This window comes from Silene latifolia, chromosome Y (genome assembly GCF_048544455.1).
Source record: "Silene latifolia isolate original U9 population chromosome Y, ASM4854445v1, whole genome shotgun sequence".
NCBI classification, from domain to species: Eukaryota; Viridiplantae; Streptophyta; class Magnoliopsida; order Caryophyllales; family Caryophyllaceae; genus Silene; species Silene latifolia.
The window spans coordinates 203,241,551-203,313,639 of NC_133538.1; the positions used below are offsets into that span (position 1 = coordinate 203,241,551).

Here is a 72,089-nt window from a genome sequence, read left to right on the forward strand (position 1 = left end):
ATCACGAAGCAAGGACTCAACTCTTCTCCAAAGCGCAAATGGAGGTTCTCTCGCACTAAGCAAATATGAGATGTCCAAGCACTAACCAAGGAACTTAGGGTTTTCAAAAACCTCATATTTTCATTCTCTCAAAACTGAAATGTTACATAGGATATTTTTTTCTTTATATAGAGACTCTCAATACATCTTGGCCCTCCACCTAAAAGCATATCTAAGGGCTGCAATTAAAAGAACTAAAAAAAATACAAAGCTGAAAATTACACCTAAAAGCTAGTCACAAGAGTCCAAAAGGACTATTCGGGCAGCATGTGAGGCGTGTAAGGCAGCCTTGTGATAGTTGTCCTTGTTCCTTAATTGTCTTGGCTTTTTTAGGAGACAAAAGAGGGTCCTCTTGTTGTCATTTGTCCTTAAAATCTTACATTTGTGCTTCACCATTTAGTTTTGCAAAATACACGGCCAGAACATCGTATAATGGACAGCCACTCGACCGAATTTTGTCCAAACTCCCTTTGTTGAGAAAGTTTGTCCTCAAACTTTAGCGGATAAAAACGGGGTATAACAAAAGATGATTTCAAAAAACAAAAACAATTTTAGAAAAATGTAGTGTAGATATTAAAGAGGGAAACAACAAGAGCCCATTCTAAACAAAGACATACCAAATACTTAGAACCCCTTTGTTAGCCAACTCGATTCGAGCATCACACAGGTGCTCGAACCACAGCCAACACCCACAAACCAAGTCGCGCACAGGTTTGCGATGTCACACCCTAGAACACCAAGGACCGCCTTTTCCCAAGATCGTCTTAGTTTACGAAAACACAAAAGCCGAAGCTCTGATACCACTTTGGACTAAAATGGTTAGGCCCCTTCTAGGTGGTCCGAAATGCAGCTCAAAACAGCAACCAATGGACAACAAAAGCAAGAAGCAACCTTACTTGAGACCATTACAAATGACACAATAACAAGATAAAAAGAAGCCTAAAACCGGGATAAGGATAGAACAGTCACGGATACTCTTTGGCTCGACTCCAATCTTCCTAGCTCTCGCGAAAGCATGAGCAAACGAGAAACGGAGGCGGAACCACGACCAAGAACAAACCCAACTAACATCGATGCAACAATACTACAAAAATAGACTTGAAACTCGCTGTTTTGTGTTTGTGTTGATTTGGTTTAGGGGGCTGTTTTTGGGGTTTATTCCTAGGTTTTTATGTAACATAAGAATGAAAGATAGAAGGATATGACTTAAACAATAACACGAAGCAAGTTTAAGTCTAGAAGTTGTTTCGTTCAAGATCACGAAGCAAGAACTCAACTCCGCTCCAAAGCACTAAGCAAATGGAGGTTCTCTCGCACTAAGCAAAGATGAGATGTCCAACCACTAAGCAAGGAACTTAAACCACCCCCAAGCAAGGTCAATTGGGGGGTTAATTTGTGAAAGGTCATCTTAATCCAATATTAAGCTAAAGATTAGGGTGACCCAAGGGTTGAAAAGGTGAGAAGAGGTCAATTGATGACCTTCACTTGCTCAAATTGACCTTCCATGTGGCAAATTGTAATTGGTTACAACATTAAAAACATAATTAAAAAAAAAAAAAAAAAAAAAAAAAAAAAAAACTAAATACACAATATGCAAATAGTATTTCATGTTTTTTCAAATCATGTTTTCTTTTTTTATCTTTTTAATTATGTATAATTTTTTTTAATTATGTATGCGGTTTTTTAATTATGTTTGCGGTTTTTTTTGTCAATGAAATCGTCTTTTCAATTTTTAAATTTGAACATTGTTATTTAATAATTTTTTCCAGTAGTGTACCCCCATTAAATTAGTATTTAACATATTGAACTACTTTTATTTTATGAAAAATACAAAAATAACTTGTGTATATTTAGTTAATAAATAATAATTGAAAAAGTAAGAGAGATGTTTTAGTGGGGTAGAGAATGAGGAAATGATTGGAAATGATGAAAGTGAAAAATAATTGGATTAATTGACCCATGTCGTGACCTTCTGCTTGGGAGGGTGAAAATGGATCAAGTTAATAAGAGGTGATTAAGAGTAAAAATTATGATTGACCCGATTAAGTCGATCTTTTGCTTGGGGATGGTCTTAGGGTTTTCAAAAACCTCATATTTTCACTCTCAAAACTGAAATGTTACATAGGATATGACCTCTATATAGAGACTCTCAGTAAATTTTGGCCCTCCACCTAAAAGCAAATCTAAGGGCTACAATTAAAAGAACTATAAAACAAAAATACAAAGCTGAAAATTACACTTAAAAGCTAGTCACAAGAGTCCAAAAGGACTGTTTGAGCAGTATGTGAGGCGTTTAAGGCAACCTTAGACCATCCCCAAGCAAGGTCAATTGGGGGGGGGGGGGGTCAATTGGTGAAAGGTCACCTAAATCTACATTTAAGCAAAATATTAGGATGACCAGGGTTGAAAAGGTGAGAAGAAGTCAATTGGTGACCTTCACTTGCTCAAATTGACCCAAGAATTGACCTTACATGTGTCAAATTGTAATTGGTTACAATATTTAAAATCCAATAAAAAAAAACTAATATATTAACATTAAAAGTACAAAGAGTATGCGGTTTTTTTTATGTATGCGGCTTTTTTAATTATGTATGCGGTTTTTTTAATTATGTATACGGTTTTTTTAATGTAGGCGGCTTTTTTTAATTGCTCAAATTATGTATGCGGCTTTTTTAATTATGTATGCGGTTTTTTTATTGTCAATGAAATCGGCTTTTCGATTATTAAATTTTAACTTTGTTATTTAATAATTTTTTTCCGAAGTGTACGTCATTAAATTAATGTTTAATGTATTGGAGTACTTTTATTTTTTTAAAATTACAATAAAAACTTGTGTATAATTAGTTAGTAAATAATAATTGAAAAAAGTAAGAGAGGTTTTAGTGGGGTAGAGTGTAGAAAATGATTGGAAATGTTAGAAAGTGAAAAATGATTGGATTAATTGACCCAAATCGTGAACTTTTGCTTGGGAGGGTGAACATGGGTCAAGTTAATAAGGAGTGATTAAGAGTAAAATTCTAATTGGCTCGATTAAGTCGACCTTTTGTTTGGGAATGGTCTTATGATAGTTGTCCTTGTTCCTTAATTGTCTTGGCTTCTTTAGGAGACAAAAGAGGGTCCACTTGTTGTCATTTGTCCTTGGAATCTTGCATTTGTGCTTCACCATTTTATTTTGTAAAATACGCAGCCAGAATATCGTATAATGGACAGCCACTCGACCGTATTTTGTCCATAGCATGCCTAGTTATAAGTGAGGTTATAGGTTTTGAAGCAAAATAAGGACTGCTAAGCACAAAATAGCACTACCAGAATTAAGATAGAATTTGTTTTAACAAAGGCGCCTTAACAAATCATATACTATATTGAAGAAAAAAAAAAGCAAATGTAGTTTTTTCTTTCTTTTTCTTTCATAACCAGGAAACAATTGTATAATTCTTAGGGAATGTTTGGTTGAAGTATTTGGGGATTTAGAATCCATTCTTTAGAGATATGACATTCCATTCCTTCCATTTGAACCAAACGCCCCCTTATTCTTTTCATCCCAGGTACCTAGGTCAAGTCAACTTCTTCAATCCTAATTTCTACATTAGAGTACTTTGCCTCCCTTCAAGAGAGTTTTCTATGCACCTCCTTTCTCACATCTCTTATCTGAACTTGATCAATGTGTAATAATACAGAAATAATGAACCCTTGCGGATAGCCAATATCTCACGATATGACTCGTTAGACCAGTTATTTCTACTCGATTTCAATGTTAATGAAAGACATTTTGGAAATCAACACTAACCACCTAACCGCTACACACGAAATCAGATTTAATTCTGCGTACCTTGTTTCTGTCAACACTGAACTCGAGTTTGATCGATTCAAACTTAGACTTTCATACACGATAGTTTATCTCTACAAATTTATACTAATACACGATAATTAATATGTGCAAATTCAGTTCCATTCTGTGAGCTTATGGTGAAAGCTTGAGGAACTCAAAAGGCTATGCTAGTGGAGTGCAGGATATCATCAGTGCCAACAGCCATAAACAAAGGAAAATAGTCGAATCCTTTACTGTAAGACCAACTTATCGCAACTTTTCAAATGAATAAAGAAGTGAAAATCACCAGTTTCTACACCTCAGAGTAATGGGTTATTCCACTTGTATGGGCCTAACCAACTTCGTTGTTCTACCTTAGTTTTGTTAATGATTACTACTACCAAATTGCCCGTGCTTTTGTGAAAGTAATGGGTTTTTCCCTTGTATGGGCCTCACCGAAGGCATAAATAAATGGTCGAGGGATGAAATAAACCCAAGTCGAACAGCAGGAAGAGTAGCGCAGTGGGGGGGCGGGGGGGAATAACTACAAAAAAAGGTCAATAGGGAGGGACCGTTCCGTCCTTACAACAACAACAACAACATCAGAGCCTTAATCCCAAAATGATTTGGGGTCGGCTGACATGAATCATCCTTTCGAACTGTCCATGGGTGAACGCACGCTCAAAATGCGAATAAAAAGGGAAGATGAAAAACAAAAAGGGAGAACGAAAATGTAATGGAAAGTCAAGGTGAACTTAGAGGTTTTAAAATCGAATTCCGTCTTTCTTTTATAAAAACTTAAAATTTAAATCGAGAGAAAAGATTAAAGCGATTTTTAAAAACCGAAATAGAGTTAAGGATCCGGAATGAACCAGGTCAAAACTATAAGAAAGTGGTTGTTGAAAAAGTGTGTAATAAAGGAGAGAAAAATAAATAAATTAATTTCTTTAAATTAAATGAATAAAAAAACACTAAATCTGTCAAAAACATCAAATACTAAAAATCCACATGTATCCTTTCCCTCCATTGTGCCCTCTCCGTCACCATACTCTCCTCAAGCCCCATAACTCTCATATCGTCTTTCTATCACTCTCAACCATGTCCTGTCTCGGTCTTCCTCTCGCCTCTAAGGACCTTTTTCTGTTCTCCAAGTCTCCGGCCTCCTAATCGGGTGCGTCCATAGGTCTCCTTCTCACATGACCAAACCATCTTAATCGGTTTTCCATCATCTTGTCCTCTATTGGCGCCACTTTTACCTTTTCCCTAATCACCTCATTCCTTAACCGATCTTTCCTTGTATGTCCGCACATCCACCTCAACATGCGCATCTCCGCCACACTCATCTTTTGAATGTGACAATGTTTCACGGCCCAACACTCGGAGCCGTAAAGTAGGGCAGGCCTAATTACCGTGCGATAAAATTTTCCCTTTAATCTTTGGGACCGTTCCGTCCTTAAATAATAAAAACAACCGTCGCTAAATATCATCGCTATGAGCCCAGTTTTTAGTAATGAATGAGGGGATCGTCATGTAATCACAATTCACAATGGCTAAATATAACAAGAGAAGTACTATTAAAAATTAAGAATTTTGCCTGTCAGAGTGTCACCCCATCTTTAATAACTCCACCGCTGCTGAGAATGACATCAACTTAAACTTAAAAGATTCACATGCATAACATGAAATGTGTGTTATACAGACATAAATGTGCATATAGATGAGTACCTTTAGAGTGTGTTAATCTTTGGCCCATCTTCTTTTGACAAAGATATACTCGGAAAACCACATGGACCACCTATAACCTGCAGAATTCCACTTAGTGATTCATCAATAGGTAAAACTACAACAAGCAAACCATAGTTATTCTTGTGAGATTCATTTTTCTTTTGTCAGGCTTCATGGTTAATCTATTGACGACATTTTACATATTACTATATTGCCTTTAACTTCCATGTTTAGTTAATAATACAGTGAGAGAGAATGAAGCAAATACCTGGACAAAGGTTAGCTAATGTACTTCAAGGTTTTGATCCCAGTTGCAGGTCCAATAGAATGAACCAGTTTATGGACCAGATTATTTTTTGTCATATAGTAAGGTAGAGAGGTAGCCGTAACTTGATTGCCAGGACCCTCTGAAACATGGAAATAATCTGGTCATCGATCCAAATATGTTATTAGAACAACATGTTGAACTGCTCCAATATCAGAGAAAGAAAGAGGACAAGGACAAAGAAACACACGAAAAACGCACAACGGTTAAACTGTGTTGACATGCTGTGAAAAAGTTCTTACAGTTTCATTGAGATCATCCAGACTAACATTAGCAAAGGGAGAAGATCATTCTAGCAAAAAATACGTATCATTGTCATAACTCTCACTACTACAAATATAAGCAATAACAACGCCCCTTGTACAACGCATATTAACGCAAAAACGTAATAACGTTGTTAATGAAATTATTTTATTTTCGTTGTCAGGCTTTGGGAGCAACCAACAATCAGGAGGTTGGAGTAACCAAGGGAGTTTTAATAACTACTTTAATCAAAATTGTAACAACCACGGTGATCAAAGCCATGGTGGGAAGTCAGCAGCTACTACCATGCAGGAGAGTGGAGGAAAGAAGACCTAGATATTAGGTGGTTTAGAAAGTTATATTTCATTTTATTTTATTTTGTTTGAGTGGAGGAATTAATTTATGGTACCTTAATAACAATTGTTTGCAAACTTCGGGACGAAGTTTATTCTTAGGAGGGTAGAATGTGACACCTCATATTTTGAGTACTTCGAGATAAGATTTTCATTTTCGTGTTAAGTTTAATTCATGGTGATATATTTTGAGATTTTGTTGGTAATACATTTTGAGTAATTGATAATTGTTAGCAATTAATGATGGTTGAAGTGATAACCTTGTATTACGAGTTTTATATGATTGGCATGTTAGCATTTCTGGGTGAACTTCGGGACGAAGTTTATTTTAAGGGGGGAAGACTGTAATACCCCGTAATTATAAAGGTTGATAAGTGAATAATTTATGTAACTCAAATAATTAGTTAATTAGTAATAATCGTATTTATAATAATAGTTGTTATGAGACGGTAATTAAGTGAATAAAATAAGAAAGCAAAAACGTAGTTGGGCTTGAGTATTGGACCTATGTCTTTCCGGGTGGTGTGCTCGGGAACTACTCTACTACTACTACTACTACTACTACTACTACTACTACTACTACTACTACTACTACTACTACTACTACTACTACTACTACTACTAATAATAATAATAATAATAATAATAATAATAATAATAATAATAATAATAATAATAATAATAATAATAATAATAATAATAATAATAATAATAATAATAATAATAATAATAATAATAATAATAATAATAATAATAATAATAATAATAATAATAATAATAATAATAATAATAATAATAATAATAATAATAATAATAATAATAATAATAATAATAATAATAATAATAATAATAATAATAATAATAATAATAATAATAATAATAATAATAATAATAATAATAATAATAATAATAATAATAATAATAATAATAATAATAATAATAATAATAATAATAATAATAATAATAATAATAATAATAATAATAATAATAATAATAATAATAATAATAATAATAATAATAATAATAATAATAATAATAATAATAATAATAATAATAATAATAATAATAATAATAATAATAATAATAATAATAATAATAATAATAATAATAATAATAATAATAATAATAATAATAATAATAATAATAATAATAATAATAATAATAATAATAATAATAATAATAATAATAATAATAATAATAATAATAATAATAATAATAATAATAATAATAATAATAATAATAATAATAATAATAATAATAATAATAATAATAATAATAATAATAATAATAATAATAATAATAATAATAATAATAATAATAATAATAATAATAATAATAATAATAATAATAATAATAATAATAATAATAATAATAATAATAATAATAATAATAATAATAATAATAATAATAATAATAATAATAATAATAATAATAATAATAATAATAATAATAATAATAATAATAATAATAATAATAATAATAATAATAATAATAATAATAATAATAATAATAATAATAATAATAATAATAATAATAATAATAATAATAATAATAATAATAATAATAATAATAATAATAATAATAATAATAATAATAATAATAATAATAATAATAATAATAATAATAATAATAATAATAATAATAATAATAATAATAATAATAATAATAATAATAATAATAATAATAATAATAATAATAATAATAATAATAATAATAATAATAATAATAATAATAATAATAATAATAATAATAATAATAATAATAATAATAATAATAATAATAATAATAATAATAATAATAATAATAATAATAATAATAATAATAATAATAATAATAATAATAATAATAATAATAATAATAATAATAATAATAATAATAATAATAATAATAATAATAATAATAATAATAATAATAATAATAATAATAATAATAATAATAATAATAATAATAATAATAATAATAATAATAATAATAATAATAATAATAATAATAATAATAATAATAATAATAATAATAATAATAATAATAATAATAATAATAATAATAATAATAATAATAATAATAATAATAATAATAATAATAATAATAATAATAATAATAATAATAATAATAATAATAATAATAATAATAATAATAATAATAATAATAATAATAATAATAATAATAATAATAATAATAATAATAATAATAATAATAATAATAATAATAATAATAATAATAATAATAATAATAATAATAATAATAATAATAATAATAATAATAATAATAATAATAATAATAATAATAATAATAATAATAATAATAATAATAATAATAATAATAATAATAATAATAATAATAATAATAATAATAATAATAATAATAATAATAATAATAATAATAATAATAATAATAATAATAATAATAATAATAATAATAATAATAATAATAATAATAATAATAATAATAATAATAATAATAATAATAATAATAATAATAATAATAATAATAATAATAATAATAATAATAATAATAATAATAATAATAATAATAATAATAATAATAATAATATGGTAACTACGTATTTTTCCTAATTGATTTCCATATAACCTTAACCTACCTATATAAATAGATAACAAACCTACAACAATAGACCTTATTTATCATAAAAACACAAGTAATTGACATAAGAGAAAGAGGTGAAAAGAGAAGAAGAACTAGCAGCTGTGAGATCGTCACAAGGTAAATTTCTAATCGTCTCATAACATACCCACCTTAAGACTAATATAACTCGTTAATTAGAGAACCGTTGAGAGACCCGAGACCGTCACCGTGACCGTGGACCACCAGGGATCGACCAGGACCCATCGTTGACCACCAGGGACCTCGGTGTAATAACAACGGTTACAAGACAAATAACCGTTGTAATTCCTTATAACAACGGTTAGGTAAATAAGAACCGTTGTCGTTAATGAAGTAATAACAACGGTTTAACGCATAATACGTAATAACGTTGTTATTTTATTTTGGCGCAAATCAGTGAAAAATAATAAAAACGGTTAATTTATGCAACCGTTGTCAATACTAATAACAACAGATATATAACTAAAACCGTTGTCAATAATGAAAGTAATAACAACGGTTTCTTTGTTAGAACCGTTGCCAATAGTAATAATTTACAAAACCGTTGTCAATACATCCAGTATATAGACACACACACACACGCACGCTGCACATGCCATACTGTGCACAACACACACACACACACACAAACGCACTCTCCCTCACCGTCGACACTCTCCCTCGCCGTCGCTCTGTCATCTCCGTCACTGTTGTCGTCGTTTTCGTCGTCTCTTTCTCTTTATCATCAGGTATATCTCTAAATATTTTATATTTTTGTTTTGGTTTGTTTGATGTTGCTGATTATTTGTTTGATGGGTATAATTCAATAGTTGTTTTTATTTGTTTTTCCTCAATAGTTGTTTGTTTTTCCTCTGTCATCTCCGTCACTGTTGTCGTCATCTCTTTCTCATTGGCAATGCATGTCTTTCTTTAGCCTTCGTTTTGTTTGTCTTTCTCTTTATTTAGATATGGTTATAGGATTATTCTAATTATCTTATGAATGTAGATATATGGCTCAAACTTGGATGACTGATGCAAATAAGAGTGACCCCAACTATAAGGATGGTTTAGTTGAATTTTATGAATTCGTTTTGAAAATTTTGAAAGGTTCTTCTAGTATTCCATGCCCTTGTAAAAGATGTGATAATATTAGGTATATGTCCTTTCCGGACGTTAAAATTCACTTAGAAAAGTATAGTTTTAGTCGATCTTATACCCGTTGGAGTTTTCATGGGGAATCATTAGAGGAAGAGGATAGTTTTGAAGAAGATGATGATAAGGGGATAGGTGCGGAATACGAAAGGCTGAGTGATGCCGAGTTTGTTGAGTTGGAAGTAGACAAGTTGAATGAAGAGAAAGATGATGAGTCGAATGCTTTTGAAGATGTAGGTGATGACACTAATTTGGATGACCTAAACAACCTGTATGAGAAGTTGCAAGGGTGTGAAGCGCCTATGTACCCCGGTTCTACGTACACTAAAATGTTGGCTGTGGTGAAATTGTATAATATCAAAGGGGAAAATGAGGTGAGCGACAAGTGTTTCACCAGTTTATTAGCCTTGATAAACGACTTGCTTCCGGCTGATAATGTTCTTCCTGTTAGAACATATGAGGCTAAGAAACTAATTAGAGGAGTGAGTATGAAATATAAGAAAATACATGCATGTCCAAATGACTGCCTATTGTACCGAAAAATATATCAAAACTTAACTAACTGTCCGATTTGTTTTAAGTGGCGTTATAAGGATAAGGAAGGGATCCCGACTAAGGTGTTGTGGTATTTTCCAATAATACCAAGATTCATAAGGATTTATTCGAATGTAGAAGATGCAAGTATGATGACTTGGCATAAAACTGGAAGAATAAATGATGGAAAGCTAATACACCCGGCAGATGGTATACAATGGAAAGCGATTGACGCTAAGTATCCCGGGTTCGGCAATGAACCTAGAAACTTACGTCTAGCGCTGTCCACTCATGGAATGAACCCACACGAAAACATGAGTAGTCAACATAGTACTTGGCCAGTAGTGTTGCTATTTATAACTTACCTCCACATGTGTGCATGAAAAGAAAGCATTTGATGTTGTCGTTGTTAATTTCCGGACCTAAACAACCTCGAAACAATATAGATGTCTATTTGGAACCTCTTCTAAATGATTTGTGAATTTTGTGGGATTGTAGGATAGAAGTATTCGATAGATATAAGAATGAAACTTTCAATTTGAGAGTGATGCTATTGTGTACAATATCTGACTATCTCGCTTATGGCGACCTTTGTGGACATATTGTGCATGTGAAAGAGGCTTGCCCATTGTGTGGAGAGGATATTGTATCAGAATACTTGAAGCATTCTCGCAAGCATGTGTACATGGGAAATCGTAGAGGATTACGCCGTGATCATCCCGGTTCACTCTTGTTAGATTGTAGTCAGTGTAAAAAACTGACATTCAGCTAATATACACACAATTTCGTAAAAAAACAACTATATAATGTTATATGTCAGGTGAAAACAAAATATTAGTGGTAGTGGGAGAGCAAGGTGTAAATTTGATTAATGTCGTAAGACCTATGTATTATGAAAACAGTGAGCCTGTGTTACCCTGACTCTCCGACACGGGTGTCGTGTCGGACACGTATCGGGTGTCGGATACGGCAATTTTGTGCGAATTTTTCAATTTTTTGGTCTAAAATTAAGTGTCGAAGTGTCGTGTCGGTATCGGACAAGTAGGTGTCGGACACGGGACACGGCAGCTAAGTGAAGTGTCGGAGTAACATAGCAGTGAGCCGATCTCAGACATGAGAACAAGCAAAACATTACATCTACAACATCTGGTTTTCCTAACATTTGCGTTAGAAAATGAACAGAATTGAGGGAGCTACCTTAATTGCTTCATTACTCTGTCAATAAATTGGAATGAGCAAAATATTTATAAGCCTTCCCACCAAATCCACCTCCAACCCTTCTGGTAATGACGCAGACATTGTGTTCAGGGATTCCAAGGCATCCGACAATGGTAGTATGTAAATATTGTGGAGTCTGAACAGAACTATAAACCACCAGACAGTTATGTTTCCATATAGAAGAAGTATTGTGATGGAAGTCGGATCTAAAAAATAATACAAACAGGAATCAATTAACAAATAGATGTAGCACCTTCATTCCGCCACTCACAGAAAAGAAATGAAAGAAATGCTATTAAAAAGTTAGACTAAACGTACTGATGTTTAATTAGAGGGAATTTCATTTGTACCTCAGTAGAGAGAATTTCATGCTCGGCTTTTGCCAAACCCTCATCAAAGTTACCAACTGCTTTCGGGCGAATGTAAGGCGGGATGTCAAAAAAGCAAGATCTATCGACAGCATCTTCAACAGTTAAAATGGGAGGATCCAGATTTTCCATGTCATACTCGACTACTGCAGTTTCTGCTGCAATATCTGCATGTTTCTGTCAATCTGTAGCCTGATATCAAGATAAAAAAAACTTAAGACTTTAAATAGACCATTAGTCTCGTATGAGACTGTCCCACATAAGTATATTTGCTGGTGAGTTCACATGTGAGACTGTCTCTTATACGTTTTGTGTTAAAAGGAAACAAAGCAGACCTAGAGAGCTCATCGGAGTATAACAGGAAGAATGACATAAGACTAATGCGATAAGTTCACCAGCACATCTAGTTAGCTCATCAGCAAATAAAGACTCGTTCCCAAAAACTGATTTGGCTCGTAGATTCTGTCCTCCATCAGGGATATCTTTATAGGTAATAAGCGCGAGAACTCCATTTGGAAGTGATTTAGATTGGAATTGCACACTCTTAACCTTTGCCAATGGCTTCGTGCTGTACACGAATGCTCTATAGAGACAGTTGTTTGGAGAAGGAATATCATCGACAAATATGGCCTCACCTGCAGAAAAGATTAAACATTTTGACACGGTTCATTTTTTGGACCGGGTGGTCTCCAGGTCAAGAAATAAGGTATCTGTTTATGTTGTTCGGGTCTATTTTAGGTCTAAGATCATGTTATTGGATAGTTACAGAAACAATTAACGGGTAAGCCGTAAAGCATGTCAAATGCTTGTAGTGCAGCTCCTGTTTTTGTTTATGTTTTTGAAACAGGTTCCCCCACAGGACGATAATCGGTGCCAGGTACAATCACTTGCTTTGCAAGTGACAACAAAGGCAGGGAGTAACGTATAACAAGTGACATACCAGAACATCGTCATCAGAAGGTGCGTTGTTTATTGGGGCAGAATCCTTGAGGTTGTCCGCGTTTAATGTTGCTATCAAAAACAGACAGAAGCGTGAGTATGATAGAGGAGGGGAAAGGGGATAAATAAAATACCTAAGAGATGCAGCAAGATCTCTCAAAGACACACAATCCAAAGAAAATAAACAAAATACTTAACACAGTTAATATTGTGTCTCGGTGACCTCCCCACAGTCACATCACCACCACCACTGGCACGGTGGCACCCAACCTTTAAAAAGTGAATAAAAAAACAATCATACCGAACAGTTTCAAATATAGACAACTGAAGCTAAATCGGCGAGATGCTAGCATATTCGTCATCATACTCATCCTCCCAGACCACCAAAGGGCCACACCAGTCCAGACCAAAGCATATGAGAAGAAATCGGCAACTAATTAGCTCATACTGTAACTCAAAAGCTATCACACCTCTGTTCAGTGTTCTAGGAATTGAATTTTGCTCGACAAAACAATTATGGTATTCATGCTATATATCTTTCATATACTATTAAATAAAATGAAGAAAAATAAAAAATTGAACTATAAGATGAAAAACTATCACCAAAAAGGGAAATCTTCTTTTGTTCCACATCAATTTTTTTTTCCGGCACAATTATTTATTTTCATGAACCTCAATGAAACTTCATACCTTATCATTAGGCTCATTGTTGGAGTGTAACAACTTGTCTTGATCTTCAGACATGGGAGGTGTCCACCGCTCTTTTGCACCGGGCTTGGATGAAGCATTGCCATACCATATCATTCCGAAGATGGCAATGGTCATGCCCAAAACGACATGCCAATTGAGGCCCTCTTTTCCAAAGAATGTAAAGCCTCAAATCAATACAATAAGGATTGTCTTCATGTGACCGAGTACTTGGAAGGTCACGGCTGAGAATCGGCCAATACAGATGAACTGGCTGACGTTTATGCCTATCGCGATTGTGCAGGGCTGGATTAAAAAGAACTGCATATCAAGAGAATAGCTTGATCAGAGGTCAAGAAAAAAAAGCCAGTTATGTAGGAACATCGAGTCATCCCTGAACCACAGTAATCTTCAAATTGACAGAATCAAATCATATCTAGGTCAGTGGACCAGCTAATGGGTCATTATAGCATACTAGCATGGGCATGGCCCAAAAACTTCAACGCACATTATAACTTTAATACTTTATGGTGTTGGTAGTTTGGCACATGGTTACATGATTCGGAGTTCGCACCCCCGATTCCCGAACCAGGTTCGTCGTACCCGAACCGGGGTCGTTCGCGAACCAGGTCGCCGGAGTTCGCGACCCAGGCCGGTCAGAGCCACGAACTGTGTTGACAGAGAGAGTTAAGACCATATAGCTTCACCGGAGAAGGACTTACCACGGTGGGTTTGGTGGCTGGAGGTGAAGGGAGGGAACGCGCTTAATATTTTATTGAGTGATTGTAAAAAGTAGATGGGGAATAATTGGTAGGTAAACATCTTTACTCCCTTAAAAGAGTGGGGGCGGCTGACTACTAGGTTACTTTTTAGAAGGGTGGTTTGGTCTTTTGCAACACTTACTTTTAAGACTCTTCCACTCTTCCAAAGTGTAATACGGAGTATTTATGACAGTGTTACTTTATTTTACACAACTTCCAAAGACAGAAATATAAGACTTCCTATTTTCAATACGGTAATTCTTTGAATGTATTTAATTTAAAAAAAAAAAAAAAAAAAGCTTAACTTGTATAAAAAAAAGTTTAGTTTTACGAATTAAATTATAGACTATTTATTTACACCTCGAACCCAGTTCAGTAGACATAGCGAATCACGAATTACGAACTCGAACCGAATCAAACCCCGAACCATGTAACCTTGGTTTGGCACCCATGTCTGACTGTCCAATATACGACATGGTTCCGTTAGAAGAAATGAAGTGTCCGAGCAACATAGCTCTCGAAGACTCAAAAGTTAAACAAGCTATAAGGGTGCAATTTCTAAACCACGTGCTAGGTTCTAAGATTCATATTCTCATGCTTACAAACTTGGTCACTCACAAAAGAGCATCTTAAACGGTGGCAGTTTCGGTGCACTCCATCATAACCAAAAGCTGAAATTTACCGAAGATGTCTTAGTCTAATGGTTAAAACGGAGGTATTATGGACAATAAGTCCTAGTTTGAATCCCCCTATATTGTAATGCGATTAAGTGCGCGTCTCGTTAGACCAAAAAAGCAAAAAAAAACAAAAAAAAAAGCTGAAATTTACAATTTAGGATTTGGTCCGTCTTAAAATTAATTGGCAATTAAATTAGTTACTCCGCTATACCATGTTCACTACCTAGGTAGCACCAACACGGACACGGACACGACATGGACACGTGACACGGCATTCCATGAAATTTAGGACACGTGACACGTTATTTAAATTTAATAAAAATATATATTTTTTAGTTATAAACGTTTGATTTTATTTTTGTAAAAGTATTTGATATTAAATTTAAATAAGTGAAGGTAAAATTTGACCTTTATTATAACTCATTTTCATTTCCCAACCAAACTCATATTCTAATCAATCACTTTGGACAGCTCATTTTTCGTCTAAAGACCATCATTCACCCCAAATGATATCCAAATACAAAGGACACGCGTCGGACACGTGCCCAAATACCATGGGACACGCCGGACACGTGCCCAAAGAAAAGTAGAAAGTTAGACACGGCTTTATAGGTGTCCGACACGTTTAGACGAGTGTCTAATGAACGGTATCGGACACGGGACGGCTGATTAAGAAAAGTGTCCGTGCTACCTAGTTCACTACTACATCAGAGATATTAATTATCAACAACTAATCATATCATTGATGAAAAAAAAAAGAGATAAACTGAAAATGAAATTATTTTAAAACGTTAGGGTTTGAGTAATAATGAATTTCAGCAACAGAAACCAAAAAATCAGTCTATCAAAACTTAAACTATGGAAATCGACTAACAATTTAATGGTAATAAGGCAAATAGAGATTATATAACTCACCGATTTGATTTCACTAAATATCAAACAAGATAAAGAAAAGCCAACATCAAACAATAAAGCAAAAACAAATTACGAACATGGCTAGAAAAAACTAACCTCTCGATTCGGTGGCTTGAACTCTAAAACAATCATTCATAAATAAAGCGGGTAAAAGAATGACGAAAAGCATTACACACCTCTGGCTTTTTTCAGCTTGTAGTGATCCAATAAGTGATCGAAAACCCCCAATTCTGCTGATGTCCATGCCTGATAACAAAATTTAGGGTTAGAAATTAAGTAAATTAAACAAATCGACACTCAAACCCTACTAACGAAGCAAATGGGGATAACAAACAAAGCACCGGACCTTCACTGGGCCGTAAAAGGTGTCCAGAAAAGGTGGTGATGTTGAGCCAGAAGAGGTGGCCGGCACAGTATATGTGGGTGAGTCACCACCAAAAGGCTATCCAACCTCCGAAAAGAAATTACTCCCTCCATTCAACTCCACAAGGCCATTATGCTTTATCACGTTTGCCGAAGCGGCTTTTACTCGGCAAATATCTTTAGTTACGTATTTGCAAAAATTATAAAAGTTAGATATTTTTAATGTACTCTTAAAGACGAATCAAATAAGATCTCACATGAATATATTTTCACTTATGTATCGAGAGAAAATTGAAGTTGAATGTCCGCATGTGAATAGTGTGCAAAAGAGATAATGGCCTTATGGAATTGAATGGAGGGAGTATTTGTTTCAATATAGTGGGCAAACAAAATGAGGCCACCGAAAGGCAAGGCCTAAAGAACCAGCCCAATACACTATAAGCACTAAAGGACAAAATGAGTTGGACTGTTCATTGGGGAGTTTGATTGTTCATAGCCTCCTATTTTAGATAAACCTCCCTATTTATGGGGCACTAGAATTAATTAAGGAGATGTAATAAAATAAAGTAAAGTATTGTAGTATGGTTAGGGAATTAGAGAGAGGAAAGATATTCTGGGGTATTATTGTGGGTGAGGTGATTAAAGTAAGTATTGTTGTGGGGTAAGTTGATTAAAATAAGTATTGTTGTGAGATGAGGTGGGTATTGTTGTGGGGTAAGCTGATTAAAATAAGTATAAAACTTTACTAAATAAGGAAATAGGGAAGGTATTGTGAATAGAAGAAAAAGGAAAGAGAGAAGGTTATGTAGAATAGGAGGTAGTATATATATATATATATAGAGAGAGAGAGAGAGGCGGGATCTCGTGAGTTTGGTTCTTACGGTGAGTTGTGAGTTTGGGTGCTCACAAATCTCAGCCCTTGCATAAAGGAAAATCAACGGCTAAGATGACTCAAAATAAAAATAAGAATATAGTCCTTTGAGGACACTCTCGCTGTATCAACCATCACACACTATTCAAATTTCTCTCTCCTCTTTTAGTACACACTATTCAAATTGCTCCATTATCGACGCGCCTATCTGCTTCTCTGCCGAAACGACACCATTAGCCATTGCCATAACCGTTGTTGAATTAGAAGTAATAGACCTCAAAACGAACGATGCCGTCATCAAAAGTTCTCAAAATCAACCTCAACAACAATTCAAATCAAATCAAATCAAATCAAATTATCCCCAAATTCATCTGCCAACAACAACAAATTAGGGTTTCAGCCGTCTACTGACAATGGTGAGACGCCTACCTCACCGATCCAATCCATTCTCAACCGTCACCGTTGCCGCCGCTGTCGCAACTCCATCCCCACCACCCCCAAACGCCATGGTATAGGACAACGCCGCCGAAATCGTCAAATCAAAGCTAAAACGTCTCTCAAATCCATCCCCACCACTCGTCGATTCACATCTGCTACAATAAAGGGGACCCCTTCGTCGTTGCAAATGATTGTTGATTCGTCTTTCAATCGACCTGCAAGAGGGTAGTAATGGACAAGTGTTTTAGAAAGGGCTAGTTTTAAAAGAGTAATATCAAGAGGAGTATTTGTTTCAGTAGTGGGATTATAGAATAAAAGAGATGAGACATGAATGGTAGCAGATATTATAATACCCGTCCTTTTAGGGACCCTTTGACCAGCGTTGACTGACCTTGGGAGTGGGAATAGTCTTAGAAGTAAGTGCTGAAGTCATCTGGGTTGCGCTTTAAGAGTGGTACTCGATAGAGTAGAGGCTACTCGATCGAGTAGTTAGGGTACTCGATCGAGTAGGGGGCTACTCGATCGAGTATGTTGGGTACTCGATCGAGTACCCAGTTTTCAGCGAGGGTTTTATATCGCGTTTTGTTAAATTCGCATATCACTTCCGCCACTTTCCTCATATCCTTCAGTCGCCTCTTTCCCTTCCCTTCACCTCAAAACCTCCATGGAAACCTTTGTGAAGATCCTTGTGCCTTAGGAGAGCGTCTCTTGAGTCGGGTAGCGGTCTTTTCTTTGAGTTTCTCCCTATAGGTATGTCATAATCATCATCCGTGTTCTTGTTCTTCATAGTTAGGGTTTGCTTGTTAGTAATCTAGAATTGTATTCTGGTTATAGGCGTTGCTTGATCGCTGGACATGTTATCGTCGGCTCAACAGGATTGGTTGCGATGGCTTAAAGGTAGGTTCGCCTACTCGGTTTCGTAGATGGTCTAGTGTGTCGGATGTTGTGTTTGTGTTGTGTTTGGTTGTTTGCTATAATAATTGTATCGTGATGGTTGTGATCGTTGTTGATGGTTCGCGAGGCGTGGCCTCTACCGAGTGGGGTCACTTGCGGGAGTGGCTTCACGCCCTAGTTTCGCCCTCCGTGGAACCCGCCACGGGAGGGATGTGCACATTAATGGACGGGGTTATCGCTCGAGTTGATGAGCGGGGATTTGGTGGGTACGGCTGCGGTCCCCCCCAGCTGGCGGATCGGTCCGGTGGACGGTCGATGTGAAATTGGCTGGACTATTGTGTTTGTGTGTATAAGTCTGCTAGCATCATATTGTGTTGATAGTAGTAGTCGCCTTTGTTGCGTCATATCTCAGGACTGACCTTGTTTGGTTGTTTGTTTGTTATGTGTCTGCCGTGATACCTTATGGTGAGCAATCGGTCTTAGCAGTGTTGATGTTGGTGATAGTCAAGTCCGGCGGGGATGAGTCTTCACGAGATTCGATAGTCGTAGCAAGTAGTCTCAGAGTTGTATCTTTTATATAGCTTGTTGGTTTAAATCACTTGTAACACAATATTATAGTTCTTTTATTGACGTTTGATTATTACTTTCCTCGGGTAACCGAGATGGTAACGCCCTTATATGCTAAGGAAGGCCTAGTTAAGGCTCCTTTGAATATGGGGGTGTTACAAAGTGGTATCAGAGCGACGATTTTGGAACCTGTAACAAATGAACATAATGAACGTAGGGAGTCTAATAAAATGAACCTGGTGTATGTGTAATGGAAGCCCCAGCTGATGCTAGATTTTGGGTGAGTAGGCGCCCTCATTTCAAAATCTTGGCCCCATGATACTTAAGCCAGTCACGTGGTGTGGGAATGTGGAGTCCGTGTGTATATGTGTGATGTGCATGTTAAGTGTACCGGGGTTACCTCCGGTTAAGTCTTTGCTATAATTAATAGAGATGTGATAGATATTTGGGCCGTGTCTGGTAATTATTGATGAGATTATTGAAGCTCTTTGGATGATTAGTGAGCTTATATGATGGTTATGAGATGTGTGACGAAAGTTTACGTAATTGCTATGATGATAGTTATAGTATAGTGAGTTATCATTCTTCCGCTGCGTAATAATTGATTTGTGCGAGGTGCATTACTTATGATAGAATGTGAAGCATGGTAGATTAAATTGTTCTGAAAGTATGCAATTATGTGATACGTGGAAGAAATAATTAGTGTCAATTGTACGCTTCAAATTGAAGGAAACATGAGTTTAGTAGTAACATGTAAAGTAAGTTTAAGTGTATTAGGATGGTGGGATTATGTTTAGAAATGATCCGAGTTGGGCAATTTGTATGGCGTAATGTAATGTATACCTTAAATAGTTGAGGCGGTGCGTAGTGATGATAATGCATGAACAAGTACGATAATTAGTGTCGAATTCCGAACTTAGTTTGGACTCGACACGTGGTGTTGTTTTGCAGGTATTCTCGGCTTACTTCGTACTTCTGACCGAGTACTTAATCGTACTTGACCGAGTGCGAGTGCTTACTTGACCGAGTAGACCTTACTCGATCTAGTAGGGGGCTATGGCGTCGGGATGTGGGGAAATTTCCTGCAGATACTCGACGAAATAGCTTCTACTCGATCAAGTAGGGTGGTACTCGATCGAGTATCTAAGGCACTCGATCGAGTAGGGTGGTACTCGATCGAGTACCTCAGGTACTCGATCAAGTAGGTTACGGTACAGTGATTTCTACGGGTTTCTTAAAACCCCTAAACTTTCTATTTCTTCTTCTTCTTTCCCTATATTTCGAAACACCCAAACTCCTTCAACCCTTATTTCCTCTCAAATCCTCTCATATTCTTGAGTTAAGTGGTGATTCTTGGGTTAATTTCTTTGCTTAATTTCGTTTCTTTACTATGCCTACTCAATCAAGGTATGCTATTCTTCCTAATGTACATGGTTTATTGATTGGAATGTGCTAGTAAAAAGAAACAATCTGAAAATTTTCGATTATTATGACCAACTTGGTGCTTTTAATTGTTGAAATATGATTCACATGCCTCCTTTTCATGCTTGTTGGTGATTAATTGCTGTAAATTAGATTAGAAATTGCTAAATTTGAAATCGAAATTTCTAGGGTTTCCAAAATTGAGATTGATTTTTGGTTGTTTTACAATGGTTAGATGGTAGAATTGAACCTTAAGTATTGTTTATATCATGTTGTAAGTTAGATTTTGATGGTTTTACCCTTAGAAAGTTGCCTTAAAACTCCGTCTTAAAAGTGCCTCAAATGGAAATTCGTGATTTATAATTGAAAAATTGATGTTGTAATTGACAGTATAAGCATGAGTTGAACTTCAATATGATAATAGAAACGATGATTGATGAATATATGCCAAAATTGTCTCAATTTGTAAAGACCGTCCAAAACTTTAGTTGAGTTGTTGTTCATGATAGTGAAGGATGATAGTGATATGTTCTAAGCTAGTCTTGACCATGAACTAGTAAGGATGACTCACATGTGATTGGAAGTGTGTTTGGAACAACATTTAGAAGCATGCTAGGATATTCGAATTTGTTGAACATATGTAATCACCATGATAATTTCTTTCACAACTATGGATTATGAGTAGTAATAACCTGCGCTTACATGTCAAATTTTGAAACTTTGGTGAATGTGTGTACTTAGTTTCATGTTCAAAGCTAACAGTCGTAAATTATGTGCTTCACATGTTGAAAGTTGTCGATAAATTGGTATGCCTAGCTGAGTATATAGAATTCGAATTACATGAAATAAATGCTTGAATGTTTATGCAAGTTGTTAAACCTATGCCTAAAGCAGATGCCGAGACTGAACCTTGGAACCCGCCAAAGTAAGCGGGGGAGAGGTAACCCACCCGAGACGGGAGAGGGAGTGGACTGTGGTACCCATGATCCCGAATACCCTACGATTGTTTTTGTTGACTTCAAGCAAAGGGAGCGTTTTGTAGCCTTACAAAAACGCAAAATGAGACCTACAAAGTGTATAGACACCACTGTGTTAGAGGAGTTGGAGATAGAGACGGATGTCCGTCACATATTCGAGACCTTGGGTTTTACGGGTTTGTATAGGCTGAGGAAGCATACTTACCCTTTTCTTACCTTGGAGTTCATGAGCTCTTTTAACTATGACCCGGTCGATCGTTGAGTTTAGATTGATGAATACCAGTTTTCTCGTTGACCATGGATTTGTTTGCCTCTCACCTTGGGTTGGTCAAGCCTCCCAAGAATTCCATAATCGATATTCCGGTGAGTGAGCGCGGCACGCCGCCTAATGCCTGCTTGACCGGGAAGCAAGCTCCCACCTCGAGCAACATGCTGATTAATGACGTTCAAAGATATTACCTGAGAGTCTTTCTCCGTTCTCTTCGAACCTCCTCTATGACAGAAAGGATATCGGTAAATTGACTAATCATGAGGTCTTACTTCTGATGTCGTACCTCAACCCGGAGCGGGCCAGGAAAGTGGTCTTTAATGCTCCTTCCATAGTTTGTGTTGCCCTTGCCTTGATGGTTTCTTCCCCTTCCCGGCACTGAGTTGTGGTGCTATTGCCACTCGGTTAGGCGAAAAGCTAACCTCCTTTGAAACTTCTTCGGCGTACGTGCCTCTAGCTACCCAGTGCCTACCATGGATCGTGAATACTATCTCGACCTGAAATGGTTGAGGACCTTGGTCGACGGTAGCCTAGCGTGGAGGGTGTGGGGGATGAGTTGGATGAAGATTCCAGCTCCTGAGCACCTCCCACCCACGGAGCCCTTGGAGCCGACAATAGTGACGGTGGACTCCGATGACGAGGGAGGAGGAGGATGATGACACCGCCCGCTACGGACCTATCTCATCGACTGCACCATCCTTGAGGAGATGCCGGAGCACGGAAAAAAGAGCGAGAATGCGGGAGTTCAGGTGGTAGAGAGACCCAGAGTGGTGAGGGGGCCCCGTCGAGTGAGGGAGAGGGCCTCGGAGACTAGGCACGGCCCAAGAGCACCGCAGCAGCCAGGATCTTTTCCATGCTACCCTTACCTCGACACCCCGGAGACGCGATCCGATTACAGCGGAGAGAGTGTCATCTACCTTGACACTCCGGAACATGCACGAGATGGCCTACGCTCAGGGATAGGGACCGAGGGACCGCATCCGATTTGGTGGAGAAGAGTTGGGGACTACTCGGGGTTTTCCATTCCTACGGGGTGGATCGGTCGACGTGGGGGCACCTCGGTCCTTCCCTTACGGTGGCTTGACCCCATGGTACGTGCGGGTCCGGGAGCAGGCTTGGAGTGGATGCGGGGATCGGGCCACAGAGAGCGGGTACTTCGGGTGGTGGTGATGATGAGGTGATGTTTGCAAAGAAGAAGCAGCAGCAGGAGTGATACTCCTTATTTCTATCTTTGTTCATGATCGTTAGTAGTAGTTGTTGGTAGCGTGGTTAGATTTTCGGTTGTTTTTAGTTGAAACTTTATTTATGAACTTGTATCGTTAGGCCATAAGGCCGGATTTTCTACTTTAACCTTTTGCAGGATAACTGAGAATTGGGGAATCATCCCGACTCAATTTATGTGACAGTCATGTTTATATATGTTGGTCTATAACGGGTTGTGTAAGGTACTTGGCCTGCAGGTACTCGACAGAGTACCCCACACTCTATCGAGTAGCTGCAGGAAAGGAAGAAAGAAAGCATTCTGAACTCGGGCTACTCGATCGAGTAGCCAAGACACTCGATCGAGTAGCATGACACTCGATCGAGTACCGCTACATACTCGATCGAGTAGCACTGTTACAGGGGGTTTTCGAAAATTGAAAATGTTCAATTGTTTTATAATTGCGAGTTTAATGTTTAAAGTAGTTGTGAGTGCGTAGTAACACCTTTGAACCGTTAATTTCATATGTTACAAGTCGTGATTGAAGTGTTATAAGCGTATTTGTCACAATTAGTGAAGCGGTAATAATTTCTGGTTACTTTAATATTGCATACGCCTCCTTACGATCTATTTATCGGAGTTGTAATTTCGCCTATGTTTGTGCATACCATTTTAACGGGTGTTGTCGGCGGTGACCGATTATTCCGGTGGCTTGTGTATGATTTCTAACTTAACGAGTATATAATTAGCGAGTAATGTCCACAACAAATAATATGGTTTTCTTTAATGATTAAGATGCAAATAATAAATAATATGCGTTGAAATTTGGGTGGTGAACCGGGGGAAGTTCCTTTTTAGAGGGGAAGAGTAATGTCGCGAAATAAAAAGGTTGTTTTTGAATAATGTTTTGCTTGTTTATAATGTTGTTGGTAGTTGTTTATAATGTTGTTGGTATCATGTGTTGCTTTAGTTAAAAAAAAAAAAAAAAAATTTCCTGAAGTATAACGACTTACTTTAGTTCTTTAAAGTGAGTGTGATCGTATTTGAATCACGTTGCCAAGTAACATGGTGGCATTAGTTGTACCACATGATAGTTTGATAGTTGTTACTGTACGTCGGGTGATCGTGGGTGGTGATTCGCATTGCGAGTTTGATGTTTTATATGTATATAGAGTAACGGTTGACGGTGATAACGCTTGCATGACAGTAATAAGAATCGATAGGTATAAGTGTGGACGGTGATGATGATGACATGGGGGGGATGGTATTTTCAAGAAGTAATGGTTTGACCGGGAAGATTGGTGAGATTGTGTTGATTCCGTGTCGTGGGCGGGGGAGGTGAGTGAACTTCGGGGACGAAGTTCTTTTTAAGGGGGGAAGACTGTAATACCCGTCCTTTTAGGGACCCTTTGACCAGCGTTGACTGACCTTGGGAGTGGGAATAGTCTTAGAAGTAAGTGCTGAAGTCATCTGGGTTGCGCTTTAAGAGTGGTACTCGATAGAGTAGAGGCTACTCGATCGAGTAGTTAGGGTACTCGATCGAGTAGGGGGCTACTCGATCGAGTATGTTGGGTACTCGATCGAGTACCCAGTTTTCAGCGAGGGTTTTATATCGCGTTTTGTTAAATCCGCATATCACTTCCGCCACTTTCCTCCTATCCTTCCGTCGCCTCTTTCCCTTCCCTTCACCTCAAAACCTCCATGGAAACCTTTGTGAAGATCCTTGTGCCTTAGGAGAGCGTCTCTTGAGTCGGGTAGCGGTCTTTTGCTGAGTTTCTCCCTATAGGTATGTCATAATCATCATCCGTGTTCTTGTTCTTCATAGTTAGGGTTTGCTTGTTAGTAATCTAGAATTGTATTCTAGTTATAGGCGTTGCTTGATCGCTGGACATGTTATCCGCGGCGGGGATTGGTTGCGATGGCTTAAAGGTAGGTTCGCCTACTCGGTTTACGTAGATGGTCTAGTGTGTCGGATGTTGTGGTTTGTTGTTGTGTTTGGTTGTTTGCTATAATAATTGTATCGTGATGGTTGTGATCGTTGTTGATGGTTCGCGAGGCGTGGCCTCGGCTGAGTGGGGTCACTTGCGGGAGTGGCTTCACGCCCTAGTTTCGCCCTCCGTGGAACCCGCCACGGGAAGGGATGTGCACATTAATGGACAGAGTTATCGCTCGAGTTAATGAGCGGGGATTTGGTGGGTACGGCTGCGGTCCCCCACTGGCAGGACTGGTCCAGTGGACGGTCAGTGACAGAGATTGGCTGGACTATTGTGTTTGTGTGTATAAGTCTGCTAGCATCATATTGTGTTGATAGTAGTAGTCGCCTTTGTTGCGTCATATCTCAGTACTGACCTTGTTTAGTTGTTTGTTTGTTATGTGTCTGCCGTGATCCCTTATGGTGAGCAGTCGGTCTTAGCAGGTGTTGATGTTGGTGATAGCTGAAGTCCGGGCAGGGATGAGTCTTCACGAGATTCGATAGTCGTAGCAAGTAGTCTCAGAGTTGTATCTTTTATATAGCTTGTTGGTTTAAATCACTTGTAACACAATATTATAGTTCTTTTATTGACGTTTGATTATTACTTTCCTCGGGTAACCGAGATGAAAACGCCCTTATATGCTAAGGAAGGCCTAGTTAAGGCTCCTTTGAATATGGGGGTGTTACAGATATTTGATCAACCATAGAAAGATTCAAGGTTACGAGATGAGGCGGTGTCCGTTTGTATGGTTTTACACTTCTCTGCATACCATTTTCACTTGTGATTCTTTTTTTTTTTTTTTGTGAGGGAATTTCACTTGTGATTCTAATATGCTTGTCTCCATTTTTATTTTTATTTTTATTTTTCTAGGAATGCTTATTTGCTGATCAACACAAGAAGAAGATATAAGCTTGCTTATAACATGAGTTTTTGAGGACGAGAAACACGTGAACGATACAAAATCTTCAACCATTAAATTCTCAGTATAAGCCTTCCCATACTTATTCATTAGTGTAGTGTGGATGCAAAAACAACTAGTACTCGTTATCCGAATATCTCGTGAGTTTGATTCTTACGGTGAGTTGTGAGTTTGGAAAATCTCAGCCATTAGATAAAAAAAACCAAGGGCAGAGATTAGATCTCATTAGTTATACTTTTTTTTTTATTATTACTAAGGTCGCTTCACTCTCTACTCTCTATGGCTCTATCTAATCAAATCCCATAAACCCTAAAATTTCCCCCAAAAATTCCCCAATTTTTTCAATGGATTTCCCCAATTTTTTGACGATACTAATTTATGGGGAAATCGATTGAAAAAATGAAATAATCGTAATCCGGTCATCATGCTGGACTCAAATTCACACAATTGATTATGATTTTGACTCTCAATTTCGATTGCATCAATTGGAAGCAATTGAATTGATGTACCAGAAACTTGGAAAATGAACAACCAAGTTACTCGAGCAGGGATACGTTCTTCTGAAATTTATCTCTAGGAAATATATACAGAACACAAATATGCTTGACTGCATTATATTTGTTTGTGATGAAATTCGTTTTGATGTTATATAGGACCTAGAGAACACGCAATTCTCAATGCGACAAGTTATCTGTAAACAACCTCTATGGGCTGGACTAGATTGATGTAGTTTAAGGGGTAACAAAAGGGGAAAAAGGAGAGTAGTGATGATGGTGGTGTGAGGAGAGTAGTGATGATGGTGGGAGAGTTATACCTTTTAATATTTGTTATCCAAGAGAATCTTTGATCAGTCAGTAGTACTTCAGTGTTTGTGAAGTCATTATGGAGTTTCTTGTGTTTTGGTTCATGATATTTTTAGGTTCCACAATGTCGAGTTTCTTGTGTTGGGTTAGAGTTTAGTAGCTCTAAGATTGAGGTAACGGGGTTTTTAGATTTCAGGTTCAAAATAAGAATGTTATTTAAGCTCATAGTAATGTTTTAAACAATTGCAGGTGTGTCAATGGCTTCACTAACTGAACTGTCATTCAACTGGCTGGGCTTCATAAGCGCCATGATTTCAAACAATTGCAGTACTTACTCCAAAAAAGCCATGGTTAATCAAGCTTCTCTTTAAACCGAATTAGTACTTTGATTTTGTCCGACACTGTCATTATATGCTGAATTGTACCAACATTGTGCTTTCTCTTTCAGACTGACATGGACAGTACCAATCTCTATGCCTATATTTCCATCATTGCTCTCTTTGTCCGCCTCCCACCTGCTATAATTGTAAGTCTAATTGTGCACAAAAATTACACTGATCGATCGCGTTAATCTGAAGACTTGATATGCTTTGTTCCCTTCATAATGCGATCTTTATTTACAGGTTGAGGGTCCTCAACTATTGAAGCACGGATTCAGCGATGCAATTGCTAAAGTTGGTTTAATGTTAGGCCCAAAAATATGCCAAATCCGAGACGCTCATCCAGAATCCGCAAGTCAACAAAGGAGGATGAATTTGAGTATGACTAGCAAAAATCAAGGAAACAAGTTTATCAATAATAAGAGAATATTGGATTAGCAGGAATTAAGGGAGCAATGAATCAGTAACAAAGAGCATATCAAGCCAAGAATTATTTGACGAGCCAAATTTCAGCCATGAAGATTGGAATAAAATAAATTAATTATGGTTAGTTTTATAGTATAAAAGAACCGTAAAATGTGAGAACAACACATCACAAAAATCATATTGTATTCTTCTTCTTGTTTAACCTTATTTCTCAATAATAATTCGGAGTTTGCGAGCACTCGAAGTCTCGCCTTCGTAACATTTAACCAATTTCATCTCTGATCTCTTCTAGGTTGGAATGTTTTATCATCTCTACAACCAAGTTCATCCACATCTTCTACTCTCATACTATTCTGTTTCGATTACTAAACTCGTTGTTCTATTACTAAGCCCAAAGTTCTCAGCATAATCACCTTAGGAAAGTAGATTTTTACACTCCCTTAAAAAGTGTACAACTCCTAATGTTTCTCTTTAAGGCAGAATAACAATACCACAAGAATAACAGCACAATAACATGCGGTAAAAAAAAAGTAAAAAAAATCAAAGTAGTAAAAAAAATTCAAAGTAGTAAAAAAACAAACTGACACCGGAATAACATCACAATAACACTAGAATAACAATACCACCAGAATAATAACACAATAACACGGGGTAAAAAAAGAGTAAAAAAATCAAAAGTAGTAAAAAAAATCAACGTAACACCGGAATAACATCACAATAACACCAGAATAACAATACCAACAGAATAACAGCACAATAACACGTGGTAAAAAAAAGAATAAAAAAATCAAAAGTAGTAAAAAAAATCAAAGTGACAACGGAATAACATCACAATAACACCAGAATAACAATACCAACAGAATAACAGTACAATAACATGCGGTAAAAAAAAGAGTAAAAAAATCAAAGTAGTAAAAAAAATCAAAGTAATAAAAAATCAAAGTGACACCGGAATAACATCACAATAATAAATGGAATAACGGTAGAATAACAAAGACAATAACACGTGGTAAAAAAAAGGAAAAAAATCATCGTAAAAAAATCAAAGTAATGTATGAGAATAACATCACAATAATAAATGGAATAACAATAACAGCACAATAACATGTGGTAAAAAAAAGAGAAAAAAAATCAGTCAAAGTCGTTAAAAAATCAAGTTAAAAAAAAAACACAATAACAGCATAATAACACGAGGTAAAAAAAATACGAGTGAAAAAAATTCAAGCAAAAAAAAAATTTGGTACAAAAAGAAAAAGGAAAAAAGGTAACATAATGAGAAAATTAGAGAAAAACATAAGAGAAAAAAAAATCAAAATTGTAAAAAAAAGCATAATAACACGAGGTAAAAAAAAAAGAGAAAAAAATTAAAGTAAAAAAAAAGTAGCACTAGAAAAAAGAGAAAATAAATTAAATAACAATGCTTTTATATGACAACTAAGATTAATCTTGGCCACTCATCTCTAATTTAATCTAATGGTTGAGATTCCCCCAACTCACAACTCACCATAAGAACCAAAATCACCAAATCCAACTCTCTCTCTCTCTCTCTCTCTCTCTCTCTCTCTATATATATATATATATATATATATATATATATATATATATATATATATATATATATATATATATATATATATATATATAGTAATAAGATCAAATGAGTCCTCTCTTATATGTGAGTCCATAAGTCCCATTATGGGCCATTGGATCTTGGAAATGGAGGGCTAAGATGAGAACAAAAAAATTAAGGTTAATGCTCTAATTTTGCCATCTTCCTCTAATTTTCTCATTAACTACATTAATCATCCTCATCTTTCATTCATCAACTCATTATCACATATTCTTATTCTCTCTCTATATCTCACTTTTCCATATTCTCTCCAAAAAAATCCAAAAAACCAAACAAATAAAAAACCCAAAAAATCCAAATAAATCATTTACTCATCTTTTCCTCATTCACCATCCACCTACCAGGCTACCACCACCCACCGGAAACCACCATAGTCTCCCACCGCCACCGCCACTGCCACCGCCACCACCGCCGCCGCCCCTACGTCGTTTTTTTAAATTTTTTTTTTTTTTAAAAAACTTGATGTTTGGATGTTCTTTTATTTTTGTTGTTGTTTTTTTCTCCTTATATCGTCTTGTTATATAATATTGTTTCAAATTTGTGAGTTTTTTTTTTATTTTAATCTTAGATCTACTAAAATAGATCAATTTTCATTGACCCGTTTTTTTTTCATTTCCGTTTTGTTTTTTTTTTTTTTCAATTTTGATGTTTTGGTCTTTTTTTTTTCCCGGTTATTGACATTCTTACAAATTATAGTTTGATTTTAGTACTAAATCAATTATTTATGAAATCTCATTTTTTACTTTTTTTCTTGTTGATATCACTTTGTTAATATCCGTCTTCTTATATATATTTGCCAAATTTCGTATTTAAAATTTTCTTTTGGTATTGTGTGATTTAGGATCTATTAAAATTACTTTATCGGTTAAAATTACTTTTTTCCGTTAAAATCACACTTTTTCGGTTAAAATTACACTTTTTCGATTAAAATTACACTTTTTACCGTTAAAATTACACTTTTTTCCGTTAAAATTATACTTTTTTTTTGTTAAAATCACAGTTTTTTTGCTGTTAAAAGTACACTTTTTTCTGTTAAAATTACACTTTTTTCCGGTTAAAATTACACTTTTTCGTTAAAATTACACTTTTTTCTGTTTAAATTATAATTTTTTCCTTTAAAATTACACTTTTTTTCTTTAAAATTACACTTGTCTTCATTAAAGTTATATTTATCTCTATTATTAAAGTTACACTTATCTCTACTAAGGTTAACTTTTCAATGACTAAAGTTACGCTTTTGGACTAAAGTTAGAACAATTTGGACTGAAGTTACACAAATTTGGACTAAAATTACACAATTTGAACTAAAATTACACAATTTGGACTAAAGATACACAAATTTGGACTATAGTTATACAATTTGGATTAAAATTACACTTTTATGGACTAAAATTACATTTCCGTGGACTAAAATTACACTTTTGTAGACTAAAGTTATACATTTGTGGATTAAAGTTACACATTTGTAGACTAAAATTACACTTTTTGGGACTAAAATTACACTTTTGTGGACTAAAATTACACTCATAAAATGATAAAAGATACACACTATCAATTTACTAAGTTACACTTTAGTGGACAATGATTGAAATTGCACAATCTCAATGAGTCAAAATAAATAAATTGTGTAACTTTAGTTCAAATTGTGTAATTTTACTCTAAATTTAGTCGTAAATAGTGTATTATTAGTTCAAAATTATTCGTAAATAGTGTATTTTCAGTCCAAAATTGTATTTTTAGTCCAAATTTAGTCGTAAATAGTGTATTTTTAGTCCAAATTTAGTTGCAAATATTGTATTCAATTTAGTCGTAAATAACTCCATTAGTTAGTCCAAATAGTCCAAATTAGTTAGTCCATATTGTCAAATTAGTTAGTCCAAATTGTCCAAATAGTCCAAATTATTCTGTCTAACTTTAGTCCAAGAGTGTAACTTTAGTCATTAATAGAGATAAGTGTAATTTTAACAAGAAAAAGTGTAATTTTAACTGAAAAATGTGTAATTTTAAAGTAAAAAAGTGTAATTGTAACAAAAAAAGTGTAATTTTAACAGGAAAAAGTGTAATTTTAAAGGAAAAAGTGTAATTGTAACATAATTGAGTGTAATTTTAACAGAAAAAGTGTAATTGTAACAAAAAAAAGTGTAATTGTAATAGAAATTGTGTAATTGTAACAAGAAAAAGTGTAATTGTAACAGAAAAAGTGTAATTGTAACAAGAAAAAGTGTAATTGTAACAAAAATAAGTGTAATTTTAACAGGAAAAAATTGTAATTGTAAAAGAATTGAGTGAAGTTTTAACAGAAAAAGTGTAATTTTAACAGAAAAAAATGTGATTTTAACAGAATAAAATGTAATTTTAAAAGAAAAAAGTGTAATTTTAACAGAAAAAAGTGTAATTTTAACAAAAAAAAGTATAATTTTAACAAAATAAAAGTGTAATTTTAACAACAAAAAAAGTGTAATTTTAACAGAAAAAAGTGTAATTTTAACAGAAAAAAATATAATTTTCAAAGAAAAAAGTGTAATTTTAACAAGAAAAAGTGTAATTTTAACAGATCCTAAATCACTCAATACCAAGACAAGAATTTAAATATGAAAATTAAAAAATATATAAAACAAGACAATATAATAATAAAACGAGATTTTAAGTACCAAATTTTAAAAAAATATAGTCCGTATAACCTAGCAAAAAAAATCAACAATACTAGATCTAAAATAAAAACCACCAAAACAATACTAGATTTAAAATAAAAACCACCAAATTAAAATAAAGACAACAACACCACATCACCACCACGAATATTCGTCATCATCCACACGACTTAAATATAAAAGAAAGACGATAAAAAAATCGAGATTTTAAAATTACCAAAACGAAACTGAAATTATTAGTGTAATCTTTAGCCCAAAAATCGAGATCTCGCTACAAAAATTATTAGTGTAATCTTTAGCCCAAAACAGATCTCGCTACAACAGAAATAATAAACAATAAAAAATGAAATTAAAAAAAAATCAAAAGACAGAAATCAAAAACAACAATACGTTTTTTTTTTTAAACAAACAACACTAACAAAAATCTGAAAAAGATAGAGGAAGGGCGGAGGGGTAGTCGCGGTAGAGGTGGAGAGGATGGAGAATGGAAGCGGCAAGGGAAGCAGCGAGATCTGTTGTAAGGTGGGTCGTGGTGGCGGCAGATCCACGGCGGTGGTAGGGTCGTTTTAGGTGGAAGGAGAGAGAGGAGGCTGTGGTGGTGGTGGTTGTGGGAGGATGTGGTGGTTGGCTTGGGTTGGAGAGAGGTTGGAGGCTGGTTGTTGATGTCGTGCGGTGGTAGCAGGATAGGATGGTCATGGTGTGTTGAGGGCGGCCAGAGGAAGGAGGGGTTGCAGTGATGGATCTGGTGCGGTGGGTTGGGGTCGTGGGGGGTGGGGTGTTTGTGTCGGGTGGGTTGTGGTTGGTGGTGGTTGGGAAATGAAATGTGAGATTTGGGTTTTGAATTTATTTTGATTTGTGATTTTAGAGAAAATGGGTTTTTTTATTTTGTTGGGAATTTTTTTGGGTTTTTTTTGGTTTGGTGATGAGAGGATGAGAGATGTGGTTTTGTTTTTGGAATGAATGAAAGAGAGTTGAGTCAGTGGATGATAAGAATAAGATTAGAATGAGGAGGAGATTAGGAATGATTAGGGAGGAAGATTAGCTAGATGCTTTTCTAGCCCTCAATTGAGATGCAATCTCCTCCCTCCATCCCCTTCATCCTAAGGCCCTTAGAAGGACTAAGGGACTCAATTGATGTAAGGGACTTAGGAGAACTTCACTCTCTCTCTCTCTCTCTCTCTCTCTCTCTATATATATATATATATATATATATATATATATATATATATATATATATATAGAGATAGGTTCAGGTAAGTCCTTCATTTTGGTTGAGTCCCTAAGTCCTATTCTCAGCCACACATTTTTTGAGTGTAACTCTACTGCATTATGAGTGTAACTTTATTCATTTAATGACTTTTGAGTGTAACTTTAACTTTTAGAGTGTAATTTCAACCTTTTCAAGCCATTTTATTCACAAAAAATTTAATTTATGTTATAAAGTTGTAATTTTAAATAAATAATTTTGAATTTATGTAACTTTAGGAGTGTAACTTTACTGCCCTACAACTGTAACTTTAGTCGTTTTAGGTGTAACTTTAGTCGTTTTAGGTGTAATTTTAGTCGTATGATAGTTTATATGTATAAATTTTACTTTATATATTTTTATGAGTGTAACTATATCCTTTTCAAGTGTAACTTTAGTCGTTGGAGTCGTAATTTTAGTTTGTATGTAAAAATTTAAATTAATATACTTTAATATTGTAACTTTAGTCCCTTTAAGTGTAATTTTTGTCTTTCAAGAGTGTAACTTTATTCTGGAGGTGGTAACTTTAGTTAATAGAAATGTAATTTTATTGTTTTACGAGTGTAATTCTAGTCCTTGAATATGTAACTTTAATACTCGGAAGTGTAACTTTATACTAATAAATCTTCTTTCATCAACCGCCACCACCATCCTACCGCCTCCTACCCCAGATCTGAAAAAAAAAAAAAAAAAAAAAAGCAAGAGAGGGAGGCGGCAGAACACCACCGTCCACCACGCACCACCAACACTATCCCCCACCGCTGCAACACCATTAAAAAAAACAGAAAAAAAAACCACCCCATAAAACAACAACTTATAATCTCAGATTTGGAAAAAAAATAAAAAAAAAAAGCAAGAGAGGGAGGCGGCAGAACACCACCGTCCACCACGCACCACCAAGACCATCCCCCACCGCGGCACCACCATAAAAAAAAAATCAAAAACAGAAAAAAAAAACACCCCATAACAGATCTGAAATGTATAATTTTCGAAACAAAATGAAAAATCTTAGATTTTTAATGGTAGATCTGAAATTTTCGAAAAAAAGAGAGAAAGGGAAATAGAAAGAGGAGGCGCGGGTGTGACAGGTGGTGGGGCGGCAGTGATGGTGCGGCAGCGGTGGTGCGGTGGGGTCGTGGCAGTGATGTTGTGGTGGCGGCGGAAAGATGAGAGGAGGAAGGGAGGCGGTGAGGTCGTGGCAGGGAGGAGGCCGGAGAGGAGATGATGGTGGTTGTTGGGGAGAAGAGAAATTTAGGGTTTGTAGAGAGGTGAGTGTTTTTAGAGGGAGAGAGATGATGAGTGAGAAAGTAAGAGGCAGAAAATGAGGAAAAAAGATAGGGTTTTTGGTTTTTATAGGTTTATTCTAATCCACATATTTTGGTAAAATCAGAGCCATTCATTTAGTTTCTTAGATCTAATCTCAGCCCTTTATTTTTCTCATCCAAAGGCTTAGATTAGGACTTATGGACTCAACCAAAAAAGGTGGACTTACATGATCTCTTCTCTATATATATATATATATATATATATATATATATATTATAGAATCATGATTACGAACTAAATTGCGGTGCGAACTGTACGAACTCAATATAATCTCCAAATCAGCTTTTTCTAACACACCAAAACTAACGATACACATCCAAAAAGTCCAAACCTTTAACCTCCCTCCCACTCACTACTACCACCACTCCACCAGTACCACACGCCGGCGCCGGCCAACACTACCGCCAGACGAAGCCAACGTATCACGTCCTCCTTTTGCCAACTCCGGTGAGCAACATCGCCTGTCGTCGGTCACCTATTAACCTACAATGACACTTTCGATTTTTTCCATCTACTGTCGTCCACCCTTACTCCAATCACCGCCGGCCTCACCTCATTGGCGTGTCTTTACGGCCACCGACAACCTTCCTCGGCCTTCCCCTTTCCACCGCCTGAAACTATGTGTTCACCCTCATTTTTCTAGATCTACTGAAACTCAAATTAAATTTCGAAAACCTATTGTTATTAATGACTATTATTCGCAAGAATTCTAGTCTGAAACACCTTCTTTTGGGCAATTATGAGTCGACTGGTTGTTTGATGGCGGTGATTCGACTTTTCAGATCTCAAATTTCAAAAAAAAATGAAGTTGAAAACAGTGACAAGGCTAGTGGTGCTAGGCCATAAATGGACGTGGTGGAGAGAGAGAATGGCGTTAGGGTGGTGGTCGTCATGAAAGTCACGTCATTTTGTGGTCGTCGTGGTGGTATTGGTGTTGGAATGGTGGTGGTGGCTGTGACGGCAGTGGTGGTGGTTGATGGCGCTGGTGATTGAAGGTGGTGGTGGCTGTGACGGTAGTGGTGGTGGTCGTCATGAATGTTGCCTCATTTTGTGCCCGTCGTGGTGGTATTGTCGTTGGAATGGTGGTGGTGGCTGTGACGGCAGTGGTGACGGTGGACGACTTGCAAATTGTTGATAAAACTCCAAAATGGCATGGATACGCATAGTAGGAGCCCAGATGCACATGGTAGTAAAATTGGATGCACAAATCGACTTGTGTATCCGGTAGTAATATCGTGTGTATTCGGAAGTATTGGTGGTGGCGGCGGTGTAGTGGTGGCGGCAGCGGATACACCAAATACCACGGCGGATACATTTTGTATTAGTACCGGATACATGTGTATCAAGTATAAATATCATGCGTATCCAAAAGTATGAACTTGTGTATCCAGAAATATTATACTGTGTATTTCAGTAGTTCGTATGGTTCGTACGATAACTCAGTTCGTACCCGAACCCGCCTCTATATATATATATATATATATATATATATATATATATATATATATATATATATATATATATATATATATATATATATACATATATATATATATATATATATATATATACATATATATATATACATATACATATATATATACATATACATATATACATATATATATACATATACATATATATATATATACATATACATATATATATATATATATATATATTTAGGATCCGGTGAGAACGATCACTCAGTGAGACCGGTGAGAACGCACTTGATAAATTAGAATATATATACTAGGTACACTTTTTTTTTTACCAAATCTCAGATACACTTTTGACTATCGTAGGTACACTTTTTACTCGAATTTTATATACACTTTTTTTTTTATCGTAGGTACACTTTTTTTTATCGTAGGTACACTTTTTTTTATCGTTGGTACACTTTTTTACTTGAATTCTATATATACACTTTTTTAAAATGTAGGTACACTTTTTTTTTTTAGCAAATCTCAGATACACTTTTGACCATCATAGGTACACTTTTCACTCGAATTTTATATACACTTTTTTTTTTTTTTATAGTAGGTACACTTTTTTACTTCATTTCTATATACACTTTTTTAATGTAGGTACACTTTTTTCTACTGTAGGTATACCGTCTACAAGATATATTTAATGTATTTGATAATTAAAGTATCAAATACTTAGCTTTTTTAATGTTTCAAATAAAAATAATAGTCAAAATTTAACCCCGCAACTACCGACTTATAATCTCCATCTCTTTCCAGTACCACTTTAGGGGGTGTTTGGTTCATTTGAAAAAGGCATGAGGTATGGGTTTAGAATGAGCTAAACTCATACCATGTGTTAGGTTGGCAAATGTGAGGGTTTCATACCCATACCTCAAACCCATGAGGTATGGGTTTCTCATACCCAAGGAGGGGGGTGGGTATGAGATTGATACCCATGGGAATGAAATTAAAATAAGCAAAAATGTGAAATAAAAATTATGGCATAATGTAAATTAAATCTTCTATATACTTATTTGATTAAATTTTTATTTTTATTATTTTATAGTACTAAAATTTATGATTTAAAATATTTTATTTTACTGATTTTATCTTTTAATTGAACTCCAAACTCATACCGCTCAGAATTGAAACAAACGCATGGTATGAGGAATCAAGTTCCAACCCCATACCGCCCAGGTATGATTCCTGATACCAAACCCATACCCATGCATGAAACAAACACCCCCTTAATCATTTAACTTTCCAACTTTAACCTCATTTTGCAACTTCACTAATTTAATCAATTCTTGCTTAATAAAAAACTAAATTAATCAGATTCTTCAAACAAGTAATCAACTTCATTAAATTAATGGGATTGATTCATCCCATCAACTACCAATAGCAACACTGTCCTTTATCCAATGAAGGTGAGAATATTAATCATGTGGACAATGCTCAAGCTGAAATGTCGGCTTGTACTACTACCTGCTTTGTTATGCGTGACTCCGTCGATTCTTCAGCGCCGCATCTCCGACGAACAAAGGATTGAAGAAGAAGGTCTTGTGGTTGTCGAAGACGGCGTACGACGCCGAACACCAAGCCGAAAAGCTCTCGGACAATTTCACGATTGTTTATCTGATTTCATTGCAGGAGATGAGATTGGGGAAGACAGAGGTTCGGTTAATTGATTTCGACTATGAAAAGAACGATGGCCGGAGTAGATATAGAGAAGAGAATGAGAAGAGAATGAGAGCATGAGTTGTGTCGCGAAGGAAATGTCCGCCTGTTGGGGAAGTGTTTGTTGATACTCCGTATTGTTACTAGTAATTGTGGCAGTGCGTTCTCACCGAGTGATCGTTTTCACCGGATCTTGACACATTCCCCCCTCTCTCTCCCTCCCTCTCTCTCTCTCTCTATCTATCTATCTATCTATCTATCTATCTATCTATCTATCTATCTATCTATATATATATATATATATATATATATATATATATATATATATATATATCATTGGGTTGAAACGCCGTGGATGTGATACGTGTTCATACAGCTTTAATGACATGTATTAATTACAGCTAATTATTTAATATGAACCTGATAAATGCTGTATAATCTCAGCAAAATATTAATTATAGTTCAATAAATTTTATTATAAAATTACATTAAATAATTACAGTTATTTGATTGTAAATTTATTAAAAAATTATTTTGATAAAAATTCTAAAATGTAAATAATTACGTTCATTGCGAAAAATGCTTTAAATTGAGTATGATTTTCATTATGTTTATTGAAATATTTTGATAGGTAGAGATGATTAAAGTGACTGTCTCGCAATGTTTTACATTTCCATGAAAAAAAAACTTAGACCATTTGTCATCTTTTAATTGGTTATATTGAATGAAATATTATTAGATGCAAAGTAACATGTATAGATTTCATGTATTTACGATTAAATATGTATTTGATGATCTTTGTTGTTCAAAATGCATTTTGACCAAATAGAATGAAAAGTTACACCATGAATGTTAGTAGCAACTAATAAGTGCAACTCTACAAGTTGACCGAATAGTGCAACATATGGGTAGTTGGGTACTCATGGGCATAATATTAACAGGAGTATATAATTCATTGTATTTCTTCAATTCTTTGCATTTGATTCACATTTACACAATCACACTTTAGTGTAATCAATGTGTTAAATTGCATTAGAACTGTTCATGGGTCGTCTCGTCCATTGAACCCAGCCCATCCCGCCCGCTAAAAAAGCGGGTACGGACAAGGCATTTTACGAAAAATACAAAGGCCCAGCCCACTAACCCGTCCCGAACCCGCTAACCCGCTTGTCCGTGGGCCAGAAATTAAACGTGAGCCCGGCCCAAGCCCGTATTTCAACACCTCTAAATTGCATATAAATATTTGATGGATGGAACTCAAAGTATGGAACTCAACGTATCACGTAAAAAGAAAATTGGTCCTCAAACTCCTCACAACTCTTTCTTTCGTTTATGTTCTTATTCTGTGTATAGATGAAGATTGAAAATGCAAACCAAGCAATATTAAAGTGTGTATGAAAAGTACAAAGTAAAAACAAAGTCCCTAAATTAAAACTATTACCCTTTTTCTTATATCAAAATAACATTAAATCTTATTTTTCATGTCATTCAATGGCAGGTGACAATTGAAGAATTGAACGATTTCTTAACAATGTAAAGATGACTCAATATTGTAGACATGAAATACATGGGATAAATCAAAATAGTTAACATAAATTTTAGTTTTACAATTGTCATGTGTTTTCATTCATTGAAAATAAAGCATGTAGCTATCATTTTATTTGCTAACAAATTCTATTACCTTCATTATCCGTAGTTATCACATTTTCAATCTTTTAATTGCACCAAAAAGGTAATGCAACTTCATCTTCAACCTATAAATCCAAAAGAGTAATTTTGAAGATTAACAAATACTCTCTTCTATTTACTCATTTCTTCCCTCTTTTATTTTGCACAAGAAATAAGAAAATGAATTTGGACCACAAAAAACACACAATCCCACATCTTATATCTTATATCAATATATAAAATTGGTTGAGAAAGTGTGGATTAGATAATTTTGATCCTCTAATTAGTTTAGCATAATAAACAAATAAGTCAAAAGACACAAAAAATTTACCTAGGAAATATGTATATATGATGTACTCCCTCTATTCCTGTGATATGTTTACACTTCTTTTATTTTCCCTTCACAAAATAAAGGAAGTGTAAACATCTCACTGAAACGGAGGGAGTATATACATTGGATATGTGCATTTATTTGTTGGGTATTGTAAATGTATCAAAAAAAATTCAAAAGCACAATTTTCAAATTAAAACAACCAATAATTGAAGAGTAGTTCAAGAATTTTGATATGGTGAACATGCATCCAATACATTCATATATATATTCAACGCAATATTTAATGTAGCTTACTAATTTAGGTACGAATATTTGATATGCAATTTGAGTGCTACTAGAATCATTTCTTCAACATTTTTTCCCTAATTTCTTCTTGATAAAATGAGAAGGTGGTGTATTTGAGTGAAGTAGAATTTAGTAGAATTCAACAACATTACACTTAAAGGTAAACTCATCTCCTTAAACTTTTATTTGTAAACAATATTTTAATTAAATAAACATCTAATCCTATATATTAAATAGCAGGTGGTCCGAAAAACGTTGGTTTGATAAAAAAGATTGCGGATGATGGAGCAATTTCATAATAATATCAATGTGAATCGATGGTGAAGCCAGTCACAAAGCACAAAGGATAACCCTAAATATCCAAAATAAATTAGATTTTGCAATTGTTAAGGCTTTTTATTCATTGTAATATACTGTAAATTTATTATTGTTATATTTCACGTACTATACTCGATTGCCAATGAATATTTGTATATATGAACATAAAAAGTTTTAGTTTCATAATATATACCAATATGCGTGTTTATTTCAGATTTTCCGTTTCTTTCTGGAAGGCCAGAGAGACTTTTTTTTTTTTTTTTTTTTTTTTTTTGAAAAACGATCATTATCATTAATAAAAAGTCATACGACATCTACAACATATGCCAAGCTCAATCAGATACAAATCGATTACAACCATAGGAAATAAATTCTTGTTCAAAGAATGAAACACTGCAACAGAGTCTCTATCATCGATTCGCCGCAAAAGGCTTTCATCCATAAGAGGGTCTCTGAATCTTCCTTGACAAGTATCCATTTCTTCTGACGTGATTGATTGTAGCCATGAATTGGACAAAATATTTAAAACCATATAACGATCTATAACAACGCTGATCTTCTGCTGACTTATTAGAAAACTGCAAACGAACCAGAAAACGAAAGCTCTAAAACTGAGAGAAGGACACCACCGATAGACGGGGACAGAACCCTCAGAAAGAGAGACGAAACAAAAATGAAAGCGGAAATTAAACAAAAACATAAAGGAAACAAAACGGAACACAGGAAAAAAATGGAAGCCACCGCCTCCCTACCAACCCACAACACCGCCAGATCCAAACACCACCCTGCCACACCACCTCAACAAACTCGTCCGATAAGACCCGAACAGCCCACATACACCACGCAGACCGAGAGGAATGGGCAGACCCGTACGATCCAGAACCGGGTGTGGGTAAGAAAGGGAAGGAGGGTTAATCGGAAGAGAGGAGACGGGTCGTCGGAGAAAGTGTAATACTCCGTATTTATAAGCCTTGGGGTACTCTATCGAGTAGGCCTTACTCTGTCGAGTAAGGGTAAGTTGCGTTTTAGAAAAGTTTCTGACCTGTAGGGTACTCTATCAAGTAGCCTTAGGTACTCGATAGAGTAAGGGGGTACTCTATCAAGTAGCCTTAGGTACTCGATAGAGTAAGGGGGTACTCTATCAAGTAGCCTTAGGCACTCGATCGAGTAGGGGGGGTACTCGATCGAGTACCTTGGGTACTCGATCGAGTGTCCGGTTTTACGGGGAGTTTTTCTCGGGTTTTGTTAATTATGCGATTAAGATATATAACCTTCCGTCATTGTTTCTAAATCACTTTTGCAAAACCTAATTTACTGTTTAAGAGAGAAGGCAAGTATGTTCTTAATCCTAATCGCATTGTTGACAAATCCCGGAGCTTGAGAGGTCGGATTCCATCGTTCTTTATACCTTTGTGATCCTTGCGTCGAGGGTAAGATCTGCATACCAATTTTATAGTATTTCGTCAAGTTTCGTTAGTTAAACCCTAATTTTGGAATTGGGGGTTTTTATGATTTGTTAAGGTTAGATTGTGATTATGTGATTATGTGATAGGAGAAGGATTTGTAAAGGAGAGGTTTTGAGGCAATTTGCTAGATCGTCGATGATTGTGTTGCTTTCCAGGTAGGATTTCCTACTCGGTATTAGTCCCATAATGGGATGATTGTTGATGTGTTGAGATTGATTGTTTGATATAGTAATTTTATTGTGACGGTTGTGATTGTGATTGTGATTGTACATTGTTGATAGATTCAAACGGTTGTTGATATTGTGATTGTGATTGGTTGCCTATGGTTCTCGAGATGCGTTCTCGGTTGAGTGGAGTCACTTGCGGGAGTGGCTTCACGCCCTAGTTTCGCCCTTCGTGGAACCCGCCACGGAAGGGGATGTGCACATTAATGGGACGGGGTTATCGCTCGGTATGATGAGCGGGGCTTAGGTGGGAACGGCAGCTGCGGTCCCCAGCGTGGGGTGGTCCGGTGGACGATCGGTGACGGAGATTGATTGGAGTGGGTGTGATTGTGTGTGTGATTGTTTGAGCTATGTTGTTTGTTGTGTTGTTGGATCATATAAATTGTGTGATTAGTCGACCCCGTTTAAATGTTTTAAAAGCTGTGGTGATCCATTCGGGGTGGTGAGCGGTTGCTTGGCGGTATATCTTGGATACGCGTGGGATCTAGCGGGGATGGAGTCATCACATATCGAGTCTTTAGTCTTCATTTGTGTTTATTAGAAGCAGTTCCTTTCGGTTGGTTTATAGTTTGAGAACAGTTGTATTTTGCTTACAGTTGGTTTTGTAATGTAATTACTTAAACTTATTTAATAAAGTATGTTTCTTCATTGTCACATGATTATCATGCCTCGGGTAGCAGAGATGGTAGCATCCTTATACCGAGTGGTCCTGGTAAGGCACTTGGAGTATGGGGGTGTTACAAATGGTATCGAGCGACGATCCCGAAACTGTAACCAATGAATCTAATGAATCTAGGGAGTCAATTAAAATGAACCCGGGGTAGAGGTTGTAGGAGCTAATGCAAAGACTTGGGAGACGTCCTAAAGTCGCGAACTCGCCCTACAATTTTGAACCGGTCACCATGGGATATGTGTCGGGATCGTTATGTGCTTATTGTGTCTTTGTGTGTATCTATGTAGTAGTATGTTGTATGAATTGATGGATGAAAGATGATAATGACGTGAATTGTATGTTGGTTGATTGTAAAGCATGAAAGTATAATTATTGATACATGTAATTTGACATGTTATAATTATGTAAGGAAAAGTGTTTTGTCTATATATATATATAAAGCGATGTGTAAGTATACATGTTGTTGTTGTCGTGTTAAGTAAAAGTACAGAAGGTTGGGAGTGTGAATTGAACATGTGCTGGGTGAATATGTTGAACGTATATGGTGGGTAAATATGTGGTATGATGGATGAATTAGTGGAAAAAGATGAATCATCGTGGTATGATAACATGGTTCCGGGTTAAGCAGGTTATATAATGGAAGTTATTTTATAGTGTTGTTATGTTAGTAACATGGAATAGGATTTGTAATGTATGAGTATGATTTGTCTTACGAAAGGCTATAGAATAAAAGCATGTGGGTAGTGCATGATGAATGCTGTTGCGTTGTTTTCGAAAATAATAATATGTGATTGGGACTACTGGTTTCATGAGTATTGGGTTGTTTTCATTTAACTTGGTTGTTGTTTAAGTTGTTTGGAAGTAAAAATCAAATAGTTATGTCGTCTGATTACAGCAAAGTTGTCTTTAAACTGTTATAACTTTAGATGCATAAATGATTTTGATGTGATTCCAATTGGAGGTGATAGCTTGTCCTTTTACGATTCTAACGATAGGTCACACGCCCAAAACGACCAAGAAATGAGTGAGTTATGACTTTTTGAAAACTGGGACAGTCTTTGAGAATTGGGGTACTCGATCGAGTATCCTTGGTACTCGATCGAGTAAGGGGTACTCGATCGAGTACGTTAGTTACTCGATCGAGTAGCCCTGGTGATTTGTTTTACGTGCTTCTGATCTTCACCTACTCGATCGAGTAAGTCCCTTACTCGATCGAGTAGCCTGTACTCGATCTAGTGACCCCTATTTTGGGTCATATGCTTATCTTTTGACTTCGTTGCATATTATGTTTAATTCAAAGGCGTTATTTTGCTTCTTTATTCATTGTTTTACATGTATGTTGGTCTTGACGCGTAAGTTACCCAATTTTGTGGTGTAAAGAGTGGCACCTATGATGAGTATGAGTTCGGTGGGGAGGACATGATTTATATGTGTTGGGATTGGTAAGACTTAATTGAGGCATAGAGCATGTTGTGTGAGACGAGATGAGTGACATGATTGTATGTTGAGTAATGAAAATGTAAGTGAATGTGGGCAAGGCATGATGTAAGTTTAAGGAACGTGAGAATGAAAAGATTGAAAGAAAGGATGTGGATAGTAGCAACCTAAGATGTATAACGAATTAGGGAGGAGATGGTTAGAAATAGAGTTGAGTAAGAATATGTAATGAAAGGTCGTTTTAGAGGAATTGAGAAGAGTGGTATATAGCGAACTTAATGGAGGCATGTCGCGACGTAGATTTGCAGATAGTGAGTGAGTTTGGGAAATTTGGTTCATTAAGAAACGAAACTAATGTGTGACTTCCTTGAGCAAGTAAGTCATGAGAGATCAGGGTGAGTAATAGCATGAGGTGGTCTGGGGTGATTTATGTTAAGTGTGAGTAAGAGCAGGATAAGAAAAGATTGATGGTAAGAAAGAGTGAGATGGTATTAATATGAAATGAGGGAAATTGAGTTTCGGAGCAACAAAAAAAAAAAAAAAAAAAGAAAAGAAAAAAAAAAAGGGGGTAACTGGTTTACTAAAGAGTTAGGTAGAAGGAATAAGGAGTTGAACTATTAATTGGTATTATTGAGTGTAAAGAGAAAGGAAGGATAAAAGTAAGCGAGGAAAATGTTCCCCGGAGTTATGTGATATAAAAGTAAGGAATCATCGAAATGGGTGATAGTATCACGAGGATGTAGCTTATGGTTATATAGGAGTTTCAGGACAACATGATTGATAATGAGTTTCGAGGAACTAAGGGAGTAAGAAGTTGGTGGAGTATTGGAACGATACGAGATATTTGGTGGAGAGTTGGATGACAATACAAATAAGATAGTATTGGGAATAATGTTGAGGTAATTTTGTTAATGGGTTTGATGTTCGTTGTTTGGGATGTTAACCAAAGATAGGAAAGAAATCGTGATGTTTAGAGATGAGTGAAGAGGTTTGATGTCCGGACAGTGGTAGTGTTATGGTTTATGACTAGTGGTTAAGGGTGACGGTATGTTAGAGAGATGGTAATTCTAAAGAGGCTGATTTTGGTAGAGACTGCATTGATAAGTATGGTTGTGAGGAAGTATAAGACATAGTCTTTGGAGGTCATTTCTCATAATGAGTGTTATTTGTATGGTTATGTATGGCGAGAAGTTGTTGGGTATGCGAATGGAAGAATGTGATGAGGGGCCTGCGAGTTAAGCTCGGGTGTGAGTAACCTTTGTTGAGTGGTAACTTACGTGATCGGGATTGATTGGTTGGATGTGATTATGGGTCTATGTTATATATAAATGTTTGTGTGAGGTTCTGACCTCACAAGAAGTGGTATGGTGTGATAGTTATAATGTTGTTATCTAAATGTTCTGCAATATATGTTGAACACGGTAATTTAATTGAATGATATTCAAAAGGGTAATAATTTGATTGATCTGGCACGACTGGTTATACTTGTATGTATTCATGATATATGTTGATTCCGTGATGCGGTAAGGGGATGATATTCATGAGGTTATTATCTGTTTAATTCATATAATATGTTGCTTTGTGATTTAGCAAAGTGGATTTGAGTAAGTTTTTCTTGTTCAAGAAGTTATGTTGAGTCAGTACTTATGGGATTGTGTATGTTGTGATGTCTATCGATGCGGTTGTGGTGCCTCGGGTGGTGATCCAGGCACGATATTTAGTGTTCTGATGCGGGTATTTTCGCGCTGCGGTGTGGCTGTTGGTGGCGGTGTTGTGATGCCGTCACCGGTTGTGATGGAGTAGGCGGGATGATTATGATACGAGTTTTCGAAAGTGCATACCAGTTATACATAGATTGTTGTTTTGTTTGCTGTTGTTCTTTGTGAGTTTTGGTTGAACATGTAGACAGTTGTCTTGCTTATTGATGTTTTCTTTACCAGGTTAAGTTAAGAATGAGGTAGAGTATGATATGAAATAGAGTTGAATATGTTTTCGTTGTTGTAATGGTATAGTGATATTCTGTTGATGGGACACGGTTGTGAGAGGTTGTTACAGTAATTTTGATCTTGTTCTAGATAAGGCTTTAGTGGACATGGTAATGGCAAGTGATTCGTAGAACATGTGTGGTAATGATCTGATATATGCAGGTGGTTCATAATCCTTTGTTGAGACAGTGAGCGTAGGGTGTTGAATAATAAGTGTCGTGTTAAGTTATGTATGAGCCTTGCGGTAATGAATGAAAGAACTTGAGGATCTAGTGTGAGTGTACGTAACGAGTGGGGATCGTGAGTTATGCGTTAGGGAGGTAGGTGCTTTACATAGAGAGGTATGTTGTTTTGCAGTAATAATGGAGAGTTAGTATGGTGATTTTGCTACGAGTTTATGGTATAGGTTAGGTGCTATGCCGAATGAGTTGAGGAATGAGAAATGTTTATGTATGGGAGCCTTGAATATAAAAATGGTGAGTGTTTGGTTTATAAACGGTTATCTTGCACATGTGGTGGTAAAGAGGGTAATGAGATGTATCTAGGATTTAGTATTAGTGAGTTACGAGGACGTAACATTTATCTTAAGAGGAGTATGAGGCGATAAAAGAGAGTTTCATGGTGTTGCATGTTGTAATATAATTGGAAGTAGAGTGTTAGCGTAGTGTAAAGGAGGGATTTGTTTTGTGGATAATACTTATAAAAGGCCATGGCCGTGCTTGTAGTAGTGTGATGCTTCAGAGTGTGGGAATATTTTATATAATGTTGATAGTTGGAAGATGATGTTATGAGTCTGAGTAAACTTCGAGGACGAAGTTCCTTTTAAGGGTGGTAGAATGTAACATTCCGTTTGATGTCTAGGAGTGTCTTGATTTTGGATTTGATAGTGGATGATTTTATGGAACTAGCAGTGTTAGTGGATGGTGGTTGGTTATGTATGAAGTTGGTGTCGTGAGAGATATATATGTGGTGGATGCGATATCGTGAGTCATGTTAAGGAAGTAAACATAGTTGATGGAGTGGGTGCTAAGAGTTCATGTTTTATGTTTGGTCGAGTTTTTGAGTTCTTAGTTATGTTGTTGTGTCTTGGTCGAGTTAGTATGGTTGTTTTTAGAGTATGGGTTGAACTTCGGGGACGAAGTTCTTTTTAAGGAGGGAAGACTGTAATACTCCGTATTTATAAGCCTTGGGGTACTCTATCGAGTAGGCCTTACTCTGTCGAGTAAGGGTAAGTTGCGTTTTAGAAAAGTTTCTGACCTGTAGGGTACTCTATCAAGTAGCCTTAGGTACTCGATAGAGTAAGGGGGTACTCTATCAAGTAGCCTTAGGTACTCGATAGAGTAAGGGGGTACTCTATCAAGTAGCCTTAGGCACTCGATCGAGTAGGGGGTACTCGATCGAGTACCTTGGGTACTCGATCGAGTGTCCGGTTTTTACGGGGAGTTTTCTCGGGTTTTGTTAATTATGCGATTAAGATATATAACCTTCCGTCATTGTTTCTAAATCACTTTTGCAAAACCTAATTTACTGTTTAAGAGAGAAGGCAAGTATGTTCTTAATCCTAATCGCATTGTTGACAAATCCCGGAGCTTGAGAGGTCGGATTCCATCGTTCTTTATACCTTTGTGATCCTTGCGTCGAGGGTAAGATCTGCATACCAAATTTATAGTATTTCGTCAAGTTTCGTTAAACCCTAATTTTGGAATTGGGGGTTTTTATGATTTGTTAAGGTTAGATTGTGATTATGTGATTATGTGATAGGAGAAGGATTTGTAAAGGAGAGGTTTTGAGACAATTTTGCTAGATCGTCGATGATTGTGTTGCTTTCCGGTAGGATTTCCTACTCGGTATTAGTCCCATAATGGGATGATTGTTGATGTGTTGAGATTGATTGTTTGATATAGTAATTTTATTGTGACGGCTGCGATTGTGATTGTACACTGTTGATAGATTCAAACGGTTGTTGATATTGTGATTGTGATTGGTTGCCTATGGTTCTCGAGATGCGTTCTCGGCTGAGTGGAGTCACTTGCGGGAGTGGCTTCACGCCCTAGTTTCGCCCTTCGTGGAACCCGCCACGGAAGGGGATGTGCACATTAATGGGACAGGGTTATCGCTCGGTACGATGAGCGGGGCTTAGGTGGGAACGGCTGCGGTCCCCCACCGGCGTGGCGGGTCCGGTGGACGATCGGTGACGGAGATTGATTGGAGTGGGTGTGATTGTGTGTGTGATTGTTTGAGCTATGTTGTTTGTTGTGTTGTTGGATCATATAAATTGTGTGATTAGTATCGACCCGTTTAAATGTTTTAAAAGCTGTGGTGATCCATTCGGGGTGGTGCGATTGCTTAGCAAGGGTATATCTTGGATACGCGTGGGATCTAGTGGGGATGGAGTCATCACATATCGAGTCTTTAGTCTTCATTTGTGTTTATTAGAACAGTTCCTTTCAGTTGGTTTATAGTTTGAGAACAGTTGTATTTTGCTTACAGTTGGTTTTGTAATGTAATTACTTAAACTTATTTAATAAAGTATGTTTCTTCATTGTCACATGATTATCATGCCTCGGGTAACCGAGATGGTAGCATCCTTATACCTGAGTGGTCCTGGTAAGGCACTTGGAGTATGGGGGTGTTACAGAAAGGTCTTGAGAGACCCCATCCCCGGCGACATGGTAGGGGGGTTGATGGGTGGCGGTGGGAGGAAGGAGGAGAACAGCGACAGCAAAGGGGGAGGATTTAGGGTTTTGTTTGAATAAAAAGTAAATTTTTCATTTGTAAATTTGGCCAAAGTAGATATTTGAATAGAAATACCTTTTATCACTTGGCTCTGCCAATCTGCCAACAAGACTTTACATAAAACAAGTAGGTGGCTTGGTACAAATGAAGAACAAAATTACCGGTAATTATTATAAATTGTAGATAGAAAAATAGTGATTGGAAAAACTCTAAATTTTGAATTTTTAGAAATCCATGAAAAAAAATACTTATTTTTCATATTATACTACATTTAAAATTTAATAAGAAATACCATTATCAAGAAGGAGACCATAATTTCTACTTCAAACCTATAGATGTATTTTGAAAATTAATGAATCAAGTAAATAAATTTTCTCAATCAATATTAGAGTATAAAAGAAGTTTCTTTTAGGGAAACATAAAAGTTACAAAAACTAGGTTTATATCATGTTATATCAGCCATACAAACCAAGTATAATAGAAAACATGAACTATATTTTAAAAAATAATCAGTAAATAAACTTAAATAAAAACAATACGGAGTAGTAGACAAATTTATATAAGCTTTAAAATACATTTTAAAAGTATAATAATAAAATATAAAAATTGACTGTGCGAAGCACGGGATGCTACCTAGTTCATTGTAGTATTGCCCTCCCTTATTTTCCCTTAGTCACTTTTATATAAGGGTGATATAATTTAGCACATAAGCTAGACTAATAAGTTCATTATATTAATATATCATGAGACGATCTCTTCGAAGACGTACTGGTTAATTAACATTATATTGCTTTAACAAAGAAGTATAACATATATTGGTGTCATATGAATCAAGCTCCGTGCTTTCTCACGTTGTCGTTGGATTTAGGCCGCTCCATGCTTTCTAGCGTTGTCGTTGGAATCAAATATGGGCACGTGTAAAAAAAAATAGAAAATAATACATTATTAAGATTTTAAGACAAAAAAATCAACTATAATAATATCAACTTTATCTTTCTCGAGTACTATATATATTTATATTCAATAAAATCGAGCAAAATTCATGTAATTCAAATAGGTACACACATATATTTAATTAACTAATGTAGTTTGCTTATAGAAGGATTCAATAATGATCCATAAGAGACTCTTGAGAAAAACTAAATGATAATCAAAAATAATTCTCCTACTTGAAATTATTCATCTAGGAGACTCTTAATCCAAGAAACAATTTTAGTTGATTAGTGGCGTATCATTGTGTGTTGTCATAATTTCATACAAACACACCTTAATCTTTAACTTATCATAAAAGTAATTAATTTTTTACTTCAATATTTATCTTCTTTATTTATTTAATTATGAAGTATTTCCGAAAGCATGGACTCTTTATAATCGCTCGAAAAAAACTTCCTTTAATAATATAGACTAGTGGATAGCCTGTGCGATGCATGGGGCTCCCATTAAGAACATTTTAAAAAATATACATGTTACGTGTTCAGAGAAGTTCTTGAACAACAAATTATAAACGTTGGTTTACGTAGCTATGGTTTGGTAAAATATGTCAGCTAAATTGATTAAAAAAAAGTCCAACTATGTTGAAAATTAGATCAAACAAAACTTCGGGGGTTAATTTAGTTCATTAGGGCATCCATAATAGATGAACCTCTAAAGAGGTTTGTCACATGACACATCACCAAATTAACAAACTTCTTCAATAACAAACCCATACATAACAATAGACAAACATTTTCAAGGTTCATGTTATAGGGACCCACTTCAAATTATCCATTATTTTATCTCATATGTTGGGTACATTTTAGGGACCACCACTAGACATGTCATCCCACAAACCTGTATACAAATATGTAACCATTCTCATCTATGAACCTAAATCCTCATTCCTAACAATGAAGAGGTTTGTCAACAAACCTCTAAAAAGTACATAAACCTTTGTTGACAAACCTCTATTGTGGATTCCCTTATAGATGAATCATCGGTCTTTAACATAAAAGTTGCACCATTTGGTATTAAATTAGTTATATCAGTTGTATCACATTTACAGACATAGTTGAATAATGTAATTATCTTTTCGATTGTTGCTCACACCACCATTTTCTAGTTAATATAAAACACTATTGTCGGAAATGAAGTTTAATTCTCCAAAATGAACATGTGATAACTGACACAAACTTTTATGAGATTCGCAAATTAGATTAACTTAAAATATCTAGGACATATGATGGTGTAAAAGCTAAATGGTGGTACGTAGAAGTTAGAACCACGGGTATCTCAATTATATATGTAGCGTGTGCGGAGAATTTATTAGTTATCTAAACAACATAATTTGTTTATTCCCCATAAATTTCATGCAAAATATATAATACGACACATAATTTGGTAGATTTGTGAAAACTTATTTTTAAACAATATTTTTCGCATGACTACCCTAGTACACTTGTTCTCTATCATTTATGGGTAAAGTTGTAATTCGTATGTGATATAATTCTTGACGCTCCTACATTTAAGTGGTCACGGCAAAAATATAGCTCTGACAGATAAATTTTAATATGATTAGATGACTACCTCTGACTTTTATTTATCGTCATGGCGTGGCACGATCTCATCAATGGATATTGTTTCTGCTTAAGCACCAAAGAGTCATGCATTAAAGTTTCATGTCTAGTATGTAAATGTATGTTTATATCTTAAAGAACAACTAAATAAATATTTTATTTCTTAGAGATTAGGGTAGTAGGCTACTAATCCTAAATCCATAGAGGTCTAGATTAATTTTATTAAAAAAAAATGATTATATGATTAACTAACTCGCACCTAACATTGTGAAACTTTTTGAGGAAATTTTTATATCTTGTCAAATATAAATATCTTATTTCATTTCAGTTTTTAGTACTTGAAAGAGTGATATATTTGCTATCAATATTTTTCAACGGATATCTATTATTTTAAATACCATTTACAAAAAAAGGTAAACAAATGAATGAATAGTGAATAGTAATAAATGATAAATAAAATGACCAATAATATTTACACATTTATGTAAAACTAATAAGGGGCCCACTTTGATATGGATAATACAAAAAAGATATCTGATAGCATGTATATGACGAACCGAGTCATTAAAATTTCATATATGGTTTATAGATAGATATATATTTATAACTTACCTTTTTTTACTTTATACATTAATTTTATCAAATTCAACTCTTATCTTACATTATTATTCTACCCCTTATTTATAGAGAGTTTCAGTTTTTAGAAAATGGTTTTAAATACTAAATATATACTCTCTCCGTCCAGGTCATTTGTTTGCATTTGGTTTTGGCACAAAGACCAAGGAAAGGAGAATAGACAATTATTAGATGACATGTGAATCAAACTGAGTGTGGAAAATCTAATTGCCCATCAAAGACATCCCTAAAATAGAAAGACAGATAATTGACTGGACACCCAATATGAAATAGGCAAACAAATGACCAAGATGGAAGGAGTATATATACAATCGATGTACCTCTCAACCGATATACATGCGCATTTAGCTGGTTTTATCTTAAGGTCAAACTCTTAAGATTGAACAAAAATTCCAATTTACTAAAGCCATATGGGATACCTCATAGTTAACCATTGATGGAATAAGTACAATACTATAAAAACTACTGCACCATACAATAAATGCATGGCAAAGTAATATCAGCTATACGGAGACATCAGTTAATGATTAAGCGAAAAAAAAGCATAAATGAACGAAATTTAGAAAAGTAGAAATGGATGTCACCACATATTTTGTATATTGGCACTTCAATATATTTTTAGCGTTAACTATGGGTTTGGAATATATTTGAAACATAAGTCCTATTAATTTTGACGATAAACTTCGGCAATTCAGCGATATAATACCGAATTATATAATGTTCACATATTTCTCTTTATATTTATCATGCATTAAGTATATTCGGCTTATTCATATTTATTCTACATCAAGTATAATATATATTTATTTTATGTATTTTTAAACATTTGAACTTCTTTACATTAAAATCTTATAATTATCATGTTTTTCGATTATTGGTCGAGAGTAAAATCGTAATTGTTGACTTTTGTTCATTTGTGTTTAATTTTTTTAACTCACTTGATAAAATCTGATTATGAAATTTAGTTAATATTTTTAAATGGTAGCTCAAATTTTTACCTTTTATGTGAATATTATTGGTAGCTTAAGCATACACATTTGATACGTTATAGAAATTCATAGTTGAAACTATTCCATACCATCATTGTAGTTTTTTTATTTCTAATATTGTCATTGTAGAAAATTTTCCTATTCTGATCTAGTGCCATGGTAAAATCGAAATGTTAAGTAGATGGCATTCTTTAATTTCCTTTAGCTACTATTACAAGTTGTTTTTTTCTCAAGTATTTTTTAAAATAAAAAAACAGTTTTTCCCTAAGGTTTTCTGAGATCATTAAGGGTTTGGTTACATTAACCACTCAATTTTTTTTATTTTTTTACCATAACTTTTTAAATATTTGGAAAGGTTTTAAAATAAAATTGTCTTTTTTTACTACACGGCTTTCATTAAGTATTTAAAATTGAACAACTTAGATTTTGACAATATTTTATATTTGTAAAAATTTAGGATCTCTTTTTTTTCCTCATAAAAAGTAATTGTATGTTACACAGTGTGCAATTTCAACACCTCTAGTTGTTCTATTATATTTGTTTTTGCTTAATAAAATCTTTCTAAAATAAATATTCTTTATAAAGTTACTTTTCTTTTATTTTAGTAAATAATAATAGATAAAAAGATTTGCTATTGTTAATTTCGCTTAAATAAGTATCTTGATTAATTGACCAAATATTTTTTCTTTAAATCTAACTACCTCCTTTGTTTTTTTATATGTCTTTCTCATTTTTTGAGACACTCCCTGATCTCTTCAATATCTCTTAAAATATAGGGTTAAAATATCACGAAATGTGTACTCATATGAAAGTTCTTTTCATAAGTAATTTAATGAAATAATTTTTATAATTTTTGCACTGCTATATTTTTGTCATTCTAATGGATACGTAGTAATATATTTATAACATTAGTTTTTTTTTTTTTTTTTTTTTTTTTTTTTTTTTTTTTTTTTAAATTACTCTCTAATGTCGGTAGTTTGTGTACCATTATTAATATACAATTTCTTTGCGTGAGAAGTCCGACCATCTCAGTGGTTGTTATACCTTAACAATCAATGGCGGATCTTGAACAAATTTTCAAGGGGGGCCAAGTTAGTTTTAAGCTTTCAAAACGAAAGTTTCTTTCAGTTTTTTTTAATATGCTTCAAAAGAATATTGGTAGATTTTCCGTATTAAACAAGTCATTTTTTCATCCAATGGTCTATATGGTCAATATTTCAGTAACTATTGAAAAATATTTCAATTAGTGACCTTTTCTATAGTATTAATTGACATTTAACGGCTATAGAAACTCCTTTAATCAATCCAATTGAATGTCATTTCGTAAAACACTAAATGTAATACTACGGTTTTCTATGTCTATGGGTACTCTATCGAGTGGGGCTTATTCTGTCGAGTAAGTAGGTTGTTTTACGAAACAGTGTTCTGTCTGATGGGTACTCGAAAGAGTTACTGTGGCACTCGATCGAGTAAGGGTCACTCGATAGAGTAAGTTACTTTTCCGGGATTTGTTAATAACGCGAGATTAGTATATTAATCATTCCGTCACTTTCTTTATCATTTATCACCCTTTCTAAAACCTTTCAAAGAGAAGAGAAGTTACGTTGCCTTCGTTCGTCGCGTTACTATCAAATCCCAAAGGCTAAGGTGGTCGGATTGTCTTGTTCTTTACACCGTTGAGTTCGTCGCGTCAAAGGTAAAATTCTTGTATAATTTTTATAACGATTCGTTGAGTTTGTTTAAAACCCTAACTGGGTAATTTGGGGGTTTTGGGAAGTATTGTTGATGTTAGATTGTGATTGTATGATTGTGTGTTTATAGGAGGTGATTTCGTTGAAGAATGATAATGATTAACTGATTGTGACGATCTTGGTGATTGCTATTCCAGGTAGGGTTTCGCTACTCAGTATTAATTACATAATGTGTGGTGATGGTTGTTGTGATTAAAGGTTGATTGTGTTGTTAAGTTGTTAGACGGTTGTTGATTGGTTTGTATACGTCAGTGATCTTCGGGGCGCGCCCCTGGCTGAGTGGAGTCACTTGCGGGAGTGGCTTCACGCCCTTGGTTTGCCTTCTGTGGAACCCGCCACAGGAGGGGATGTGCACATTAAGGAAACTTAGGTTTATCGCTCACTGGTGATGAGCCGGGATTTGGTGGGTGCGGTCCCCCACTGGCGGTGTGGAGTACTTGTTGCGATGGGTACTCTGGCAGGACTACACACTTTAGTGTATAGTCAGTTGTGTGGAGATTGGTTATGGAGACTGGAGAATTGTTGTGTTGAGCTGTTTTGGCATTTGTTTCGTTGTGGCTGTTGTTGTTTTTATGTAATCAGTACTGACCCCGTTAAATGTTTTAAAAACTGTGGTGATCCATTCGGGGGTGGTGAGCAGTTATTGAGCAGGTATGAGACGATGCGCATGGGATAGCTGGGATGAGTCATCACGTTGCAGTTTTAGAAGTCTTCCGTTGTGTCGAACATTTTGTAGTTGTTTAGTAGTTGACAATTTTGAGAACCTTGTATTTCCTTTTATCAATTTTGGAGTTTGACTTGTATTACTTAAACTTTATTACTATTAAAGTACGTTTCGTTATTGTCTATTTGATTATCATTGCCTCGGGTAACTGTAGATACCCAGTATCTGCTGAGACTCTAACAAACACCCGATGATTATCGGACTACAACATGTTTTGGAATCGCGGCGTTTGATCGACAGTTTGTGTACAACTTTACGTCGGAAAACTTAAAACGATTTTGAAAATAAAACATTTCAAAACTTTTCAAAAGTAACTGGAGTGTTTAATGCACGACGACGGGGTCGCAATGACACTAACTAGAGTCAAAACCGACACCGGGCCAAAAACCGACTCAAAAATTCAAATCCGGACTCCAACAACGAGTCAAACCGAGTCAACCACAAAAAACAAACCATTTCAAACCTTCTAAACTAAGATTTCCCGGATTCATGAATGGTCAAGTACCAAACATGTGACTACAAATCCTAGGATAGAACAAATCATGATTGCACTTGTGTGAAAGTGACAGGACAACTCGAAGACCCGCGACGTGGCTCGCGCCTCTTTGAGCAACCCAGGTGGCCACGTCGCTCAAAACTCACACAACCACTCATTTTATTATAAATACCCCTCAAATGCCCTCATTTGAGAACTTACGCGAGTGTCCGCCCCCTCATTTCTCCCTTAAAATTCTCGACTCGACTTCTTAAGTCACAATCCGACGCGTATATACGACCTACCGATCGTAAATACAAGCCTTACACATTGTTTGGAACCGTCATCGTGCATTAAATCACTTGACCGGCCATTTCGACCACTACACCGTCACTAATCTTAATAAAACACTCTTTTTACTTACCAAAACGGTTTTAAACCGAGTCTTTTCCGACCAAACGAGTTGTTACACTTACGTCGGTTTTTCGCCATAACCAAACATGTAAGTATGAGGGTGTAAAAATCCTTCTTTTATCATGTCTTTGCTTGTTTTATGACCATAACATGCTAAAACATGCATAACACGATCCAAAACATAGGATAAACGGGCCAAAATTGAGTTTTGGCCTGGGGCAGAAGCCCCTTGTTCTGCACAGAGGCTCGCGCCTCAATGGGGTGCCCAGGTCAGAACTCAACCGTGTTTGTTCTCGTCCTTCCTCATTAATCTATTTTCATATTTGTAATTGGTTTTTACCATTTCGAATGTTTTCAAACCCTTTTATTTATTTTTACAAATTTTAACCATAAAATATTTTTCACCCTTGGTTCTTAATAACATGACGGTTTAATCCATGTTCCGGTGATAATATTTGGTTAATAACATTTAAAAGGTATTTTAAAGCCTTTCATTTCATTTCTTTACATTTTGAGAGGTATTTTAAAGCCTTTCATCATTTCTTTACATTTCCAAAATAAACATATTAGTCACCAACACAAAGTCATCCTTGGTTCCACATACCATGCCGGATTTTAACCTGGGTACGATGATGAGTATCGACTAATTATATTCAAATGAACTTAAAACAATTAGTTCATGATCATTCTCAAAACTATCCATGTCAAGTCGAACCCGACACCGAATATCATCAAAATAATGATGATTATTCGAGTCTCGTTCCTCAAATCAACAAATACGGTCTAAACGACCCTTTCAAACCAAAAAGGGTTTAAATACCCACTTTTCAACACATTTCATAAACGTTTTTCAAATGTTCAGAGCACGGCATATAACCGTTGACTGACCCGCGCCTAAACAGGCCTTTTCTTTCTTATTTTCAAAACCAGGGGAGACCCACTTGCACCGCCAACAGGCTCGCATCTCATGTGGCCGCCTGGTGCAGGGTCTCTTCCCTTTCCAGCATTAGTCTAGGACGATCCCGAGTCTGGCCAACCCGGATATAGGACGGATCAGATGACTATTTGCTCATTCAAAAATCACATTTGCAAAATGCCTTACTAAGACAAATGGATCACGTTATGCGCCATAAACCTAATACGGTAAATGGATGTTTAATTTCCGTCTTGCATACAAATCAACCATAAATACAACTCGACATCTTATACTTGATACTTGGATTAAATCAACCAACTTAGAAAGCTCTCACATGTTAGGTTTAAATTATTGGATGCGCATTCATGCATTTAAACCGTTTTATCAACTTTTGCATTCAACCAACCAAGATCGATCAGTAGAGGCTGCTACCGCGGGCGGGATTGGGTGTCTGATTAAAGGGCTTCCCAATACGTACCTTCACCTCTTACTCAGAAACTTTGGATAGTGGACGACTTTATCCAGGGCGTACTAGAGTCATTCTAGAGATAGGATGCTAAAGAGGGACGATTCCTTATCTTTAGTACCTATGTCAAACCCTGCTTTGTGCTTCGTTTGACCGAGGTATAAAGTGGATTCGAACGGGTTCCAAGCATCCCACAAATTCTTGGTGGCGACTCCGAACATCTCTAATCGTTTCGAGACCCTTAACGAGACAAAACCGACCAATCTAAAACGATCCGGTCGAAAGCATTTTTACGCCGCCGAGCATGGCTTTCAAAAGACCGCTGCACGTCCGCAGATCGACCGGGCTTGCAGGTGGGCCGATGTCCACAGATTGGCGACTCCGCTGGGGATAACTAGGACACTTACGTCTTTGTGATCCCTAGATGGTGAGACTCGAATGAGGTCTTGGTTGGAATGCATTAATTGATATTACGGTCACGGTCGGGTTCCTTGTCCGGACCCACAACCTAACCCTCTTCGACCAATTGGCTCGTCTCGTCGGCGTGAGTTTTTGTAGATACCCGTATCCGTCGATATTGGAATTTATAGAGAACCCGACAAACACCCGATGATGATAGGACACATGTATTCTTTAGTTGTCATTGTCATTATTTGGAGCTCGTTTTACGAGGTAGAATGGGCGTCGTCGATGAAGTATTTTATTAATTTAAATGATATTTAAATTAATGTTTTTTTAAAGGGAATTCATTTTATTATTTTAAATGATATTTAATTTAATGTTTTTTAGTGAGTTCATTTTGTTAATTTGAATGATATTTAAATTATGGTTTTTTAGGTAAATTCAATTTATTTTATTTTATTTTGAATTTATTTTCCCAAGTTTATTTTATTGAAAATAAAATAAATAATTGATTTGAAAAATCATTTTATGAGTATATTTGATTTGAAAAGTCATTTATTTTAATTTATTAATTGATTTGAAAAATCGATTTTAAAAGCGAAGAACTCGTTTTTAACCGTGTGTTTTGAGCTCGATTTTAGCTCGGTTTTTAAGCCCGTTTCCTTTGCGAATTGGCACGAATCTCGAGTACATTAACCCACCTAGACCAATACCCATCAACCCATGTTCGAACCCCCTCACAAGCAGCCCAAATCCTCGTCCCAAACAGGCCACAAGCAGCCCGCAAAACACCAATGCAGTCCCCTGTTTTTGCGTGTCAATTCGCGAGCCCAAACCCGCTCCAAACACTACCAAGACCCGTACCCATTAACCCTAACCCATACCCTAGTATCCTACCCATATTATCCGAGCTTAATCACCAAGAAAACCCCCAAAACGAACCCTAGAAACCCCCCTCAAAGCTGCTGGACAGCAGCTATGTTCAGCTAGCCCGATTTGCCTCCCCTCTCTTTTAACCTATTTTAACTCCCTATAAATACCACCTCTCCACCATACATTCATTCCTCTAAGTTCTCCATACATCCAAGCATCACATACAAGCTTTAAACCTCAGAAACAAACCCTAAACATCCTTCAAAAACCCTAAACAAAACCGACACACAAACTGAAACTGTTTGTGTGTCCTCTTCGAAAACCCATTCGTTCCCCCATCAAAACTCCATAAAAATTCGAGTTTCTTGTTCCTAATTAACCACATAACATCCATCTACATATTAGACAAAGAATTACGAGCCAAATTGCCCTTGAAAGTACACGAGATCCCTCGAAAAACAGAGTGAAATAACACTCTGTTTTCGCGGTTTACTCTTGTCTGTCCAGTTCTGTTTGTGCTCGTTTTTCGTGCCCAATAACCCAAAACGAGCCAGGGTTGCTTTAAGATCCTTGTTCTCCTCTCTTTCTAGTTTCCAAAACATCTTTCGGATCGAATTTTCGTCGTGAAACGAGGGAGATATCACTGTTTTAAAATCGCTGTCCAGAAACTTTCCAAAACGCGTGTTTGCTTTATTCTTCGTCGACGACGGCCTCTCGAGATAAAATCTACCATCGATTACGACCCAAGACGGTGTCAACGATACATGTAGGTTGAGGGTGCATTAAATCCCCTTTTCTCTCCTTTTTTATTTCGTTTTTTTATGCTTTTTTATAGTTTGTTTTTTGTTTGTTTTCGTTTTGTTTATCGCTTGTTTTAATTAACTACGAAACTAGTTAGTCCGAGTATGAGTTAAAGTACCACTATGAACACCCGCGTTGACTTGAGATGGGAAAAGAAACCGCTATATCTGTCGGTCGTACACCCCCGTCTCATTTACATATCCTCGTGTTCAAAGTAGGGCATAAATAAAACAATTATCTAACTTTGTTCTTCGTTTTCGACCCCCTTTTGTTTCGGCCAAATCGACATACCCTAGGACCCGTTGCATGTTAGTTTAACCTCTGGTTGTTAACCTATGACGTATTTAGATGACTTTAATTTAATTTAATAACCTAATTAGACACGATAGGTGGCTTCGACGTAAGTTATAAAATCAATCGACGATTCTGTAATTAATTGAATGCATCTCTCTCTTTCACCTAATTTCTCGCTAGTATAAGAGTGCGTGATTAGCACCTTCTTATTGACACTCGATGAGTTAAATTAATTAGCGAATTTGACCTAATTAGACCCTTTAGGCCGTGTAGAACGCACCCTCATGCGACAATCAATCGACATCGTTTTAACTCGTTTTCTAACTTGTTTCCTATCCCTTTTCGCAATCATTCGATCTAACCAATGAATCTAACTTAGGAACTAGGTTGGCTTTATCTTGGCCGTTGGCTTGGGCCGTGGGGTGGCCGTTTTATTTACCCTTCTCGTTTTGTTTTTATACCGTTTGTTTCCTCGTTGTTTCATTGTTTGTAATTTATCGTTTGTTATCGAGTTGTATTTTCTTTCAAGTTAGCTTTCTTTTATTGAGTCAAAACCTTTTCAAAAACCTTGGTCTTGTTTGGTTAGACGGTTGTTCCCCAATGCTTGTAGGAGCGTAGTAAACCGCATGTTGTTTAAAGCAACATGGCCCGGTTTATGCTAATGCATGCTTTGGTGCGTAGCCCTATGTCTAATTCGATGAGATTAAGCGCGAGCACGCATTACGAGGAGTGACCCAAGGACCGTGGGTCATGTGAGCCGTGGGCCACCCTCATGTGCATGGTTTTCAAGGCCCAATGGCCGTGTGTTTTGTGTCGTGTTTTGAGTCGTATGTAGCAATTGTAATTAGATCGAGTTGTAATTTATTTATCGTTGCGTCGGCATGAAATGCCTGGTTTGTAATAGGTAGATTCCAACGGCTCCCCCATTCCCCCTTAAGCCTTGTTTGTTTGCTTTACATGTTGCTAGATCAATCAACCCACATGCTAAATTACAACTTTGACAAAGTTAGTTTAGTTGCATCTAAAACGACATAGAAATTGTTGTCACATGATAGGGTTAAAACAACGTTTGCATATCATACATCGTACGTAGCTATGACCTTGTTTGAACTCCGACACTTGACTTAGTAGAGGCCGTTATCGACGGGCGGGGTTGGGTGTCCTTATGGGCTTCCCAACACGTACCCTCACCCCTTACTCAAGATCTATGGTTTGTGGATCCGTCTAAATACCATTGGATTACGAGAGTCATTCAAATCGAGTGATATAGGGTACAAGTCTTTATCTTTAATCACTCGTAGTCGATGGGCTTTATGCTTTTCGATGAAAGGTGTAAAGTTGACTTGAACGGTTCCAAGTTCCCAAAAACTTGGTGGCGACTCTAATTTGTCTTAATTCGATTCGAAAGAACCTCGAGTCGATTATGCATAGTGTGGATCCCGCGGACGCAGATTCGAGGGCCTTGTCCCTGATTTGGCGACTCATTTGGGGAAAAGAGGACTAGTTACACCTTTGTGTTTCTAGGGTCTTTTCCTCCGAGGTGAAACTTGAAAAGAAAGTGTTGGAAAGTAAAACATTACTCATAGTGCTACGATTCATGCATAAACCCTTAAGGACTTGCCCGGCGGTCCCAGCGTTTCTTCGTGATGCGTGGGGGCGACGTCCCACTATGCCGGAAGCGCACATTGCTCGCTTCCACTTCGCCTCGCGTGGTTCTTGAGGGTGGGGACGATCTTCTAGGTACTTTACCTTAAGACACCTCGCTCTATTAGACCGCAAAAGGATGGAGGGCATAGACCTTCTTATAGAAGACTTGCCGAGACTTAGAGATGTCTAGGAGCATACATCCTTATAACATGAGAATGACAATGTGCAATGTGTTTTCCCGAGTCCTTTTTCGAAAATTCCAAGTCCTTTTCAAAACCGAACTTTTGAACAACTTAGCATGATTTTCAAAACGCGGAATGCTGCCCAAATAGGACTAGAATTTCGGCCCAAAACAAGCTTTTATAAGGCATCTTTTGCCCATTTCAAATCTCTTTTTCAAATCGATCATTCGTTTTTCAAAATCAATCCAAAATGTTTCTCGAACCTCAACCAAGCATGAAATACGTCAAGTCGTGTCCGGGTCCTGGCCGTGTTAGGCTAGACGTTTTTTTCATTCCAAGAGTCTAGAACACGACCTTGTTGGGTCACCCAAGCTCACCTCTTGGGCTTTGAGTCATGTTGGTCGACTTTTTGGTCTAGGATAGTCCACAAAAAAACGTCCAAGCTAGGCCTTATGGACGTTTTTACTCGAACCCATGGGCTGTGTTAGCCCAATCACGGGTTTAGTCACACTAAGTCCAGTTTAGAATCGAGTTATGACAGTTTGAGTCATGTCGTTTTGTCGAGTCTAAAATGAACCGATGTCTAAATCAAACCGTGAGTCGAACCCTTGTTTAATCAATCTCAAGTCGAGTCTTTGTTTGAGTCAAGTTGGGGTCGAGTCCTTAAGTGTGCAGGGGCTCTTACTTTAAATATTGACTCAGTACGGGGTTTTCTTGTAGAAAGGCCGCCAAAAACCCGACGTCAAGCAATGGAAGATGTGTTAACAAGCTTATCGAGGCCGTGAACCTCATGATGACCCGAATGGATGCAATCGAATCTAAGTGGGTGAAGATTCCCCTCCACCACCGACCGATCCGGAAAAACGGTTCAAGTTCATCGAAGACCGTTTGAAGCTCTCCAAGGGGAAGAACATTCACTATGAGAATGCCAGGGCCTATGCCCGATTCGGGATAAGTTGCCCACGAACATGGTACTCATCGACATCCCAAAGTTCAAGGGCACCGAAGATCCAGGTCCACCATGTTAAGGCCTATAAAGGGTACTTAGCACTTTGAAGGAAGTACCCGTTGATATGCTCTCGAAATTTTCGCCCAATCCGGGTGAACACCCAAAGGCGTGGTTCTATAATCTTGACCTCAAGAACTTCCCCACTTTCGAAGATATTACGGTGGAGTTCTGTAAGCACTATGCTGACAATGTTGAGATTCAAACCAACATAAGAACTTTGGAGGTTATGACGCAGAAGGAAAAAGAGGGCTTTACTGAATTCCTCGCAAGATGGCGCGCTGAAAGCGTGAAGTTAGCTAAAAAGCCTGATGAAGTTGAAATGGTAGATAAGTTCGTGAAGAATTTACGACCGGTTTACCGTAATGCTCTGAAATACCAAAATTTTGGTTCTTTCAAAGAATTGATAAGGATCGGAATAAAGGTAGAGGACGATGTCCGAATTGCAGAAGCTGAGAAGCCGAAAGGGTACCAAGGGGCCTCATCGTCTAAGGGCAAGGCCCCAGCAACGGCCCATATTGATGAAGCCATCAATCTCTTAGAAGGGCAATCAAAGAAGTCGCAGCGCCAAACACCTAGGGCATTCACCGATATCGGATGCACTTATACATATGCTCTCCAAAGGCTCATAGCCCAAGGGAAGCTGAAGCCTATTGGTCCAACTCCGGACCCACCCGCTGATCAACAAGGTAAATGGTATAAACCAAATGCCTATTGTGCCTTTCATCAAGGGAAAGGCCATGATACTGAAAGGTGTTATCGACTGAAGCATGAAATCCAAGACATGATTGAGAACGGAACGCTCCCAATCCCAGCCATAAAACCCAATAACATCACCAATCCATTTGGCGATCACGCTAACTTTATTTCTGTCGAAGACAGTGTCGATTATTCCCATCTTATCCATAAAATATTTGTGGATTGCTCTAATTTTTTGCGAAGCCCGAAGAATGAAATTCAAGTCGGAAGTCTTGCTCTAGAATGTACTCCTCTTGTTAACGAAGTTAATAAAAGACAATTCGGTTCACCAACTTTCATCACTGGCGTAGATCCTCAGAGGACTACCTCGGGATGGAGGCAGACCATCGAAGGGATCAAGGACAAAAGCCGAGCATCTAAGTTGGTAGCTGAACAAGGGAAAGCTCATGACCAGATTTGAAATTATGAGTCGGGATCTATTTTCTTATCTTAGTTAAGTCGAGTCTAGGACTTTCTTTTCCTGAAGTTGAGTCGTTTGTTCCGCGATGACCTAGGGTGTGTCCTAGGAATCGTTCCTTCGAGTCTTTTAAGCATTTGTCATCCCAATAAAAGTTGCAGTTTCGTTTCCAAATATGTCTTGTTTCCAATCCTCAATCATTCCGAAACATGATAAAACGCACAACACACTCAAAGGAATCCCTGGGGTAGAAATATGTCCTGCTTTAAAATGTAAGGTACACTAGGATCCCGTGTTTGATTCCTTTACCTATTCCATGTCTGGCGGTAGAAAACCTCCATCAGAACCAGTGCTTATGACAAGCCTTTAGATGATTCTATGACGAACCCGAACTAGCTCCTTGTTTCCCCTATCGATGACGGAAGGCAAGCCTTTTCCCCAAAAAATCATCCCATCTCGAAGAGAGAAGATATCAACCCGTTCTAACAAGGAATTATTAGTTCTTACCCAAATTAGTTGGCGAAGCCCAGTTTTCAAGGTGTATCCATTTATGACTAAGAGAATGAATAGAAGATCATTTTCAAAGAGAGGAAAAAAAATGAAAAAGAATGAAAAATGAGAAAAAGAGAAAAACTGGAAAAATGAAAAAAAGATGAAAGAAAAAGAAAAAAGAAAAAGATGTTGAAGTTATTGCGGAATGCTTTTTGGTTGAATGTCGAAGTTACGGAAGCCAGAATTCAAGTCAAGTACCCATAGTTGAGGTTCAATGGGCGAAGCCCAAAAGCTTAAGTAGTAACCTCTTTACCCTCTAAGTCCTTCCCGAGACGATTCTGGGATAGTCGGGAATTTTGAGAATCATTTCGCTTGTGTTGTTACACCCGGACCTTTAGGGTCCGGACATGGAAATTTGAACCCACATCATTTTTCAACCCATTTGCACTCGTGGTTCATCAAACCCGAGACACCCATTCCAACCACATCAGCAGCCATAGCCCTTGGCCTTAGCACCACAAAACAAACCTTCAGAATGATGGTTAACCATTCCAACTTGTTATTACCAAGCTCCACCTCCCAAAAGATCCAAGCCTTTTACACCTAACCCCAAACACGGGATTTAACGGTACTTTACAGGCTAGAATGGGATATGACATGATACCTTAGGTGAAACCTTCGAGTGTGTACACACAATCAAAATGCCATGTTTATGCACCATGATCGAACTACGTCGGATTTGATTTCGCTCCACGCGAATACGTAGGCAGTCCTTCAGAATAAGGGATTCCATCCACTCATCAACCAAGTTGTCATCTTGTCGGTTTCTTACGGGTCTTAACCAAGTCCAAATGAAGCCACTTTTGTTTGAGTCGGTCTTAGCACTCGATGTAGGCTAGGATGAGGATATAGGTTCGGATGAGTAGTGTCAAGTCTCAGAATGAGCTTTATCTAACGGTGTAGGCAAAGATGCTCAGTCATATAGATGTGGGTTCGTATTGGGAATATAAAATATGAAAAACCCGCTGAAAAGAAAGAAGGCGTGGAAGAAAAAATAAAAAGCCCGCTGAAAAGAAAGAAGGCGGTGGCAAGAAATGATGAAACTCGCTGAAAAGAAAGGAGGCGAGGAGAGGAGTGACAGAATGTTCCCAACAAGAGTGATGTGTGATGTCTAAGTGTTCGCATAAAATCAGTTTGTGTTTAGTGTCTGGGCGAAGCCAACGTTGTTGCTCTGTGAGTTTAATCCACCTTGTCAATGCCAAGTGATTTTGATTCCCATGTGCCCTTGGGAGCACGCCCATGCCATACGATATCTCCGTCCCAAGTTCGACGACCTTGTGATTCCCATTTGCCATCTTTTGGCGCCGGAATGGCCAATTTACATTTCTACCCCCAGCAAGTCAATAATTGAATTTAAACTCGTGCACACTTACGGTTTTATTTTCCTTTTTTGTTTTACGGTAGCGGGCTACGCCCACGTTGTTTACCGGTCGTATAGAATGTCTGAGTCGCATTTCATGCTCACCCATCAAGGTTCAAACTTTCAAAATTTCAAAAACTTTTTGGGTCGACGACCCAGCATCCAAGTGATTCATTTCAAATTCAAAATTTGGGTCGATGACCCAGTCTTTCAAATTCAATTTTCGGGTCGATGACCCAATCACTCAAAATTTTCAAATTCAATTTTCGGGTCGATGGCCCAATTATTCAAAATTATCAAATTCAACTTTCGGGTCGATGACCCAGTACTTCAAAATGATCCAATTTCAAGATCGATGATCCAAATGTGCTTATGTGATGATTATTGCTCGTACATTTTCTATGTTTCAGTTTTAGCAGGATATGCTTCAACTGGGGGCTCTAAAGTCTTCGACTTTAGAGCCATTCAATCAGGGGCTCAAGCCGTTGGCTTCGAGACCATTATCAAGATGTAATGGATGACATCCACCAAGAATTCAATTCAATACAAGAGCATGAAATGGAAGAATTCATGGTGAAAGCAAATGATGAAAGCGACGGCAACCTCCTCGGAAAGTCCCGTCCCATTCAGACAAACGCCAGCAGATGATAAATTTTGGGCAAATGTCAACAGATGATGAATTTGGACGAACGCCAGCAGATGATAAACTTTGGGCAAGTGTCAGCAGTGCCGAACTACGACGCGGGTTTGATTCCGTCAGAAACGGATACGTAGGCGCCTAAGGATAAGGCTCAATCCACCATATATGCAATTTATGGGTCGACGACCAACGACGATAATTTGATACAACAGAAGCAAGAGTCAATCCCCAACGAAGTTTCAGGTATGATCTCTTCTTATAGCTGGCGAGCTTATATACGCAAGTCTAATGGACTATAAACGACCATGAGAATCCTCGGGTCGAAAGGGACACAGGGTATACTTTGACTTTCGCCTTGTCCAAGCCTCAGTCAAAGTGGGGGCTCTGTAGATACCCGTATCCGTCGATATTGGAATTTATAGAGAACCCGACAAACACCCGATGATGATAGGACACATGTATTCTTTAGTTGTCATTGTCATTATTTGGAGCTCGTTTTACGAGGTAGAATGGGCGTCGTCGATGAAGTATTTTATTAATTTAAATGATATTTAAATTAATGTTTTTTTAAAGGGAATTCATTTTATTATTTTAAATGATATTTAATTTAATGTTTTTTAGTGAGTTCATTTTGTTAATTTGAATGATATTTAAATTATGGTTTTTTAGGTAAATTCAATTTATTTTATTTTATTTTGAATTTATTTTCCCAAGTTTATTTTATTGAAAATAAAATAAATAATTGATTTGAAAAATCATTTTATGAGTATATTTGATTTGAAAAGTCATTTATTTTAATTTATTAATTGATTTGAAAAATCGATTTTAAAAGCGAAGAACTCGTTTTTAACCGTGTGTTTTGAGCTCGATTTTAGCTCGGTTTTTAAGCCCGTTTCCTTTGCGAATTGGCACGAATCTCGAGTACATTAACCCACCTAGACCAATACCCATCAACCCATGTTCGAACCCCCTCACAAGCGGCCCAAATCCTCGTCCCAAACAGGCCACAAGCAGCCCGCAAAACACCAATGCAGTCCCCTGTTTTTGCGTGTCAATTCGCGAGCCCAAACCCGCTCCAAACACTACCAAGACCCGTACCCATTAACCCTAACCCATACCCTAGTATCCTACCCATATTATCCTAGCTTAATCACCAAGAAAACCCCCAAAACGAACCCTAGAAACCCCCCTCAAAGCTGCTGGACAGCAGCTATGTTCAGCTAGCCCGATTTGCCTCCCCTCTCTTTTAACCTATTTTAACTCCCTATAAATACCACCCCTCCACCATACATTCATTCCTCTAAGTTCTCCATACATCCAAGCATCACATACAAGCTTTAAACCTCAGAAACAAACCCTAAACATCCTTCAAAAACCCTAAACAAAACCGACACACAAACTGAAACTGTTTGTGTGTCCTCTTCGAAAACCCATTCGTTCCCCCATCAAAACTCCATAAAAATTCGAGTTTCTTGTTCCTAATTAACCACATAACATCCATCTACATATTAGACAAAGAATTACGAGCCAAATTGCCCTTGAGAGTACACGAGATCCCTCGAAAAACAGAGTGAAATAACACTCTGTTTTCGCGGTTTACTCTTGTCTGTCCAGTTCTGTTTGTGCTCGTTTTTCGTGCCCAATAACCCAAAACTAGCCAGGGTTGCTTTAAGATCCTTGTTCTCCTCTCTTTCTATTTTCCAAAACATCTTTCGGATCGAATTTTCGTCGTGAAACGAGGGAGATATCACTGTTTTAAAATCGCTGTCCAGAAACTTTCCAAAACGCGTGTTTGCTTTATTCTTCGTCGACGACGGCCTCTCGAGATAAAATCTACCATCGATTACGACCCAAGACGGTGTCAACGATACATGTAGGTTGAGGGTGCATCAAATCCCCTTTTCTCTCCTTTTTTATTTCGTTTTTTTATGCTTTTTTATAGTTTGTTTTTTGTTTGTTTTCGTTTTGTTTATCGCTTGTTTTAATTAACTACGAAACTAGTTAGTCCGAGTATGAGTTAAAGTACCACTATGAACACCCGCGTTGACTTGAGATGGGAAAAGAAACCGCTATATCTGTCGGTCGTACACCCCCGTCTCATTTACATATCCTCGTGTTCAAAGTAGGGCATAAATAAAACAATTATCTAACTTTGTTCTTCGTTTTCGACCCCCTTTTGTTTCGGCCAAATCGACATACCCTAGGACCCGTTGCATGTTAGTTTAACCTCTGGTTATTAACCTATGACGTATTTAGATGACTTTAATTTAATTTAATAACCTAATTAGACACGATAGGTGGCTTCGACGTAAGTTATAAAATCAATCGACGATTCTGTAATTAATTGAATGCATCTCTCTTTCACCTAATTTCTCGCTAGTATAAGAGTGCGTGATTAGCACCTTCTTATTGACACTCGATGAGTTAAATTAATTAGCTAATTTGACCTAATTAGACCCTTTAGGCCGTGTAGAACGCACCCTCATGCGACAATCAATCGACATCGTTTTAACTCGTTTTCTAACTTGTTTCCTATCCCTTTTCGCAATCATTCGATCTAACCAATGAATCTAACTTAGGAACTAGGTTGGCTTTATCTTGGCCGTTGGCTTGGGCCGTGGGGTGGCCGTTTTATTTACCCTTCTCGTTTTGTTTTTATACCGTTTGTTTCCTCGTTGTTTCATTGTTTGTAATTTATCGTTTGTTATCGAGTTGTATTTTCTTTCAAGTTAGCTTTCTTTTATTGAGTCAAAACCTTTTCAAAAACCTTGGTCTTGTTTGGTTAGACGGTTGTTCCCCAATGCTTGTAGGAGCGTAGTAAACCGCATGTTGTTTAAAGCAACATGGCCCGGTTTATGCTAATGCATGCTTTGGTGCGTAGCCCTATGTCTAATTCGATGAGATTAAGCGCGAGCACGCATTACGAGGAGTGACCCAAGGACCGTGGGTCATGTGAGCCGTGGGCCACCCTCATGTGCATGGTTTTCAAGGCCCAATGGCCGTGTGTTTTGTGTCGTGTTTTGAGTCGTATGTAGCAATTGTAATTAGATCGAGTTGTAATTTATTTATCGTTGCGTCGGCATGAAATGCCTGGTTTGTAATAGGTAGATTCCAACGGCTCCCCCATTCCCCCTTAAGCCTTGTTTGTTTGCTTTACATGTTGCTAGATCAATCAACCCACATGCTAAATTACAACTTTGGCAAAGTTAGTTTAGTTGCATCTAAAACGACATAGAAATTGTTGTCACATGATAGGGTTAAAACAACGTTTGCATATCATACATCGTACGTAGCTATGACCTTGTTTGAACTCCGACACTTGACTTAGTAGAGGCCGTTATCGACGGGCGGGGTTGGGTGTCCTTATGGGCTTCCCAACACGTACCCTCACCCCTTACTCAAGATCTATGGTTTGTGGATCCGTCTAAATACCATTGGATTACGAGAGTCATTCAAATCGAGTGATATAGGGTACAAGTCTTTATCTTTAATCACTCGTAGTCGATGGGCTTTATGCTTTTCGATGAAAGGTGTAAAGTTGACTTGAACGGTTCCAAGTTCCCAAAAAACTTGGTGGCGACTCTAATTTGTCTTAATTCGATTCGAAAGAACCTCGAGTCGATTATGCCTGGTGTGGATCCCGCGGACGCAGTTCCCGAGGGCCTTGTCCACAGTTTTCTCATCCCCGCGTTTCGAATCTCGATCGAGTCAAGCATACCGTTGACGTTACACATTTCTGTTTTGTCAAAGAGCTTTCATCACCTTCGAGCACGAGGCTAGGGCACCCTCCTTACACATTTTGTTTGGATTGGTATCCCTCTATCAAATCGGGGATTGGTATCCCTCTCGCAAATCGACGTTACATATAATGAAACTTTGAGTGCTTATGTGCTACTTGATCATAAGTCCTTCCGTGTCATTTTCAAACTTTCAAAAATACCCTTTCGCGCCGTTATAATGGCCATTTCAAACCTCGGTCTTTCGCCGACCGTTGCACGCCTTTCTAGGCCGTCGTAATGACGATTTTTCAAACCCGGTTTTTATAACCATTTCAACACGCCTTTTTTGGCCGTCATAATGACGATTTTCAAACTCGGGTTTCTACAACCATTTCAAATCACCTTTTTTACGCCGTTATAATCGCCGCATCTAGACACGGATTTTAACCTGTTTCGCGCCGATAATTGCTCTTTCAAAACCCGAAAAAAGCACACGCCCTTTTCTCGAGACACTTTCGAGATCCCGAGGACCATGCACCGTCCCCGAGACCTCTTCAAACATTCCAAACTCGATTTTCAAAACATACAATTTTGAATTTTAAAAAACCGTCTTGGGAGACAATACATTGTTTTTCGAGCCGATTCAAACTCAAAACCGTCTTTTGCAAATAAACTCAAGACAACCCTTTCAACTGACCGACTTGCGGGGATCTCTATCTTCGGAAGCCTTCCATAAAGCAACAAATGAATCTTTTTGGAAATTTCTATTTTTGAAAACTTCAGTCCACCGTTCCAATTCTGCCTCGTGTCTATCGAGTCGAAGCAAACGTACTTATGGGTCTTTACTTATGAGTCGTCTCACCACGAGACTCGTCCAATGGCGCCACGCCACTACATTGGACGTGTGTCAAAAGTTTGGTCAACACCGTCACGTCATAAATCGAGTCAGCACCGAGGTACCACACACGGTCATCCTCGTCTTGTTGAGTCTGATCCTTGTCTTGCCCTTTGTGTTGTCTGTGTTTAGTCTTTGAACCTTGTCGGATTGAGTTGTATTGTGAGCCGTTTTTATGCCTCAGAGCCATGGCCCCATCTTCAACTTCGTCTGTCAATAACAACAACAATGATAACAACAGAGATGTCACGACTGATCAGCTAGCCAGCCTGCTCACCGCTCTAGCTAAAGGTCACCCTGGATCGCATCGAGACCCGTATCGACGCCCTAGAAAACAAGGAAGCTGGAGAACATAATACTCCACCTTTGACTGAAACCGAGAAGAGGCTAAAGCTCTTGGAAGAACAGCTCCTAGCCCGGGGTAACAATATCTATCTTGAGAACAACCGAAGGTTCGAACCTGTTGGAAATCAATTACCTGACAACTTTACCCTGACTGATGTGCCCAAGTTCAAAGGAGTGGAGGACCCACTTGACAGGGCTGTCGTATACCTATAAAAAATAACTAATTAAACTAACTATATAGCTAGGGAAGTCAGGTCGATCTCCTCAGGGAGGCAAGATATCTGTAAGAGTCCGTCTATTTGGTCACAAATGGGGGGGTTTG

General features: G+C 36.6%; 1 long non-coding RNA gene across 1 annotated transcript; it reads right to left on the minus strand.

The window, feature by feature from the left end:
- Positions 1-5,407: 5,407 nt before the first annotated feature.
- On the minus strand, positions 5,408-14,799 carry LOC141634265 (uncharacterized). The gene is made up of 9 exons (XR_012539007.1): positions 14,715-14,799; positions 13,996-14,313; positions 13,307-13,377; positions 12,702-13,001; positions 12,349-12,558; positions 11,978-12,144; positions 5,841-5,979; positions 5,573-5,649; positions 5,408-5,478 (listed from the first exon to the last, which is right to left on the minus strand). It is a non-coding gene; the product is annotated as an uncharacterized LOC141634265 (long non-coding RNA).
- Positions 14,800-72,089: the final 57,290 nt, after the last annotated feature.